Source organism: Asterias amurensis, chromosome 10 (assembly GCF_032118995.1).
Source record: "Asterias amurensis chromosome 10, ASM3211899v1".
NCBI lineage: Eukaryota > Metazoa > Echinodermata > Asteroidea > Forcipulatida > Asteriidae > Asterias > Asterias amurensis.
Genome location: NC_092657.1, coordinates 15584345 through 15651011, shown reverse-complemented (window position 1 = coordinate 15651011; position 66667 = coordinate 15584345). Strand labels below are relative to the sequence as shown.

The 66667-nt window shown below is 40.0% G+C and overlaps 4 protein-coding genes across 4 annotated transcripts; 2 read left to right on the top strand and 2 right to left on the bottom strand.

Moving 5' to 3' along the window:
- Positions 1 to 6032: 6032 nt before the first annotated feature.
- Positions 6033 to 58703, bottom strand: LOC139942912 (uncharacterized). Its single transcript, XM_071939732.1, has 19 exons — positions 58331 to 58703; positions 45613 to 45684; positions 44321 to 44380; positions 43519 to 43587; positions 42796 to 42867; positions 42014 to 42082; positions 41042 to 41110; positions 40330 to 40395; positions 35009 to 35092; positions 33535 to 33606; positions 32115 to 32192; positions 29599 to 29742; positions 29088 to 29156; positions 28436 to 28510; positions 28149 to 28220; positions 25619 to 25675; positions 25282 to 25454; positions 10027 to 12228; positions 6033 to 9304 (listed from the first exon to the last, which is right to left on the bottom strand). Exons 1-19 carry the CDS (start codon positions 58534 to 58536, stop codon positions 9096 to 9098), a joined length of 3918 nt encoding a protein of 1305 aa, XP_071795833.1. The 5' UTR covers positions 58537 to 58703; the 3' UTR covers positions 6033 to 9095.
- Positions 14149 to 17054, top strand: LOC139943394 (uncharacterized). The gene is made up of 5 exons (XM_071940205.1): positions 14149 to 14513; positions 15169 to 15250; positions 15802 to 15872; positions 16537 to 17007; positions 17046 to 17054. Exons 1-5 carry the CDS (start codon positions 14436 to 14438, stop codon positions 17052 to 17054), a joined length of 711 nt encoding a protein of 236 aa, XP_071796306.1. The 5' UTR covers positions 14149 to 14435.
- Positions 17092 to 19564, top strand: LOC139943393 (uncharacterized). The gene is made up of 3 exons (XM_071940204.1): positions 17092 to 18577; positions 18939 to 19016; positions 19440 to 19564. Exons 1-3 carry the CDS (start codon positions 17347 to 17349, stop codon positions 19562 to 19564), a joined length of 1434 nt encoding a protein of 477 aa, XP_071796305.1. The 5' UTR covers positions 17092 to 17346.
- Positions 22301 to 24849, bottom strand: LOC139942914 (uncharacterized). Its single transcript, XM_071939735.1, has 3 exons — positions 23994 to 24849; positions 23133 to 23273; positions 22301 to 22710 (listed from the first exon to the last, which is right to left on the bottom strand). The coding sequence occupies exons 1-3, from the start codon at positions 24198 to 24200 to the stop codon at positions 22651 to 22653; spliced, it is 408 nt and encodes a 135-aa protein (XP_071795836.1). The 5' UTR covers positions 24201 to 24849; the 3' UTR covers positions 22301 to 22650.
- Positions 58704 to 66667: the final 7964 nt, after the last annotated feature.

The following is a 66667-nucleotide window of genomic DNA, read 5'->3' as shown; positions in this document are numbered from 1 at the left end:
CAATAAATGCTGCTCTCACACGGCGAATATGCTATCGAAAATGCTATCGGAAGGACATAATTGACAATTGCTCAAACTTCGCAACATCCGCAGTGTCTTCGTAAGCGTTGGTAACAAATTCGGAAAGTTCACTAATTATTCCCCACCTTCTTACAAAGATCGCTCAATTTACAAACCGGTTTGTAAATTTCAGCGAATGTTGCGAAGACGGTCATTCGGCGTGATTTTCGTAAGCATTGCCCACGTTGGTAATGCATGCGTAAGCGTTGGCAACATTGGTAAAGGCATTGGCAAACATTGGTAAGCATTGGTAATATATTCGTAAGATATTGGTAAAGAGAGGGCCGACCGAGGACGATCGAGGGTTGAGACCGAGATGAAATTATTTACTATCCAACCGCCATTTTGGACGAATTCAACACAAAATTCAAATGTTCATGTTCGCAAGAACATTCGCCACTCTGTGAGAGGGGCAATGCGAAGCGCTTCCGTACATTCAGCGAATGTTGGGAAGACGGTAATTCGCCATCGAATTGCGTAAGCATTTGGTACTGTTGGAAAAGCGTGCGAAACATTCATATTCGCAAGATATTCGCCCAAGTGTGAGAGTAGCATAAGGCACTGGACAAGGAAAGATTAGTTCTGGCAATGTTAACAGAAACATTGACAAAAATATCATGGCGAAAACAAACTGCTAAAATAAATGATAAATGAACAGATAAGTGGTACCTGTGCTTTGACATAGGTGGGAATACTTTTATCAAAAAATCTCCAATCTCCAGTATCACATTCGAGCTTGATTAAATAACTTCTGACACATATCAATGTTTGTGTGTTAAGGTAGTTTTATATTGGTGTTAATTGTTATGATAAATTATTGGTAAAATTGTATTATCAGGAACCATTTTTATGACAAGGTTTTAAAAAAAAAGTAAAAAAAAAAAAAAAATACATGTGAGCTGCGATTGAGTAGAAGAATAAACAGTTTCATATTTTTCAAGAGATAAAACGTGACAAAAAGCCTTTAAAGAACAATTACTTGTTACCAAACTGCTGGAAAAAATGTTATAAGAATGGTTTATGATTAAAAGTGTTGTAATTTAATTTTGTTTTATAAAGCTCCTAAATATAAAATAAAAAATATTAGTATTACTTGGCGTAAATTAGTTAACAAAGTTAGTAGCTAAGGCAATGTGGTGTTGGTTCAAATTCTAAACGCTTGGTATGTATGGTCACAAATGAGAGAAAACCGTTGTGAGTGTTTGACTTTAGTTAGTGAATTATAAGTGACAGAATAATGATGTATGTCTACAGGGAGCTGAACTAGTTTAGGGGATAAAACAAGTGATCCGTAAAACATATGGAAATTGTAAACAGAACAACCAGTGTTCGGTGTTGTGTTATGCAAGACGAGACAAAAACATGAACACAATTTTATTGTTTAATCTTTTAATATAGGTTACAGCAACCTGTTAAAAATCATTCAACTAAATTTTAAATAAGAAGTAGATCATAATTATTGTGCTATCCTACTGCCAGTTAAAAAAAAAAAATACAGAGGCTCTTGGTTTTAGTGAAACAAAACATGATAAACTAGACTAACAAGCTAAAATGGTACCAGACAGATATTTTTTGAACAACGAAAATATCATAATTGACATTTATTTCTGAACACTGACTGTCAAAAGGTAAAGGCAAACGATGGTATGGAGCAGCAACTGGTACTTGTTTTATAGTTCGCTATGGTAAGCAACGGAGTTCATATACATATGGTGACCAAGCAGCTCTTTTACACTATCAAAGACGGTTTGTTAAAGTTTTGAATTCTGAACAATTCACAATCAAATAAGAAATCAATAATCTTTATCTAGGTAACCTTATATAATCAGTCATAATAACTTTTAAACCTTTCAACATTTGTTGAGTTATTATGTAATGTTTAACGATGTATGTATTAATGGTAATAAATTGAAATCATTTTGAAATGCTAGAATTATCTTGCGGTTAAAAAAAAAAAAAAAAAAAAAACGCTTACGACCAGGAGAACGAATTGGACGACTTATAATTTTGCTGTTTTTTTGTTATGAATAAACAAATAATGAAATTGAAAAAAAAAAAAAAAATATAGAAAACACAAATTTCAAAAAGCATATAACTTTTATTGAGAATGATAGTTAAGATTTCGAGCTTTGCGAATGGTTTCTGATTTAAGAATGTCTGACTTATATTTTACTTCAATTGCATGTTTTAATTGAATGTTTTTATTGCACTGGAATCAAAGTAAAGTGGCAAAGATAATCGGTTTGTGGGTTCGAATCTTTGTCGATACAAAAAGGTTTCAGGCCATCACATAATGCCTCGATAAATAGGGCTTTAAAATGATTAAGAATAACGGTAACACTTACCAATCAAAAAGGGGTCAAACTGCTACGTTGTTGAGTTATCAAAAACAAACACTTATCCTTGCCACTTTTAAAATCTTACATTTTGTTCCTCGATTGTGGTTTGCATCGTCAAGTAAACTTGTTTGTAGTAACTAATAATATACCGTGTAAGTCCAACGATGACAGATTTATCATTACCTTTGTTTTTATTAAAAGGTTTGCGGTAACAACATGTAACGATAATCTTTAAATGAGTTGTGATGGTTCTGAAAAGAACCGTTGCACCGCGTTGGTTTTCACTGTGTTTAAAGACCCTAACACATGTTGTGGACTTAATACTTTAAAACTTAGAACCAAACATTTATTTATTTATTTTTATTTTTATTTTTTCTTATTACTATTACTATAATTATTATTATTATTATTTTTTTTTTTCTTTTTTACGCGATTCATTGATTGAAATTTAATATTACATCACCATACAAGTGCACAAAACGTTAATAACACACGCTGTAAAGCTGCTTTTAAACGTTTCAGGAAGTCCAGATTGTATCGAGGTCGACTTACACAGTCTATTGATTTGTTGTGGAAATGTACGTACAGTATGTCTTGGCGCGCCTAGTATAGTGTTGTAATTTAAATTCAGCTATTGTCCACGCGCATTTGCTGGGGTTCATCACACATTTGTATACATGTTTTATAATTTCCCCCTAAGTCACCAAAACTCGTTACTAAACTGTGCATTTTATCATTTATGAAGGATAAAGTTCACCTTAAAAGGAAGAACAAAAGATGACTGACTGAACAAAAATGTTTCAGACAAACCTCAACCGTTATAGTTTTGTTTTCTTTCACTGGCATATTCATGACCTACACAAGCTCACCAGTTAAAGGGGGAGGCACAAAGGGACCAGTCTAGATGACCTTAATCCCCGCTTATCTTGGACAATCTAACAAAATGCAATCAGAGGTTCACGGTTGTAATCCGATAATCCCTTAATCCTATAACAATAGCTCAGTAAATTTTAATGAGTCTCAGTTTCTCCTTCTTTACCTATTGCCTATTGAGTATTCATGAATTACAGGATTTCCATTCCAAAAACCTAGATCGGCAATACATTATTGTAACTTTGTTGTACCTCGCTACACAACAAGGCATTACAGCGTGTTTGATAATGATGCCCTCCCTTACCTCTCGATTGCTTAACTTCGGTATCAGGTACCGATTGTTAAGCAGGCCAAACAATCGTGTTTCACTGACTTTGTGTAAATTTGTTGTTTTCCGCTGAGATTTAGCTCTAAGACTAAGTTTGACAGAACTGCCCGCGAATTATAAATTGTTCAGAAACCTTAAAGAATAATTTGGTGCCCAATAAAGGTTTTCCATTACATGGGTTACTTAAGACACAGAGCATGTCAGTGAAATGTAATAACATTATGTCATGAAAGGTTATAACATTATAGTACTTGAACTATTGTTATGTTTTGTTGTAGAAAGAGGACGCTAATAAAAAATATGGTGTCATACCTAAACGTTGCAGGTTGTACCCCTTTCTTGCCTAAAATTGCTCAACGGTGAAGGATTTTACTCTGCTTATCGTTTATAAACCAATAACAATTTAATCCATTTTAAGTACTTTTGGACAATGGAATGCTTTTGAACAATAATGTGGCAGCACACTCACAATGGAAATGTCCAATGTTTACGTCATTTTGATCGAACAGGCGTCATCGCCGCGATGCTTGATGTGAAGAGCCACCATTGGCTGAGAGTCACGCGCAGCGCACACACTCGCGCACTTTTCAATTGTTTAAGAAAGGCGGTCAATGACGCGTATTGCAACCCATCTGTTCACATTTCCTTAAACAATGGGATACTTTTAGACCATGGGATGATCGCTAGAATTGTTCAAAACCGTAACCCTCACTTTTGGACCACGCAATTTTGTTTATGTAGGTATGAAATAAAATACAGAAAATTCATTACTTGCTGTTGCTTGGCGAAAATCATGCACCGAATCCCGAAAGGAAACAATTACGGCGACAAAGAGTGATCTTAAATTATCGGAAGCCTGCGATGTGGGTGACGTCATTCGAAGCATTATCGCGTTTCGTTCCCACACTGTACCATTATAACATACAGTGTATTTCTTCAAACCCCTGAATAAAAAAGGATGTCGATTTACAGGCTCGTTCGACGAAATTATTCTCACACAAGCGCGAGTGGAATATGAACAAAATAGTGCGTCTGCGTCCCACATCTAACTCGGCCGCGCGTGTGATAATAACAATGTAACACACGCACATCGTAGCAACGAAAAACAAATAGCATTGTACTTGATGTTCAATCAATAAAAATCAACAAAAATCATGGGTTTTTGTTGTAGGCCTTTGCATGTTAATCGGACAGAAAATGGTAAAATTTACATCGTTCACATTAAACACTCGGAAAAGGTTCTTGCACTGCCGTGAACGAGTGGTAAATAGTCCCAGTGTTTGAGGCGCAAGGTAGCAGCAGACTTTTCATTGTTGACGTAGTTCTAAGCATGCGCAAACAACCAAGAACAATGGATTTTGCCTGGTAAGTCTGCTGCCACCAAGCGTCCAAAAAGTCCCCCATTGCCTGCTGGTAGTTAGACTGGGCCACAATGATAAAAACAGGTCCCTGCCGCTAGATCCAGTGATTCCATTGGAAACAATGATATCATAAATGTGCAGTGACATAAAAACAAAATGCCCAAACAGTCACTGCTGTCCACCAAGCGTCCAAAAAGTCCCCCATTGCCTGCTGGTAGTTAGACTGGGCCACAATGATAAAAACAGGTCCCTGCCGCTAGATCCAGTGATTCCATTGGAAACAATGATATCATAAATGTGCAGTGACATAAAAACAAAATGCCCAAACAGTCACTGCTGTCAAGTCCGCAATTTAATTTGACTGCGTATCTGTATGTGAAATAACTGATGTCTCTGGCGTTATTCACGAGCCTCGAAGTGTGACGTCAGATGTTCAGGCTAGCTGGTAGTCTGCTACCACCTAGTGTCCCAGATAAGTGCCAAATATATAACGGGGGTTGTCTAACTTAAACTTGAAAACAAGAAGCATAGCTTGAATAAATGAATGTCTCATGATTAAGAAACTGCATACAGAAACTTGTTATCCTGCCAACATAATGTTGGATTAATTGACAAATCACTATCCGCCCGTTTTGGACAGCATGAACTTCACTGTCTAAAATCCCGGAGAGTGGAGTGTTTGACTTTTACGGGTAACATCTCAATCACTTGCAAGATCAGTGTGATGAACATATAGATAGGGGCGTAGTTTAATAAAAAAGAGTTGATGTTTCTACCGATGACCATTACATAAACGATAAATTGGTTATATTGTGTATTAAATAAAGATTTCGGTTTTGTGGGTCGTCATACTTTGTATAAATCAAAACCTACGGAAATAAGAACGAAACAATTTTGTAAAACAACGTTGTGCTTGCTTTTGTAGCTTTAAATAAAACGCAAAGGCAGTGATAACATTTAACCGACACAGGTAGTTATTGTATGACATTTAAACGAGTCAATTTTGTTTTATGAAACCGAAAAGAAGACCCCACAGAAATAAAAACAATAAATTACTAAACAATGTTTAGGTTTATAAAAAATGAAATGAATTGTACTGTTTTTATTTCAGTTATTCTGCATTACATAATAACCTTTACAAAACTTAGTTAAACAAAATAACTAATACAAAACAACACTTCAAATTAAAACCACCACAATTATTACAACGCTGCCTCCGATACCTTAAGACTATGAGTGGATGGTGCGTTTCTGAAGTTGTATCCGGTATGTGTTTTGCTTTCATCAGCCCTTTTCACACTATAGTTATTCCCCGGGAAATAAGCGGGCAATTTTGGTCGATCTTTTCACATTACAAATGAAATATCAGATATTACTTTTTTCCCGGAAAATAATTAACCCTGCACAGGGGTAGGGTAAAGGGGGTTAACCCCGGTGTAACTTTTTATTTCGGGGAAAACAGCTGGTGAGAACAAAAGCGGGTTTAACTTACCCTAACCTTCGCATGGGCTAACATGTTTACCACATTTCCTGGGGTTTGATTATAAGTGTAAAAAGTCCATGAAATAGTTCTCCCTTCAGTTACCAAGTTTGGATAATGAGAATGGTTGCTGGGGTGGTGGTTAGGGAAAACACTCCAGGGATTTTCCCAGAACGTTATTTACCGGGAACTGGCTCTGTAGTTTGGAAAGGTCTATGGTTGAGGTGCGAGTATTCTGAACTTGTCTAGAATCGCTTTCAATCAAGCTGTTGTTTTTTCCCCCTTTTTCAGATAAGCATTTAACCACAAATAATGCTACCGAAACCATTTTCGGCGGTCGGTCAAAGTCTCAATGAATAAATCCACTAAATTTATACCTTTTACAAAATTATCAAACAGGAATAGCTGTTCGTGTCCATACAAGAACAGCTCTTCGTTTCCATACCGATTCATAACAACCATATACACAATATAAGTAGACTTTTGACAATGCATGCAAATTATCGTAAAGAATGAAACAGTCAACACAATATAACATGTAAAGAAAGCAAAGTGTATCTATCAGCCTCTCCCTATTATCGTTACCAATAAGGGTTTTATGCTAAATTTATTTTAAGTAATAACCAATAGCGTCCACTGCCTTTAATAGTAAAAAAAAAACATGAGAAACGGCTCCCTCTGAAGTAACAAAGTTTTCGACAAAGAAGTAATTTTCAAAGAATTTGATTTCGAGACCTCAGAATTAGATTTTGAGGTCCCGAAATCAAACATCTAGAATCACACAATTTCGTGTGACAAGCTTATTTTTTCTTTCCATTATTATCTCGCAACTTCGACAACCAATTGAGTTCAAATTATCACAGGTTTGTTGTTTTGTCCATGTTGAGATACATAAAGTGAGACGACTGGTCATTGACAATACTAAAAGTGTTCAGAGTCATTTAACAAGATTATACCATCTAAAGAAAGTACATTTTTTACAAACAAAAATATACTGCAAAGATACGTTTTCAACGATTTTACAAAACTTAGTATCTTTAAAATCATACTAATACAATTCTTAACAGTAATACACAGCTCTTTTAAAACGCATATACAATACACCCTCAACAGTTTATATCAAGTAAATCATTGTTCTTATTCGTGCGCGTTCCAAACATGCATAGTTCGGTACGGGTTACCCAAACGTCTTTTTTCCCCGTTTCAACAGTTAGATCGAATCCTATAGCAACCGTTTCACACCTATGTTAGACAAAATATTCACAACAGTAATACACAGCTCTTTTAAAGCACATAATGCAATACACCTTCAACAGTTATATCAAGTAAATCATTATTATAATTCGTGCGCGTTCCAAAAATAGACAGTTCCGTACATCTCCCCAAAACGGTTCTTTTGTCAGTTAAAGCGAATCTGAAAGCAACCGTTTCATAAGTTGTCTTGAAAAGCACAATGGGAAAAAAAAATTATACTTAACTGTGATTTTAGCTAACAGGGGAGCGACACATAAATATGAAAGCCAGATGGATTTAAGGTATGCGGATGCAGCAGGGTGCAACATGATTTCCATTTGATCTTAATTTACAAAAGAGATGTTGGCTTAAAGGAACGTTACAGAATTTGTACGAAACAAAATCGTGAAGTTCACAGATTTACATCAAACTCACACGGTCTAATTGTGACCCAATAGGCTGATCGATATCAAACTTCTACAGGTTTGTCAGTTTATGTATAATATGGTGATTACATAGATTGCTTACACTGCCAGCAAATGTTTTGTTAGCAAAACCAATTATGTAATGTTCCTTTAATTGCAGTTACTCTATTCGAGAATCAACATCTGACAAGGTCTATGGTTCATGAAACAGGAAGGCGTGCATTGATGGAGCTTCGTTACCTTTTCAAAACTAAGGTTTCGGCAAGATTTCAAACGACTTTGATTTTGAGACCTCATAATTAGATTTTGAGGTCCCGAAATCAAGTATTCGAAAGCACACAACTTCGTGTGACAATAATGTTTTTCTTCCATTATAATATCTCGCAACTTCGACGACCAATTGAGTTCAAATTTTCACTAGTTTGTTATTTTGTGCAGTTGAGTTATTTTGTACACTAAGTGGGAAGACTGGTCTTGACAGTTACCATTAGTGTCCAGTGTTTTTAAATGGAATTGGGTATACATTTTAAATATTGTGAATAACATGAATTACGTGTCAAGAGTTAAGGGAGTTTGAAATAGTTTTCATTTCGTTATAGCGATGATAGAAGGTTTTGCCTTCTGAGTTTGAAAGAAAGCATGTCCGTTTTACCTTTAGATTGCCGAAAAAGGGCAACTACAAAGTATAAACAGATATTAAAACGCCCCTCAGTACCATACATAGTGTCTGAAAAAAAATGTAATCCATAACTTGTTTTTTAATATAAAATACGGCTTGCCCTATTAAATCATCAGCCTCGAACAAAACATCAATTTTAAGTTGCTATGATTTTTGTTTAAGATCTTGCATCAGCCTTCTTATGAAACAACTAACTAAATATAGCAATATACTACAGTGTTATTCACTACCCAATAAACTGGTCCGGCAGCCCAGCGTCTACAATTATATTCATTTTAGCTTGTAACTACACTGTCAGGCCAATAGTAGTTACTTATTCATGGAACCACTGATGAAGCGTCTTGGTATTCATTGGTCTGCTCATCCTGTTCGTCAACAAGTGGAAAGTGTTCGTCGTCCAGATCGCCATCTTGCTCTCTCGTGCAGCGTCTTCGGCACCTTCTATACATCTGCACCGATGCATTTCTTATACAAGCAAAGCATCCATGTCTCGAAAGAGTCTTGATGCCAGTCCAGACGGAGCTTACTAAAATACAAGAACATACGAATGGTGCAATAGTAGAACAATTTAAAAGCAACCTTTTCATATTTTGTTTGAGTTTGTTTATGTACACAGCGCCACCCCCCCCCCCCCACAAACCATTCCCCCTTTTTGGCAATATACTCTCTGTAGAATCAATGTTTCGGGGTGTGCGTGTGCGACTTTAGGAAGTTTAATTGGTCAAAATGGGGCTCTTTAACAGACGTATTGTCGTTTTTTCTTTACAACCGTGTGTGAAATCGGAGTGACAAGAGATCATGTTTATCAATTGGCGACTCGTGTAGCCAATTATAAGTGATCTTGTAATCTATATCATAGCGCCTTTTGGTCACTTATTTTTCAAGTCATCGTCAATCTTACTTATGGGTACACAAACACTCCTTACATCGTAAAATGTTGATGAAACCGTTTCAAAATGTGTGTGAGTTATTTATGGATTTGTTTTAGATTGGCATTGTAACATACGAGTGAAGTGTGGGATGGAGTAACATGCTAGTATTAAATGTAACCGATATATCTGGTTGTAACCGTATGAGGGCGTGTGCGAACCAAAATAACATCTTGCAAAATATGTTTAATGGCAAGATTTCTGTTATGTCACCGGTTTGTTTGTGTGTTTTGTATTTGATATTCATGCAAGAAAACAACACACATGCATTAGAAATAAATTAAAAGTGCAGTTGTGATAAACCCAATTGTTTACTTACTTGCAACGAAAACAATAATGATGAGATTAAGAAGAACTAACGCAGTTGAAAGAATTCCCTTTCTATCATCTGCAAGTGGCCCATCGTCATTTGGAATGAGGAGCAAGGACGCCGCCAGCATGTTTATGAAGATGATCCCAAGTGAGCACAACTGAAGCCGCTGTTCAATTGCATCCTTCATTGGTTTCAGGTAGGCGTGGATGAGCAAGAAGAAGACAGACAAGAAGACAGACACAAAGAGTGTGAAGTGGTCCTCGGGTCCGAACAGCAGTATGAAGAGCGTCTGCAGGATCTTACGGGTAAGTTCAATGATCTCCCAGTACCAGAACTCGGCTTTGTAGTTTTCACACAAAAAACTCTGCCAGCTAATTTTCGCATCTGGCTCTGAGGTGTCATGAAATACAGTCGCATCTGACTCTGTGACAAGGTTATTAAAGTCATCTGTCCTATCATGGGTGACAACAAACGGTACTTGACCCGAATTCTGACTCGACACGGGTGCTTCTGTATCCTCTATCCCATCATTGGAGGTACCGGGCTCTGAGGTGTCATGAAATACAGTCGCATCTGACTCTGTGACAAGGTTATTAAAGTCATCTGTCCTATCATGGGTGACAACAAACGGTACTTGACCCGAATTCTGACTCGACACGGGTGCTTCTGTATCCTCTATCCCATCATTGGAGGTACCGGGCTCTGAGGTGTCATGAAATACAGTCGCATCTGACTCTGTGACAAGGTTATTAAAGTCATCTGTCCTATCATGGGTGACAACAAACGGTACTTGACCCGAATTCTGACTCGACACGGGTGCTTCTGTATCCTCTATCCCATCATTGGAGGTACCGGGCAACACTTGATCTGAATCCTGACTCGAAACGGATGCTTGATCTTCTCCACTGGTGGTTTTTATTTTGCTATACCACAGAAGAATGAACAATGCGAGCGGGAAACCCACAACGTACACCATAGCTGTTTGGGCGGCATAGTTGTAAACATTGTGTTCTGTGCTCTCACAGTCTATTGCGTAATCATACCTCAGCAAGGTGATGTTGAGTTCTTTATCCTCATCCATGTAAAACAGCTTACACCCAGTCGGCAACAGAGTGATAACAACGCTGCATACGCTTGGGTACGACAGAAAGAGCAAAATGACGACAATAAGGAAACATCTTTGTTTACTTTTACTGAGATCATTTCTGCAGTGCGCAGGCAACCCTTGCGCGTCTCTTATGTAACATTTTCTGAATACATAGTAACAAAAAGCAACCAGAACAACAAATATGATGAAGCTGAAACCGACCAAGAATTCAATGTAAATATTGTGGTAGGTGAAATCCGGAATAAAGCATCGAGGACTAATCAACCAACCAACTATGCTAACCTCCATTGTCTTAAAGACTGATCCTAATGTCTGCAAATTCTTTGGCCAAGGAATGTCATCTAGAGCGGAAAATATTTCCCCCATGACCTGGCAAAAACCAACTACGATTTTCCCGCGTGCTAAGAAGACGCTCACGATATTTCGTTCATTCCGACGATGCCTTCTATACGCATCCCACACAAAGAAACAGACTACGAGGCAGACAACAAGCAAGATGCAGAAGACTTCTACAGCAAATAACGGCCACTCTGGACATTCCAAACAATGACCAAGCCAAGAATAATACTTGTTTGCACATTCGGAACACAGCCAGCCCTTGTAACCTTCACTGCAAGTTGAGTCGATACCGAATCCACCATTTGGACACACGTCGTCGCGTGGACATTTGTGTACCTTTGGTAACTTCCCGCTAAATTTCTGCGTGCTTCTGTCATACGAGTCTTTCATAATGCCTATATTGCTGACAAAATTCATATAGGAATCGTGGTTTTCCTGCGAGATATGGTCTTCTTGTGAGGTCCAGTTCCACGTCCACCAGTAGCCCGGACGAAGATGTTGATATTCCCCGGAGCAGTTGATCCCTTCGTGGGGACACTGATGACATTCGCCAAACCGGTCAGTGCGGTAATAGTTGTCCACACATGGACAAGCCCGGAACCCTGCAGCGGTACTTTTATCTGTTCCTGTTGGACACACCTTGCAATCAGTAGCTCTCGTGCCAGGTGAAGCTTCAGGCGAGACGTACGTTCCTTTATTGCATATTTCACAGTTGAAATCGCCATTCGAATACTGACCAGTTTTGCTTTGGTAAAACCCACCTGTGGAGTAAACATATGTGCCATTAGAACAGCATTGATGCTGCTCTCACACTGTGGCGAATACTCTTGCGAATGTGAACATTTGAAGATCGCGATGAGTTTACCCAAAAGTTGCGATTGTTAAAGGGAAGGAACACGTTTGGTAGTTGTCAAAGACCAGTCTTATCACTTGGTGTATCCCATCATAACCATTCAATAACAAGCCTGTGAAAATTTGGGCTCAATTGGTCATCGAAGTTGCGAGGAAATGATGAAAGTCAAAACACCCTTGTTGGACGAATTTGTGTGCTTTTAGATAAGAATAAAAGACTTCTAGCTGGAAGTCTTTCATTATTTTAGTGAGAAATAACCTCTTTCTCAAAAACTAAGTTACTTCAGAGAGTCATTTCCCATAATGTTTTATACTATCAACAGCTCTCCAATGCTCGTTACCAAGTCAGTTTTTAAGTTAATATTTGTTTTGAGTAACTACCAAACGTGTACCTTCCCTTTAAGTGAATATTTTCATACTTCACAGTTCAAACCGTCATTCGAATACTGACCAGTTTTGCTCTGGTAAAACCCACCTGTGGAGTAAATAGATGTGGTAGTTACCATAACCTGTCTTAACGAATCCACTTTTAGAAAATGTTGGTTTACATATGGCCGGGATTGTAGTCCTTAAAATGTTGCTTGCCGAGGTGCTTGGAATCATTTACGGGTGAAGTCACCTTGTTCGCGCAATTTGCCTTAACTAATTCTAGTATTTCGCTTTACTTTCGGAAATTAGACCAAGACAAACAAAAACTTATTTGACAGGAATAAAACAGCAGATATTTTATTATGCTGACGTTTCTCTGGTTGTTGAGTGGCTCAATGTTATAGAGTTGCTGATATTAGGCAAAACATTTTGCTTTTTAAAAATGCAGAAATTGAGCAGAATACCTGGATTTACAACTTGTACAAAATGAGGAATGGTATTTACTGTGTTTAGCTGTTTTTTTTTTTTGTGTTGAAAAAGCTATATTTGGTCTGGTCCTGGGCCAATGGCTTTTTACAGAAAAGAATTGCAGCGCTTACGTTATCAGGGAATTGTGCTAATACGCTAAGCGTATTTAACAGCTTAGCAGGGAATGTGTTATTGAGCGTCACGATTCGCACATTTTTTGTTTTACTACATGTGACTAATTGTGCTCAACTCCTGTGGAACTTTCACTGCAAAAACATTGAGTTAAAATTGTTATTAGTATTCGCAGGATAACCGTGCTTTATAGTTACTTGTGCAAAAGTAGGCCGGGGCGACTAGTGTGTTTTAGTGTTAAAGTCGCGACTAAGAGGTTTCGCAAGCGTGCGGATACAGATACAGATACGGATATGATAACCGTATCCTTCTACGTCAGCTTGTGTTTAATTTTGTTTCGCAAACTAAAGATACGGATATGCGAACCGTATCCGTTCACATCAGCCACGTGTTGAATTTTGTTTCGCAAACTATAGGTATGTTTCACTTGAGTGCGCTCGCATTCATCATGAGTGTTTTTCTGACATATACATGACCGATTAGAGACCCCGTGTTTTATACACTGCATTTTCTAGTCGTTTTGTTTGCAAATGACTTAACAAATTATATCTATATCAAGCACGATGTGAAAGCTATTCCGTTGAAAATGTTTTTGTTCTGGGGAAAAAAAAAACAAGTAAAAGTTTGCAAAACAGTATCCGTTTATCTACGACGTGTATGAACTCCCGTATCCGTTACGAACGTGTATGCAAAATACGATACTCATGGATACGCGTCACAGGAACACACATAGTGTCGACGTATCGGTACTTGTCATCGCTGCAAACCGAGCTCTTCGGTGTGAATACACACTCACGAATCGAGGACTTTTAGCACAGCGAGGACGTCCTCGCTTTGAAAAATTGTGATAAATGCAGCATTATAGCCAGTTTGGACGCCACTGAGATATCTAAGCTTTTGGGACTAATCCTCGGTTTACGTCATTTACGAGAGGAGTATGTGTGAGTTAACACAATTCTGTTGCCGGAGCGGTGGGTTAGCACTCTTGGATGGTTACATCGCCCTCTGTTGATATGAAGTATCCTTCTTGTAGGTAGTAGAGGCGGCCATTTCTAAATCTGAACTCATTTATGCATGACGGTTAGCTTATTCGATTTGAGTCGGGTAGCGTGGCCGGTTGCAGCTGTCATGGGGACGCATCATAAACATGGAGTGCATTGCATCCACCAGGACCCTAGAGTCAACCATTCGACCCATGGCAGCTCTCGAGAGAAGACAAGAAATGGTGAGTGACCTGAGTGTAAATAAATTTCCATGTGATGTAGGCCTAAATAAATCCTTACTGTACTGACTACATCACTATACTATCCTATATACAGTCGTTTGACCAGTTAACAATTCCTTACACTTGTCAACAAACACATAGTTAAATGATTTAGGACATGACCAATTTATGTTTATGGTTGTTTCTTTCTTGTTAGTAACTAAGCCGCCACTCTGGAATTCGGAGTTAAAAGGGGAAACTAAAACCTAATATAGTTTTAAACTCCATGAAAGACATTTTTCACAAGAGTAAATACTCATGTTGCATATTGTATCACCCCTGCGGTATCATAGAATCGTCCAAGTGCGTTGAAAGACAACATGGCGGATATTGCCGTTCGTTACTAAATTCTGGGTCACAAACACCTTTTCTACAGTTACAAATACAATTGTTTCCACAGTTTTAAAGTGATTTGGGTGCATATGACTCTTGTGCATATATTGAATGTTTGACTTATGTTAAAATGTTCTGTGAAAGTGCACTGAAATATTGTTGTCGTGAGGGGTCGTGAGTTGTCGGTATTTAGTGCGACCCTTATGACATGTTCCACTAAACCGATCGACTTTTGTTCGATGAATAACGTATATGTGACATCATTTTTATGTCTTCTTTCTAGTATGAAGAAGGGGACAGCGTCATGGCACTGTGGCCTCCAAACTCGTCATGGTATCCAGCTGTAATCACCTCCATAACCAAAGGTATTTAAAGCCATTGCACCCTTTCGGTACATAAAAAAAAGGAACAGTTCACAGATTTACAAATAATTTACAGGGTTTACAGAAGGTAATGGTGAAAGACTTCTCTTGAAATATGAGTCCATGAAATGCTTAACTTTTTGAGACAACGGTAAAACTATATAAATTCTCGTTAACGAGAATTACGGATTTGTTATAAACACATGTCATGACACGGCGAAACGCACGAAAACAGGAGTGGGTTTTCTTGTTATTTTCTCCCGACTCCGATGTTCGATTGAGCCTAAATTTCCACAGGATTGTTATTTTAGATATACGTTGTGATACACGAAGTGTGGGACTTGGACAATACTGTTTACCGAAAGTGTATAATGGCTTTAAACAAGTATCATTACTTTTGTACTGTGGACACACGAAATGACAGTTCCACACCCTTATTGTGATCCACATTACGTGAAGAGCACGTTTTAAAGATGGCACAAAGTTGTATGTTTCCCCCAACCCCCAACCAAATGAAATGAAAATTAATCAACCGTTTGCCTCTCATTTTCCAGGGAAGTCACTAATCAAGTACTGTGTGCGTTACACTGATGATGGCATCACACGCCCCTTATTTGAGTACCAGGTGAGTATATGATGATGTCATGTATTAATTCCATCGACATTAATTGAATAACATGCTATGTGTCTTCATAATATTATATGTTCTGTACAATTGAGACGTTTTTCCAAGGTTGACGTGTTGAGGCAAACAAATGTCCTCTCTAAATGTAACAGAGTGCAAAAACACTTGCTGTTTACGGCAAGCGGCTCGCTTTATAGTAAAAGCTGGATAATAACCAATCCGTGCCACATTGAGTACAATGATCAACACAAATATGGCTCACAAAAGCGTGGTATTCGTTTTACCTCGTCGACAAACACGGTCGGCCATTTATGGGAGTCAAAACTTGGACTCCCATAAATGGCCGACCGTGTTCGTTCGCGACGTAACATGAAAACCGTGCAATTTGGAGTGATACTTGTGTGGATCATTATATTCTACTTGTAAAACATCTTTCTAACCATATGCATTTCATAAGAAACGGTTTCAAACGCTGTTCATAGACCAACTCGACCGATCCAAGGCAACGTGTTCCTTTAAGTTCTGACTAGCTTAGTGCTTATGTATTATTTGACTATCAATTTAAGGGCACGCTGATCCACTCAACCGTATATATTTAATTCGTGTCATAATCCTAATCATATCTCAGTGGTGTTAATTATGTCATTTATCTTTTCCTTGCTAGCTGGCCCATCAAACATCAGGTTTTCAGTCTGATACTTCAAGGTGTGTCAACCCCAACACCAATTGCAGGGATGACGATGACCCACAAGCTATTTTTCAGTCTGATCCTTCAAGGTCTGTCAACCCCAACACCAGTTCCTGGGATGACGATGACCCACAAGCTATGTTTCAGTCTGATCCTTCAAGTTGTGTCAACCCCAACACCAGTGCCTGCGATGACGATGACCCACAAGCTATGTTAGAAACTGCCGAGCTTCACCAAAGCAATGAAGCTGTAGGATGTGAAACAAATGATTCGAGTGAGAAGTGTGCCGTAACAGTCATGCAGACCGATAATGTCGGTAGACAAAGGAAATGGGACAAAAAACACTATTGCTTTTACTGTGATGAGCCTCAGGCCAAGTTACCTCGTCATCTTCAGTCGCGTCACAAAGAGGAGAGGGAAGTTGTAGAGATAGCATCGGAGACCGACGTTAGTGCCCGCAAGAAACTTCTGTTATACATCCGCAGTATTGGTAATCACAGACACAATTGCCAAGTCCTTAGAGAGGGAAAGGGTGTCCTTATTATAGTAAACAGACCAAATCATGAGGCATCTCCACACGCATATGGACCATGCATACATTGTTATGGCTATTACGTGCGTCTTGATCTTTGGCGTCATCAGTGCCCACTTAAGCCTGCGCTCCCTGCACAGACTGATGGTAGCAGTAGGAGAGGTCGTGTTAGGGGGCGAGTAGCTAACAAGAGTGATTTGTTAAAACCACCCCCTGCTGGTGTATCTTTCCAGTTGAACAAGGTTCTTAGTTCTATGAGGAGAGACAATGTTGGTCTGATTGTCAAGAATGATTCTTTGATTCTGGAAGTTGCCAAACGTGAATACCTTAGACTTGGCCACGATGTTACCCAACATGGCTACATTCGGAACAAACTACGAGAACTTGGTCGTCTTGTTATACAACTGAGACAAAACACCCACCAACCAAATGCATCACTGGAAGTATTCGTGCATCCCCGCCATCTGAATGATATCGTCAAGGCTGTTCATGATGTCGCCGGCTTCAGTGAAGGAAAACAGATGTATCACGTTCCATCTCTAGCACTCAAGATTGGACATTCCATCAAGAGATGTGCACTCATACTGCAAGCAAGTGCTTTAGAGTTTAATCTTAGGCAAAAAGCGGAACAGGCCGAACAGTTTAGGCAGTTATGTGAAATAAAGTGGCCAGAACTTGTGTCAACGCACGCCCACAGAACACTGTACCAAGGAAAGCGCAACAAACCTGCTGATCTCCCCACAAATGCAGATGTGGTGAAAATCCCATCGTTCCTTCATGAAACTGGCAACCGGGAAGTGCAGCTCCTACACTCTGCTAAGGGCCATGAAATTACACCAGCTTGGAAGAAATTGAATGAAGTCACACTGTGCCATCTCATTATCTTCAACCGCAGACGACAGGGGGAAGTATCCAAAATGAAACTTGAAGATTTTCAGAAGCGAAGTAGTGCAGCCATTGTGAATGGTGATTGCGTGATGACTGATCTTGAACGGCACCTCTGTAAAATGTTCAAAGTCATTGAAATAGTTGGTAAGAGGGGCAGAACTGTTCCTGTGCTTCTTGGTACTGATGTGATGGCGTGGTTGAAGGCTCTGGTCGCAAATAGAAATGCAGCTGGAGTGGCACAAGACAATATATTCTTATTCGCACGAAGTTGTTACGGAGGCTCAGGTCATATACGAGGAAGCGACTGTCTACGAGCATATGCAAATCAGGCGGGCCTTGAGAATACTGATAGCATGCGGTCTACAAAGCTTCGTAAACATGTAGCGACTGTTTCGCAAATTCTGGCCTGGAATGAACATCAGCTTGAAACACTTGCAGACTTCATGGGTCATGATTTGCGGGTCCATCGTGAGTACTACCGGTTGCCAGACACTGTCCAGAGGGTTACCAAACTGTCTAGACTCTTCCTCAGCTTGGAGAGAGGCAACTTGGTTTCGCAACATGGCAAATCTTTGGAGGAGTTGCATGTTACTGGAGGTAAACAAACCCGTTTTTAACTTGTCTTTCCAAATTAATTCAAACTGTGGTAACTCCCCCCCCATAACATTCATTCACTGTACAACCTCCCCCCCCCCCATCCCCCCCAATGGATTGGCCAACATGTTTAGGTGTGTGCGCCAAAAAGCAAGCATACCTAAATGTTACAATTGCTCTTTGTTTTTGGGGCATGATAACTCGGCCTGTGGCCGTCATCACCTAACCCCCCCCCATTTTGAACATCATTCACTGTACACCCCAAACCCCACACACCCAACCCAACGGATTGGCCCACATTTTTGTTTGTGTGCCAGAAAGCAATCAAAGCTAACTGTAGAAGTTTTATTTCTTTTTATTGCAGAAGGCTTCAGCAGCGATGAGGACAGCAGTGATTCAGGTGACTCGTGTGACCCAGCTTTGGAGGACAGTGTTGATGACAGTAAGTTTGTAATATTTGTGACTGCCTATATCTCTTGTAGGTCTCTTGCATATGCTTGTCCTATTCCCTGTTGACCGACCCCCCAGACCCAAATGCGATAAGATGCCAGACTCCGTTTGCTGTCAACAAATTTAAGGTGTCATGCACCACCAAAGTACAGTCATAACCTAAAGTCACTCTGTAAGCACAGCCGAGTGATTAGCCCTTTTCGGCAACTCATTTTGTACGGTAGCATGAAACAAGATGGCTGCTTCTTGTCAGGCATTTTCTGCAGGTACCTTTATCGCATTCTTTTGTGCTCAGTTGCGTATTGATTTACTCGAGGAGTAAATGTCACATCGGTAACATGAACATATTTAGGTTATGTATACGCCCCATTTGATTATGTTGACTAATTTACCTCTTCTTTCCTGTGTGTTGTAGGAAGGCCACCAACCCAAACGGATCCAGCTCCAAAAGATCGACAAGTCAAGCGTCGACAATTCAAGCGACGCCCCTGGACTGCCCAGGAAAAGAAAGACGTCACCGAGGGCTTGCAGAAACATTAAGGACTTTTGTAGAAACACGATGACACTTCAACAAATTTAAGGTCTCATGCACCACCAAAGTACAGTCATAACCTAGAGTGACTCTGTAGGCACAGCCAAATTATTAGTCTAGACCTTTGGCCTGCCCCCCCCCCCCCCCAGGAACAAGAAAATACATGTACCACCCCCAACAACATTTCCTAGAAGGCCAGTATACACATTGACATTAGTGAACCGCAAGAACAAGGATTCATGTGTTATGTCCTCACATCGATAGGTACCATTCGACTTTTGGCAATGTCCTCCATTGGATAGTATGAAAAGTATGTCCTCAATCTGCAGTGTACACATGTATTGGTGTATCTGTATGTGTATCCGTACACTTGCGAAACCTCTGTTTTATTAGAGTTGCGACTACTGTTTTTCTCAACTCCGTTATAATTGTGCCCACACGTTGACTACAAAAATAGTCCCGACTACCTGTTTGGTGAAGCACATTGCGGCACAAATCTTGAGAATCCGTAACTTATCTCGACAAGTGTCGTAGTTGGGTTTGAAGTGTGACTGGTCGAGTAGTAAATTTCACTGGTCACCAGGCCTATTATGATGGGAACTTGCATAATGAAAAATCTTGCGCGAAGGGGCCCAATGTCATGCTCTGCTCTGGAAGCAAAGATTCAGTGCTAAGCAGAAATAGATAATTCTGTGCTTACGTCAAGCGAAATACACTGCTTAGCAAGGATTTCTTATTTTTTTGTGTGCTTCCAAGCTCGCACATTATATTCCGCGCTTACAAGTTTTTACATTTATTCAACTTTAGGGACCACTCATCTTATATATAACTTTTAAACCGTCTGTAGTTAAAGACTCCTTTTTAAAAAAATGTGACCTTAAGTTGACCTCTACTTCCGGGTCAACCGCAAGTGGGACCATATCTCAATAAGTACACGGCCGATTTTTAGACTGTTTGTGGTTATAGACTCCTTGGGGATTTGAGATAAATTGCAAAAAAAACGTGACTCCAAATTGCACTCTTGAGATATGGTCCCACTTCCGGGTCAACCGGAAGTAGGACAATATCTCAATAAGTACATGGCCGAATTTAAGACTGTTTGCAGTTATAGACTCCTTAGGGATTAGAGATTAATTTTGAAAAACCATGACCTAAAGTTTAACTGTAGTTCCGGGTCAACCGGAAGTGGGACCATATTTTAAGAACTACACAATCTTTTTTTGATCATTTTTTTCAGTTATAGACTCCTTAGGCATTAAACAATAAACTTTGACCCGAACTTGACCTCTACTTCCGGGTCAACCGGAACTGGGACGTATTTAAAGAACTACACAACCGATTTTCATTTTTTTTTCATAATAGTGACTTTGATAAACCGTGACCTCGTGTTGACCCCTACTTCCGGGTCAAGCGGAAGTGGGACCATATCTCAAGAACTACTAAACATTTTTCAAACCTTTTTTTCAGAGTATAACTCCTTGGTCATTGAAGCACATAATCAAAGCAAAACAACACGGAACAGCTTTGTGTTTGTTCACAAACACCTAATGTCTAGTTTCATTTTGTGTCTTTCAGAGGGGTGGGTGGCTCAAATTGATTAATTTAATTTAATTTGAACCACCCACCCCTTTGAAAGACACAAAATGTAAATTATTATGGCTCATAAAATTAGGTGTGTGGTTCAAATTGATTAATTTAGCACTTTAAATGTGCAATAAACTTGTCCCATGTTGTCAACAATACACTATGATTAACATGCTAACAACATTCAACTTGGTGAGCAGAAATATGAAGAAAAAAAAAACCAAAAAAAACAAACAGAAGCCTACATGTACACTTCCATAATAATGACAACACACAAAATGTATGTATTTGCAAACAAAAATAGTTTATTTTTTGAGTTTAAAATATCAAAATTGAAAAAAGGTTGCCTAGTTATAGCGAAATCATCTGAACATTCAGTCTTCAAATAAAGTTAACTGTACAACCTTGTCAACGCCCCCTATAAAAACAAATGAGCCATGTTATGTACCAAGTTAGCTGTGGTTCTCTTTGTAAATTAAATTATACATTAAACGAATATAATAAAATCATTGTGTACAGACCATGTCATTCTGTTTTCAAACAAAGTTGATTGTACTACCCTGGTTACCCTGTTTACACAGCTAGCGCAGAAATTTAGCGTTTGGACAAAAGCAGAGAACGGTGATCATAGCGCAGAATTTGGTGGTGAACAGATCCATGAACCTGAGCACAGGTCATTCTGTCTTTAAACAAAGTTGATTCTACTACCGTGGAACCCCCCCCCCCCCCCACCAAAAAAAAATAATACAAAATATCAATGTGTACAGGCTAGGGCCCAATTTCATGGATCTGCTTACTGTTAACAAAGAATCGGCACTTGCGGAAGCAGGGAATTGTGTGCTTACATCAAGCGTGTTTCACAGGTTACCAGCGAATTTTGGCTTTTGCGGGTCATGGATGCATACTCTGTTTATACCAGGCATTCTACGTTTACACAGCTAGCGCAGAAATTTAGCGTTTGGATAAAAGCAGAGAACGGTGATTATAGCACAGAATTTGGTGGTGAACAGATCCATGAAACTGGGCACAGGTCATTCTGTCTTCAAACAAAGTTGATTCTACTACCTTGGAACCCCCCCCCCCCCCAACCAAAAAAATATAATACAACATATCAATGTGTACAGGCTAGGGCCCAATTTCATGGATATGCTTACTGTTAAGAAAGAATCGGCACTTGCGGAAGCAGGGAATTTTGAGCTTACATCAAGCGTGTTTCACAGGTTACCAGCGAATTTTGGCTTTTGCGGGTCATGGGTGCATACTGAGTTTATACCAGGCATTCTACGCTTACACAGCTAGCGCAAAAATTTACCGTTTGGACTTAAGAAGAGAACGGTGATTATAAGCGCAGAATTTGGTGGTGAACAGAGCCATGAAACTGGGCACAGGTCATTCTGTCTTCAAACAAAGTTGAATCCACTACCTTTGAACCCCCCCCCATCTTTTTCCGGCTGGTGAAGGTTGATGTCAATGACACGGGGTTACACATCAGCTGCGGAAGGAGTTGTTTTCATGTCTTGTCACCCTGCTGACAAAGAACAAGTGCATTGCGCATGCATTCTTTGCGTATCTGTTTTATGAAAAGAAATGTGGGATTTCTTAAAAATTTACATGGCAGAAATACAATCTCTTTAAGGTTTGACGTAACACCATGTAATGACAATCTCTCTGTGAGTTGGCGTAGTTTAGAAAAGAACCTTACATGAGTTAACGCAAAACCAGAACATAAGGAGTCCACATGCAACAACAGCAAGGGGGCAAATTTTCTTTATGTCTGATAGAAAGCCTGACCTCCACCCCACCCCCCTCCCCCAGATCTACATCTAGTACAAACCTGTTCAGGTGCAGATCGGGGGGAAGGGGGCGGTGGCTTGCCGATTCAACACCCCATCCCCTCCCCCTCTACCGTGAACAGTCTTCAAAGGGGCAGCTGAAAAACTAAAAATGAAGAAATCATCTGTTCCACTGAAAATGTGCATGCTTACTACTTACCGAAAGTGCTATTGACAAGTGGTTCTGTATTGTTTTGATGGAGGGTGAACGACTGAGAATCTTACGTCTCCATTTATAGTTCTGGCTAGCATGTCTCCGTCCTGCATTGTCTTCGTCCTGCATTCGCATTGTAGTGTAGAGCTGCGAGTTATTTTTGTACAAAAACATATAAAAACTAGTGCTGAAAAAGAACTGGGCCTTATTTTACAAATTTAAATATAGTAAACACTCCATGTAATTAACCGTGTCAAGCCAATTAACAACAATTATAGGAAAACTTTACACTAAACTTCTATGGAATTGGTAATTTCTGAATTAGGAAAAAAAAACCTGAATGACCATGGATGGGCAATTAAATGGATGGGAGTTTGAACATATTTTTGAGCTGTGCCTAAACAAAAAAAGAGTGAACAATTCTTAGGCAGCTTTGGCAAAAACAATGTCCAGCAATCCAGCATAGACCAAAACAAATAAATGTCAGCAAGGCCAATAAACTGTTAATTGTAACAGTCAACTTTTTAAATGGATTAATATAGTATTCACACATGGTTGAGCATGAACATGCCAGAAAGTGTAAACCAGGGCATAAACATGCCAAAAGCACTAGGGTGGCTACATGGATGTACATTACATCACTAAACAGAGTCAATACACTATGTAGCCATTTTAGGGTAGTCAGGTCAGATTCAGAGCATGCACATCGTGTCATTTGACAACAAGTTGATTGTTCCTTGCATGAAAAGAGTAGAGATTGTTTACTATTTGTCTTATTGCATGTCTTGGGCCTGAATTAATAATGGAGATAGACTTCTCAGTACAGTAGTAGATGCTTTTTTTATTTTTGTATTAACAAGTACTTACAAGGCTTCTCTCCCTCTCTTTTCTGTAATGCCACTTGATTATTTTGCTGTTCCACGGCCACTTGCGACCAGGGCCAAGCCGACGACCCCGCCGACGTCGTAGCATGCACAAGCAGCACTGGCTGGGGCCTGGTGGTAGTAAATCCCCCTGAATTCTCTCGATGTTTAGCTTTAAATTTCGGGATCGATCCAGTCTTCTTACACACATTTTGAAACTTCTAGTGCATCCACAAACAACCAAATAGTCGGCAGTAGTATAGCTGATACACTAAAAACAAAAAGCTTCGTAACACGCACGCCTATAGTATGTATGAAAACGCATACACAACACACGGAGTAACATGGCGTAATCTTTGTTTACTCTCGTTGCTTCATGGGTATGACATCATCACTTTTTGACCACGTTTATTGCGTTCGCTGGTTTACAAATCCGCTTGGATTTCAGTGTTGGTTTAATAGCCGGGAACCAGTACGGGGCGGGAAATTTCAAAATCGAAGAATCGAGGTCAATTTTTTTCGGGATAATTGTAGCCAAATTATTTGGAGAAAAACATGACCAGTACAATGAATTGATAGCTGAACACAACATTAACAAGTTCTGATAGTGATTTTAATGAAGGAGTACCGTTAACACCGATCTTTAAACACATGTCATGACACGGCGAAACGTGCGAAAACAAGGGTAGGTTTTACCGTTATTTTCTCCCGACTCCGATGACTGATTGAGCCTAAATTTTCACAGGTTTGTTATTTTATATAACTTATAAGTTGTGATACACGAAGTGTGGACCTTTAGACAATATTGTTTACCGAAAATGTCCAATGGCTTTAAGGCTCAATACGAATTCCGTTATGAATCCGTCTCTTTTCACTAAGTTCCCCCTAATTTTGTGTATTTTTTTATATTTTTATTTGTTGCTACATAAATAAATAACGAAAACAATTTATAAAACTATAAAACCAAAAATAAATGAAAAAATATATACAAACAACACACAAATTAAAGGATGTTCCAATTGTGCGGCGATCTGGTAATGATTTTTGTATATGTTTGAGGGAACAAACAAATATTTCTAGGGAAGAAGCAAATATCTTTAGGGAATGAAATGATTTTGAGGAAACGTAGCATCGTTTCAAGTAAACGAAAACAAGAAACGAATTAATTTTTCGACGGAATGCAATAGTATTTCGAAGGAAAAAAATAAGTGTTTATTTACCTTTTTAAATAAATAGTATATCCCTTTCTGTTTGGGAGCACCTTACAATAAGTACATTTCCTGCAAACTCACCTGGCGGACATGGACTACAGCCTGACTGCGACCCGAAAGTTCCCTGATGACAGGGCCTGCATTTACGCTCGAATAGTTTAGTTCGTTGGCACACAAAACCCGATGATGAAAAGTGACTGCTTCCGAGATACAGCATGTCGAATGGAGGTATAAAGTCGTCTCCGACTAATTCACTGAGAAAGTAACATGTGATTGTACATGTTATTGAACAATATTACAAATTTTAAAGAGGGAAAGAATAGTTACTTCGATAGAAGAAATTAATGATGACATTTGCCTTTAAATTATTTTTTGTTTCTGTTTATAGGTTTCCCATATGTTCCATTCGGGTACTCACACAGTAATGTCTGTCCGATTCGTTTGTGGTGCTTCTCGAAGACTTTTATCAACAGATCTAAAAAGAAAATCAGTTTAACTGTAAATAAATCAAAGGAACGAAATGATATTCTTAGGTTACGGACTGAAATCATATTTCGAGTGTACAAAGTAATTTAATAACATGAATTTGGTTAACCTATGCAATCTAAATTATTCACATATGCAATGTTAAAATAAAAAAAATAATGTTCATAAAGTTTTGGTGTACAGTTCAGTCTTTTTTTTTAAATAATCACAAGCTCGCTCTTCGGTAATTATGATTGAAATCAATTTGAACAAACAAACACAGTGCAGTTATCGGTGAGGGCATGATGGTGGGCTACCAGTATTACTTAATACTATTACGTGTTTAAAAGCATGGTCATATATTTATAATGTTAAAACATTAATAAAATACAAATTTGCTGTTTATTGTGGAAACTAATTTGAAAGGGTTACGTGACGAACTGAAACTGTACGCCCCGCCGGTGCGTATGGAGTGGCCCCGCCGGATCTTGAAGGACAACGTTCCCGAGGGCGTATTTGTTTTTCCTAGGACGAACGTGGGCAATTAACATAAAATGGGCGTGTTTTTTGCCCACGTAAAATACTCTCGCGCATGCATGAACTTTAGTGATAACCGCAGGGGACTTTTGGCCACTGGTGGTATGTGGAATGAAAATAGTTGTGGCATGGAGGAGAAATAAATGGGACCACACAACCTGCTTTTCTTCTACTATCGCTTCACACAATGGTGTACAGGTTGTGATGAACCAGTCTACCTCCTATTTTTTCTTCCATGGTTTAACCATGGAGATATACCATCCATAGTGTACAAAAAAGCTGGACACACTTGGTAATTATTGTCGAAGACCAGTATTTTTACTTGATGTATCCCAACATGCATAAAATAACAAACCTGTGAAAAAAAAACATTATTTTTGTTGCATATTAATTTTGTGTGCTTGGCCAGATGCTTAAGTGCTGTTTGTAATGCAGTGTACCAATTTCATCAAAAAAAAACATTTAGGACCACAACCGTTCATTATGACCGTTATTCTATTTTCTAATTGCCCTCCCTCCCCCTCCTAACCCTATCCAAACATATTTCCTCGGGCAATCAAGACTTGGCAAGCGCGACGCACTTTATGGACAAAAGGTAGAGTACAAGTTGTACTAAAAGTACCCAGTTGTACATGGTACTAAATATACATGTACATTGTACGTGTAACATGTGTACGTGAATGCGTGTATGTACATGTTATGCGTGAGTGTATTTGCACAACTGTTATTACGTCGGAGTACGCATGTGCATGGGAAAATGTAAAGTTAACTACGCCCATTTATGTAAATTGCCCACGTTCGTCCTAGGAAAAAAATAATACGCTGACGCAGCTGGCTTGAACTCTTGGTGAACTGTTCTGTGATTGGACGAACTATCGCACGCAATTGATGATGTAAAACATTGTATAACATAATGATAAGATTTTATTAATGTGCGCTGACCGGGTGCGTTGTTTTGGCGCCCTTTCTAGCAATGTATTGTTCATGATTAAGTTGTGTAGAAATACAAAATGCTGAGTTCAGTGAGTGAGCATCGAATAAATTGTCGGTCTCGAAGAATAAAAAATAAGTGTGTTTTATATTGAACAGCATTGGTTCGTTTGTTTTCGGTCTGCGTTTGGCTACAGAGCAAACAAGGACCCGTTGGCAGTACGTTACAGTGTGAACAAAGTTAAGACTTGAAAAAAATATATATAAAACCAAAACTCAAAAATATAAATGAAACCAAAATATATGTAGAAATGTACTAATAACGGGGTAAACTTAAGAATGTTGCGGCCAATTATACGGTTGACACCTCGCTAAACGTTGGTGAGTTGTAATAATACAATTATACATTTTTACTGTCACGCAACTTTTTTTTCGGAATGTTAAATCCATTTCTAAAATAATCTAATCACATGTAAAATGACGCGATATATAATAATTGAATGTAAAGTAAGATATTTTATTTTATTTTACCCTGCTCTCATCATGATACTATTAAATCGGTTTGTTTCAACGATTGTCCTTTTATTTGTTTAAATCCGGACAGTTAGACTGTCTTTTGCTTACCGTTTGTTAAAGCCAGTGGACACTATTGATAATTGTCAAAGACCACTTGGTGTATCTCAACATATGGATAAAATAACAAACCTGTGAAAATTTGAGCTCAATTGGTCATTGAAATTGCGAGATAATAATGAGAGAACAAACACACTGTTCACACGAAGTTGTGTGCTTTCAGATGCTTGATTTAATGACCTAAAATTCTGAATCTGAGGTCTCGAAATCAAATTCGTGGAAAATTACTTCTTTCTCGAAAACTTTGTCACTTCAGAGGGAGCTGTTTCTCACAATGTTTTATACTATCAAACTCTCCCCATTACTCGTTACCAAGTAAGGTTTTATGCCATTAATTATTTTTAGTAATTACCAATAGTGTCCACTGCCTTTAATGTACTTACACGTAACTGTCATGTCTCAAGTCACGCCATACGGTGTTGGAAATATGTTCAATTGGATTTCCGTGCATCAATCTAATCAGTCAATTAACACAAATACAAATAATAAGCCGTTACGAAGATCAATATCTTTCGAAATAGGATGGCATAGGAAAATGGATCAAGACAAAATGAACACAGAAACAAGCAACAATCATAGTGAAAAGCGATTACTCAATTGAAATATGTATGAGTCAACACAAATAATGTTCAACGGAATTATAACAAATATTTACAAATATTTGACTCACATTTGCTTTATGGTGTCTCCTTTCGTAGCAAAAGGTCTCATTCCAACTTCTGATAAATCACACTGAAACATAATACTGTACAAAGGGGAGAGAAAAGCAACAAATACATTACTGTGTGCAGAATATTCACATAATTATGTAATTACCTTCTAACTGTGCCCTTCTAAGTATCGTCCTACCGCTCTGACATCTATCTTTTGGGGTATGGATTTTTGCATGGCTTTTGTTTTCTCTGTGATCGTGAACAAAATGGTTGTATATCACGGTTGTCACTCTACCTGGACGGGTCCATGCATTTTAATGTGTATTGTTTTAAACTTACATCTTAATCCTGAGATTACCCGGCCCTCGTTTCCTCGAGTGGATACATGTAAAGAGAAAAACAGGTCCCATAATAGAACCTTGTTGCACTCCAAATTGGAGAGTCTGCCGCCTGGACATTAAAGACCCAATTGACACCCTTTGTGGTCTTCCACGCATAAAATAATTCAGCCAGTCATAGACTCTGCTCCTAATTTCGAAGCAGCCATGTACTTTTTTTGCAAGAATGTCATGGTCAATGGTGTCAATCCAACATTACTAAAATATTGCAAAACATTACTATAAATTATTGCAAAATTAAAATTATTGAACTTTTAGTTTATTTACTTACAGAACTTCTAGGTTTGTCTCAAAAAACTGAAAGTCTGCCAACTGCATTATCGGATTTTGATAGATGTATCTGCAAGAAAATCCAGAGTTGTATATGACTAATCTGGTTAATAAAATGTATATGCCAAACCGTAAGAACTAAGCATATAATGATAAAGGTTTTTCGTCATGATGACTAGAACAACCATATTATAGGAAGAGAGACACCCCTTAATGTGTAAAACATTGCAAAATGTAATAGCTGTATAAACTAATGTGTTGGTTACTATTTATTGTCACAATGTAAGTGTTTGCACAGTATAACACAACATCAAACACATTTTTTGTCAGTTACATTAAAGCTTTTAAGAAAGTCAAACCAGGTCCAATGTTTGTAATAAAGGTTATAAAATAAGTGAAAATTACGTTTTTAAAAACGGAACGGAACGACGACCCTCCCTGTAAATGTGATAACCGTAACATTAACCACCCTAATATGGACACACAACAAATAAATTGAAAACAAAACTTACAGTGAAGCAAGAGAGGGAAGTCCTTTGAACATGGTTTCGTCTAGAGCAGTGATGTGGTTGCGTGGGAGGTAAAGGTGAGAGAGCTGGTTTTGTGTACGTAGAAGTTCTCTTGGAAATTTTGTCAGCTCATTCATTGATAGATCACTGTATGAAACATAACAAAACAGCACATTGTGGGGAAACACTTCAGAAATAATAATAATAATAATATTATAGGAAACTTATAATGCGCTATGTCTGTCACAGGTTTGACATATTAATTGATCATTCAATAATCAATCATGTAATCAATTATTCATTCGATCAATCAATAAGTGGCTTTTAATTCCATTGTCCACAATGGTGTGGCCAACCATACAAATTACAGTGTTGGGATAGGGCGTGCAAACAACTTTGATACGCTTAAGATGTGCACCTTTTGATAAAATCACACTGTTAGATTTAATTATACACATGTGTGTAAAAAAACAAAATACTAACTCTTAATGTCATTTATAGGCTTAGCATGTCATTGTGATAATTTATGGATATATCTAAAACTTGGGGTAACATTTGGTGAAAAATCTAAAATGTCAAAACTTTCAGTTTATTTGATAGTTTGACCTCAAAATTACCAAACATTAAGGTGTTATATGAATTATTATTTTAATGAAAACATTCCTGGGTATATTTACCTATGAAAACAAAGTTGTTGAAACAATAATGCCAATTGGTATAGACGGTGCAACAATTTCGGTATAGTCAAGTGTGCACTTTTCAAGAAAACCGTGCTTTTACGGGTTTCTTTTTCAAATTTAAGTACAAGGTAATTAACTGTTAATTACGAAGGTTTGGCATATCAACATGAGTTAACAGTATAGTTTATTTTTCAGTTTATATCAATTTTAAAATTCTTGATATTGGACTTTTTTGACCTGTGTTTTAACTCAAGCGCGGCATCCACAGTCTTCCCGATGCCATGATCATATGTCTAGTTTTGATGCCAGTCATTAACAAACTATGCCGTCAAAAGTGACTTCAAACTTATGCTGTCCTATCTTTCGGATCACTGTTGCTTTGCCAAAAGTCTATCAATAACTTTGTGACTTGTTTAAATCAGTTGTTCAGTGCCCGGCAGCTGGATTTCACGTCGGTTTAAAATTATACATTGACCAAAACATGTAATAAATAATAAATAAATTACTAGATCTAATGTGATTGTCAACAATCACAAAGCTGTTCCGGAATGTTTGTAAATAAAAGTTTTCTATGCTACAATAAAACATACGCATTATGACTTTACGACATGGGATAACCTGGTCTTGTAAGTGATACTAAATCGAAAGAAGCTTTAAAACCAGAATTAAAGGTCAACACGGCGTAATGGTAATTATTTTGATTGAATTTAACCCAAGTTCAAAAATCGGTTGTGTAGTTCTTGAGATATGGTCCTAGTTACGGTTGACCCGGAAGTGAAGGTGTATACTGGGTCACGGTAACGCAAGCTCGATTTTGCATGCCCAATGAGTCTATAACTTAAAACAGTTTGAACATTGTTTGTGCAGTTCCGGTTGACCCGGAAGTTCAGGTCAAATCGGGGTCACGAGTCTATTACTGGAAACAAATTTGAAATCCGCTGTATACTTCTTGAGATAAATTGCAAAGAAAAACTCATTAAGGCTTCTAATTAGCGTAATTTGACACCTGATGACGTCACAGTCTCAAAATTGTGTTTGTCGTACTAATAAATGTCATAAGGTACAAGATGGTATGTAACTTATAGTCCAGTCAATCTATCAGAAATACTGGCTTGACCTGCAAAAAAATTGCAGCAGAATTGATTTCAACGGTTATGGGTTCCATAAACACTCAAGTCCTCCAAAATCCAAATGGCGGAAAGCCGTCAAATTTGCATAATTATGTTAATTAGTTTCCGCCATTAGCTGAAAATGAAAAAACACGGCTGTCACGTGAATAATTAATTAAGAATTTTAATCGAAATAAATCTCAAATTTAAGTTAGGCCATAATCTTTAATATGGTATATGATTTGTCTCATTCTGATAATTGTAATTTTGACATTTTAATAATTTGAAAAGTCAAGTGTTAAGTCAACACGGTTTTGAGGAAATAAATAATAATAATAAAAAAAAATATATATATATATATATACAAATAAATAAACAAGTATCGACGATTACAGTAGCTGTTCCGACTAAAGTTCGGAACAGCTAATAATAACAATGTTAAATCTCGACGATTACAATAGCTGTTCCAACTATGTTCGGAACAGCTAATAACACAAAAAATAAAGCTCCACGATTACAATAGCTGTTCCGACTGAAATGTCGGAACAACTAAAAATAAAAATCTCGACGATTACAATAGCTGTTCCTACTGAAATGTCGGAACAGGTAATAAAAATCTGGACGATTTCAATAGCTGTTCAGACTGAAATGTCGGAACAGCTAATAATACAAGCATCTTAAACAAAAAGGGTACCGCCACGCTTAACATGAATAATTACTGACTACTTACATCAAACCTGTAAGCGTAAAGTTGACCAATAAATCATTCGGTAGTGACTCATCATTCAGCTTGTTTGAAGCTAAAGATCTGAAAAGCAAAAAATGAAACATGAGGCAAGTTTGTAAATAACGTCAGTCGTTCAGCGACGTTCATTGGTTACTTTATCGGGACTTTGAAATGAAATAATATTTGCCTATTTTCGGAAATGTATCTTCCCAGTCGCTATTAGCTTAATGTAAGTTGCCACTTGGGTACCTGCCCCTATTACTATTCATGTAGTCTGAGCTCTTGCCAATTTTTTTAATTTTACTTTTAAAAGGAACATTACCATAGTTAAGATGTTACAAAATGTGGAGCCTGAACATAGTCTAGAACAAATAACCAGCAAGATACGATCAATAATGTAGGTCAATGTTTTAATATAATGTGATTTCAAAGCCTTGGTAGTTATCTAAGCAACCAAAGCAGGGAACAGTGGATGCACTAGGGTCGAGTTGATGCGCCTGGAATGCATGACCATATATGTGATGTATAGTACACAAACAGACAATAAATTATTTAAATATATATTTAGTTTGCGGTAACACCATGTGTGTATATACTTGCCAGGTAGAGTTTGTTCTTACATAACCGTCTTTCTTTATTATACTACCGCAGAGTAGATTTATCGGATATTCGGGAGACTTCTCAGTTCTAAAAAGAACTTTCCTGCTTTTTAACTTCTACCAGGGCGGAAGGTATAGTAAATTGGCTATCACTACTACTTTCGCGTATAGGATCGTAATTAACGGTACTACCGCAGAGTCAGTTCTTGAGTCGGTCTCAACGTTTCGACTATAGCTTGCTCTAGTAATCGCCAGGAGACTGTTGTTATTTAACACAGCCTAGTTTAGGTCTATCACAGTGGTGTGCTGTGATGAAAGACCCTAGATAAGTTCGATTTCTTTTTTGATGAGAATTATACACATTAGTCAGAATTGTGAAATTACGTTTTGCTGTACTAGAATTGTCAGTTTAATGCAGACGACGTGTTTGTTGTTACACTCATCATGCTAGATTATCAGACAAATAAGACATGTCAAAACATGAGCTCTAAAAAAAGGGCTCGTTCAGGAAATAGGACCTCAACAAAAGTTTGCACCCACAAAACCACTCTGAACTTTTACCCAAGTTTCGACACTGCTCCCCAAATTGATGTTAAAAGTTAATATTATGGAAAATGAATTAACTGTCAAATTGTCACCGAATGGTCTGGAAAAACCTCGTGGCACACCAGAGAACAAACGCACAACTCAACTCACATAATGGTCTTGGCCGTGTATCGAACCGGAGACACCTTGGTGAGAGGCGAGCGCTTTACGCACAAGCAAACCATGCCCCCACATATAGAATCATGTACATTAACAAAACATAGTATTTGTTTACTTACAAAACAAAGCTTTCTTTTAAACCTTTGAAAGTTGATGGAGACACCTTTCGAATTTGATTGTTACCAAGATCACTGTAAACACATAATAACATGGCAACTTGTTATGATTTATATTGCTAGAACAAAATGGCAAAAAGGCGAAACAGAGGGTTAAAGAACATAATCGAAGCTATAAAGTGTAAAAAATATATAACTTACTTTAAGAACGTACTCTACTAAGTATGTGTTTGATAAGAACTTAGTAGTATCCACTTGTGATTAAGCCCATAACCCCGCAGTAAAACTTTACGACGCAGGAATAAAACTGTTTCTGGAATTGTAAAATTGTGTTTAAATCACGCCGCACACAAGCAACATGAAAACCGACGTAACAAATTATCGATTTCCGCATAATAAACGAGCCACGGTCTGTTGTATTTGTTTTACGTTGTATACGCAACAAGTAAAAACGTTATACCTTCCAGTTAATTGCTATTGTTTTGTTGAATTACAAAGCCAAAAATAAACAAGTTCAGTAATGGGGGTTCATCACCATCGTACCTTCGATCAAGAAGCTGCAAAGGCTCATTATCAGAGGAAATTAGGGTCATCTTGTAAACTTCTTAAAACTCATCTGTCACTCTCTTCAGTCTCATCAACTCATCAACTCTCTTCAACTTATCAGTCACGCAATTCATATACACACAACCCATGCGCATCAAACAAATCTTCACAAAGTTTTTGAAAAACAATTATTTCAAACTTCGAATTTTCAATTGTCAAAATGTCTATAATTGTATTTGTTTAACGTTTTTTAACAAAAGGGCATTTATGAACGGGAATAAAAGAGTAGTTACTCGTTCTTAAACGGCCGTTTAAAACATTGCAGTTGCCGTGCGAAAAACGCCCTCGCCTTCGGCTCGGGCCTTTATCACACGGCAACGACCCTGCCGGTTTTAAACGGCCCTTTAAGAACTCGTCGCTACACTTTTCTTCCCTCAGTATAGGGCTCTTGCGTTATAATCAGTCATTACTTAAGTCATGGTTATTCAGCAACAACCAATCAAAGAAGATACGAATGGGCTACAGAGCAAGTCACTTTTTAGGGAATCAACCTTAGCCTTGATAAAGATGTTAAGATAAACACCATACGAAATAGTACGATTTCGAAGACTGATTAATTTAAACTATCGTAGAGGTGTCGTCATAAGATCAGTTAAGACACAACTTGCTTGTTAGAATGGTTAATAAATTTTAATGTGGCTTTTCGTTTACCCTTTTAGTACTTATTCTAAAAGCATGTTCCATTTTAGGCTCATCGAAAATATGCCTTTTTGAAAAAGGAAGAACGAAACGTATACAAAGTTTTAGTAACTATGATTAGAAGAACTAGCAGTAGACAAAGCAAACAAATAAAATGAAACAAAATACGGTTTAAACAACAACATAACACTTTTTTTAAACTACTTTCGGAGGAGCAAAACATAATACTCACATACTTTTTACAGTTCGTTCTGAGTCTGTCTTATCTGAAAACAATCCGTCTGGAAGTTCCTGTAAATTGTTGTTGCGGAGCATTCTACAATTGATCGATACATACGTACAAAATAAAGTAGATTATTGCCATATTTCATTGTTATGGTTTACTCGCTAACATCTAACGTACGTCGCGGGTTATCGGGAAATTACAGCCTATGCACACGCAAACAATTGATAAGCTCGTAATGTCTATTCCACCTGGCAGTTTCTTCCAGACCCGTTTCCTGTCCGGTCTCGAGCTGTTGGTATAAAGTTATGGAAGCGAAATGGCCTGAGCCATCTCCCTGGTCATACTTCCTGGTGAGTATAATGGGCAATTAAAAGGATTAATTACTATTGAGAATCCGAGGGAAGGTGTGTCTATTGTTTGGTTCCAGGAAGGGAGCCCTGGTTGTGGACTGAACAACAATGGACCTAAAGGGAACGTCTTGAAGCCGGGCCAGTACACCTGGTTGCTTACCATGTGCCCAATTTCATAGAGCTGCGCAACGGTCGATTTTGTGCTAAACGGGCGCACCTAGCAATTGTTTTCATTTCGCACCCTTGCTTAAGCAATGTTGTTTGCTTAAAGCGGTAAGCAAGCAAAAAGGGTCATTAAAGCCCCCTCCCTTTGTTTTATTTTTTTGTTTAGCTTAACACCCTGTTTAAGCACAGCGCATTGTGCAACATCATTGCAATACGTTGTTAGTGTGGCGGCGCAGCTGTGCGTATTTTGCGTGTGTGTGCGGTAGGTGAATCGAAGTAAACGAGTGTCTAATATTTTTCAGAATTTTTTTACAATGTATCTCCTTCTTGTTTACTCTTAAGTTAGTGTGTAAACCTTTCAAGGGGCACTTTTAACAATTACAAACAATACATATCACACACAGAATGTGATGATTTTGTTATCGCCACTGCATTTATTTCACCCGCCATTATGTCAGCACCTTCTTCTTTTTTTGCTTAAGCAAACGATCTTAAATGTTGCGCGCGCAGTTTGTTTACGTGCATAAGCTAGCAACCGCTCGTGAAACAGGTTTAAGCTTAAGCATTTTGTTTCGCTATGTTAAACAAACAAATCTGCTTACCGTTAAGCAGCTCTATGAAATTGGGCCCTGGTTGTAAGACACCAGGGGATTTTTGTTTTACCGTGGAAGAAAATATCTCACGCCTTTCACATCTAGCGAAGAAAACCAGCGCTTGCACAGTAAAACGGAAATGGTGATCGTCAGCGCAAATTTTGAGGTAAGTATAGACGATGTGACCTGTGTTTACATTCAACCGCCCTCTGTTGACAAAACACTGTATACGTCACGTTTCGCCATGCAAAAAGACGCGTGGTGACGGTAAGATTGCATACACTTTCTAGCTGGCTGCCAAAACACAAATGTTTTGCCCGGCGGTATGCGAGTGAATCATGTTATGTTTTTCGAGTGACGTCAGAGGTCACATCGTCTATAGCCAAAACAGAGCGTATGGACTGTTCTGAATAGTCTCTTTGTAAACTAGCAATTGCACTGCGAAAAATGAGTCTTACGGCGATAGGTGATTACTAAAACCGCCCCAAATTACAGGGCAATTTTAAAAAGGTCAGTGTGGCTGCTTATTATGATGATGTACAGTTAACCGAAAATCAGTTATTCCGAACATTGTTTGAATTCAGTTCTCGATAGTTAATTTCATAGAGTTTCAGTCTGTCCTTAGGGTAACTTAATGTTTGTTTCGTTGCATTGTTAGTTACAATGAACTACTAACTTAAAAAAAAATAAAATGTAGAAAGTGTTAATACAAGGCCTTTTGTGGCTTAAAATTAAAGCACGCTATAGAGGACTAGATTAAGAATTGTTTTCATGTTGGGTCAAACAAATTGCAAACGCTTGTTTGATTGTTGATTCTTGTTTATTGGGTGGTTATTGATGACATATCCAAAATGGGACAAGAGTTTAAACCCGGAAGTGACCTAATTTGCATATTTAAATTAGGCGGTAACTTTATGGTCAATTATCTCTAAAACTATTCATTTTCAGGACAAACATTGTGTTAGAGGTGAATAGAAACCTGACCCCGAGAATCTAAAAAAACGTATTTGTATACTCGAATGACCCTTTCCAAACCACTAGGTCAAATGTCAAGAGGGTCAAACATACATTAAATCGGTTTTCTCCACTCAAATGCATTATTACATTTCATAACATCACATTGAAAATAATAATGAATGTATTTGTTGGTTTAAAATAATCCACCCTGTCCCAAACAATCTTAAAAAATGACACCCAATGAAATAAAATACATTCAAATGACCTCTCTACAGGTAGGTCAGGGGTCAATGTTTCAACAATACGTAAAAAGACAAAACAAATGGTGTGCTGGGCTTTAACAGCAAAGCTTGCTTTGTCTCATCGCAGTTTATTAGTATCCGCATTTGTACTCAGGAAAGCGGAGACTGACAGGAGTGTACCAGAAGTTTGCCAATGTTATTGCATTTTATGTTTGGTTTCATGGAGCTCACCAACAGGTTGTATGGGAAAGGGCTTTGTCTGTTCTATAATGAAGCTCCGCTATTCAAAGGGTCTGTAGCAAAACGCCAGAGCGATGGCTTCTCTGGTAGCTTCTGAGAGCGATAGCTTCTCTGGTAGCTTCTGGGAGCGATAGCTGTTCTGATAGCTTCTATGAGCGATAACTGTTCTGGTAGCTTCTGTGACCGATAACTTCTCTGGCAGCTTCTGGGAGCGATAGCTTCTCTGGTAGTTTCTGGGAGTGATAGCATATCTGGTAGCTTCTTGTAGTGATAGCTTCTATGGTAGCGACTGGGAGTGGTAGCTTCTCTGATAGCTTTCTGGGAGTGATAACTTCTCTGGCATCTTCTGAGAGCGATAGCTTCTCTAGTAGCTTCTGGGAGCGATAGCTTCTCCGGTAGCTTCTGGGAGCGAGAGCTTCTCTGGTAGCTTCTGGGAGCGATAGCTGTTCTGGTAGCTTCTGTGAGCGATAGCTTCTCTGGTAGCTTCTGGGAGCGATAGCTGTTCTGGTAGCTTCTGTGACCGATAGCTTATTTGGCAGCTTCTGGGAGCGATAGCTTCTCTGGTAGCTTCTGGGGGTGGTAGCTTAACTGGTAGCTTCTTGTAGTGATAACTTCTCTGGTAGCTTCTGGGAGTGATCGCTTCTCTGGTAGCTTTCTGGGAGTGATAACTTCTCTGGCATCTTCTGAGAGCGATAGCTTGTCTGGTAGCTTTTGGGAGCGATAGCTTCTCTGGTAGCTTCTGGGAGCTAGAGCTTCTCTGGTAGCTTCTAGGAGCGAGAGCTTTTCTGGTAGCTTCGGCGAGCGAGAGCTTCTCTGGTAGCTTCTGGGGTGATAACTTTTCTGGTAGCTTCTTGGAGCGAGAGCTTCTCTGGTAGCTTCTGGGAGCGAAAGCTTCTCTGGTAGCTACTGGGAGCGATAGCTTCTCAGGTAGCTTCTGGGAGCGATAGCTTCTCTGGTAGCTTGTTCGAGCGATAGCTTATCTGGGAGCGATGGTTTCTCTGGTAGCTTCTGTGATCGATAGCTTCCCTTGTAGCTTCTGGGAGCGATAGCTTCTCTCGTAGCTTCTGCTGGGAGCAATGACTTCTCTGGTAACTCCTGGGAGCGATAGCTTCTCTTGATCTCCTTTGGAATATTTTCTTTCTCCTTTTCTCTCAGTGTAAGACAATGGCGGTCCATACAAGAGGAATACCAACAGGTAATTAACAATGCTTGAAAGAAGTTTAATGAGGCAACAACCGGATTAGAGTCAGGAATGTGGCACCAGCGGGGAGGCAACAACAGGGGAGGCAACAACTGAGGAGGCAGAAACAGGGGAGGCAACAACTGGGGAGGCAACAACTGCCCAGGCAACAACTGGGGAGGCAACAATGGGTTTGGGGAGGCAGCAACTGGGTAGGCAACAACATGGGAGCTAACAACAAGGAAGACAACATCTGGGGAAGATAACAACTGGTGAGGCAACAACTGGGGAGACTACAACAGGGGAGGCAACACATGGGGAGTCAATAACGAGGGGAGGCATCAACTGGGGAGGCAACAACAAGGGAGACAACAACTAGGGAGGCAACAACATGCGAGGCAACAACTGGGAGGCAACAACTGGGGACGCAAAAGCTGGGGAGGCAACGACAGGGGAGGCAACAACACGGGAAGCAACAACTGGGGAGGCAACAACAGGGGAGGCAACAACTGGGGAGGCAACAACGATGGACGCTTTGGCGGGTAGTCAACAGTATTGATGCAACCGGGGGTGGATACAACTGTGGGGCAACAACTTGAGAGTGACACCAACGGGGGAGGCACCAATAGGGGAGGCAACTGATCTAAATGTCGAAAGCATCGTGGTAAATCACATGGATGGGGGTGGACGAGGCACAGCGGACAAGGTTGCTGCTGACGATGCCTGATTATGCACAGAAAAGCTGAGTAACTACAATAAAGTGATAAGCTAAATGATTGTATGGCCAAGACAGCAATCATTATTGAGTACCTAGAAAACGACAATTCATTTGAAAAGAATCACTATTTTTAAGACATATCATCATCAGGCATCGCATCCATATAGTGTGTCAAACGTCTGTTCTTCAACTTTTGCCATGTACACATGGACAGATGATGGTTCAAAGTATCACTCATACACAGGGTATATTTGCAGAAAATGCACATCAATCCAACCCCAGAGGATTAATGAAAACTAGGCATAATGATATCATGATGTTTGTGCAATAAAAAAATTGTTTGTTTAAATTTGCACCTACTCGCATGGAAAATGACTAGAAGGCATTGGCACCAAGATTCCATCGGATGAATTTGATTATTAATTTATTTGATTTTATTGAATGTCATCAATAGAGGTCAATTGGGACAAATAATTATTTCATTATTAATTTCTCTGTAATGGTACGCCATGTAATGATGCGTTTAAATGGACAAAACCAATTTAACGTATGTTTCACCCCTTGACCTTTGACCTAGTTGTTCGGAAAGAGTCATTCCAGTAGACAAATATGTTTTTTTAGATTCCCGAGGTCAGGTTTATATTCACCTCTATTACAATGCTTGACCTGATAATGAATAGTTTTAGTGAAAATTTACTTTAAAGTTTGATTATTACCACCTAATTTAAATATGCAAATTAGGTAAATTCTGGGTTGAAACTCTTGTCCCATTTTGGATATGTCATAAACAACCACCCAATACACAAGAATCAACAATAAAACTTGGGACTACCTCACCATTCGTTTACTCTCTTAACTTCAACATTGTACTAAACCACTCACACAGAATCAAAAAAGCCTCCAAGTGTGTAGCTCTCTATACTTGTCAAATGATTGTTGTTGAATTGTCTGGAAGAAATGTTAAGATTTACATCAATACATTGCTAATACAAATGAAACCAAGACAGTGACTTTTCAATCAATGGGTGTCAAGTTTACTCAGTTGTATCTGTCATGCATTTCTCCTCTGTTGACCCTGATTACAATCCAAGTCCGGAGCTTGGCATGGGGATTGGTTCCTTAAGTGAGTGCGTGTGTTTTATTAACTTGAAATTCCTTGCACTGCCAGTGTAAAACTAAAGCCATTCAACAATCCCTCTGCCCATTTGTTATCTTCGGCCCATTGGTGGTACATTGCGGCAGATCGTTTACCTTACAGATCAACATTTTTATTGAATGTTAAAAATCTTTTTGAATTTGTGCAGTTTTATTTAACTATAAATGTGGAGCAGAAACCAAATTAGAACAATGGGAGTTTTTTGTTTTCATTAAAATAAATGTATTGCCGGTGTTATATAATGCAAAATCACACACGAACGAGTTTAGAAACATAACATGTTTTGTTACTAACCAAAATTATAAGTAAAATCTGAATTTCTTATCTCGGAAGCTTTTAAAAACATTTATTTTCTTCTAAACAGGCTTCATTCTTGACGGGACAAACTTTTCGTAGTAGTTTTATTTATTTATAAATCAAGGTGTTGTATTGCATTACATCGATTGAAAACGTCTACCACCAAACGTGGCGGGACTTAGCTCTAAACCTGGGTTGTCGTTCAGCAATCTGCCAAAGGAAGAACAAATAAAACGTGTCAAACTTGAATCATACAAAACATTCGTTATTTGGACTAATAGGACCATTGACTAAGTTAAAGGTACACACAAATTGAAAAACTTACGGTATATAGCCCACACCTTGAAGAGGCCTTCAGGCCTTGTGTGTCTAGCGACTTGCATAAAACAAAAAAATAAGAATAATAACGTTAACCCTCTTAAGTTAAACAATATTTAAAATTTGACAACAAATTACAAACAACAAAGGTTAGATTTCCACTACTCTGCCTAGTCTTACAGTCCTTTTTATTCTGAGTTGGTGTACTGTTACTTGTTTAATAAACACAATTATTTTACTGTATTAGCATTTCATTATGAAACAATTAAAATTTGTGTTTGTTTGTATTTTTTTTATCAACCACTGATACAGATCAGTGTTAATGATTTTGTTTAAAGACTTTAATATTTTCAATTTGTGTGTACCTTTAACTTGGTCAATGACCATATACGTCCAAATAACGACTAATTAAAGCCAATCATCCAATGTGGTATTATCGAAGAGCAAATTCATTGAATATACTAATACTATTCCATATTATTTTATCTAAAACGAGATATGGCTGGCTTCGTCTAGCGGAAGATATAAAGGTAATTTATACACATCGGCCATGTGATAGTTGGTGATAGTTGCCTTACTGACAGTGCGTTAGTGGGCATTGTGTGTTGACATTCATGGTTTATATAAGCCAGTAAGACATACACATTATGCACAATTGTTTTTAACTTAATAAATATCGAATGGTGTGGACACTGGACAGAAAATATTCTAACCTTCGACAGTAATTTTTGGCGGGGCTGCCACGCCCACAAATATTTTAAGTATGCATCTTTAATATTTACATTTTGGACTTACATTGTGGTAAAATTAGACACAGTAAGACCACCGGGCTCGATTTGAGATATCTTGTTTGAAGAAAGCACCCTTAGAATAAAAACAACATAGTTAAAACTGTTAAGGGGTGTCAAATGTCTATGACGCTGAATTATTTTTTTATTTTTTGTTTACGCACTTCTGTCATTAGTATAAGGTGAAACGATTCACTGGTGTTTTCAGTTACTCATAAATGGCACCAAGACTAAACATTGTACAGAGCAAAGATCATGTATTATTTACTCAAAATAATGATAGCATAAAACCTCACTTGGTAACAAGAAATGGGGAGAGGTTGATAGTATAACACATTGTGAGAAACGGCTCCCTCTGAAGTGACGTAGTTTTCGAAAAATAAGTAATTTTCCACGAAATTGATTTCGAGACCTCAGATTTATAATTTGAGGTCACGAAATCAAGCATCTGAAAGCACACAACTTCATGTGACCAGGGTGTTTTTCTTTCATTATTATCTCGCAACTTCACAGGTTTGTTATTTCAATATTTTTTTTTTTAGGTACACCAAGTGAGAAGACTGGTCTTTGACACTTACCAATATTGTCCACTGTCTTTAACAACTAAGACACTGAATCTTAAAAAACTTGTACCGCAAACATTACGTTACTATAAAAGTGACACGGAAACTACACTGGCTGGTCGAAGCAGCGTTGATATGAACTTAAAGATTAACTTCACAAACAGACAGTTTAATACAAGGGAGAAATGAGTTGTATATTCAAAACATTAAAACTAATAGTTCTTACACTTTAAGTAGGTCGTTGCAGTTTATAAATGTATCCGTTCGAATTACTTCCAACTTGTTTCTTTCGAAAAATCTGGGGGAAAAGTGGAACAAAATGGTTACTGCGTCAGACATATCACAGGTCAACGTGTCTGCTGATGGAGGCCCATTTGTTCGCTTACCAGGTTTAAAAACTGCCAATTATCCCTACATATGACGTCACACTCTCTATCTAAAACGGCGCCCTCATTGAATCATTCAGGCAAACAGGCAGATCATTTCGCTCGGCCCCAGCGGCCAGTCTGTCCAGCACCGCTGGGATGGGCTAATCGCTTGCACAAATTCTTGTTCAGGAAGTACGTCATGCGTACATTAAAGTGCATGGAAATATGGCGCAGTGTGAGTGTGATGCATAATGGGACTGCGCATTATTAAACCAATGACAGTGCATGATACGTTTGCCCATCCCAGCGCCTTTGGTTTAAGCAAGGCGCTGGGGACGAGCGAAGCAGATCATCAGAAGATAGCTTCCATTGGTGGTTGAACACGTGCATGTGACCTGGACATGTAAGCGTGGTGCATGAGCTCTTTACGTACGCACTGTATGGGTAATGTTAGGGGGGCACATGAAATGGGCGTGGCTTAATGATGAACACAACCATTCACCATTATAATGCACCCGGGTGAACTGGGTCCATCATTTAAACGTCATGATTAGTTTGGCAAACAAAAAGTAGGTACTTACACTTTCCATAGTTTTCGTCCGGTTTCCATCATCATTCCTATATCTTGCAACTGGTTATCAGATGCAAACCTTTGAAGACAAAAAAATAAAAACGATGTTGCAACCCGAAAATTAAATCGCTGAAATATTTGGATAATTTAAATTGTCTTTATTTAATTTAGCTTGTCTGTATTTCAAATCTTATAGAATGTTATCACTCGAAATGGACATCTGACAGGACCATTGTGGTTATAAATGTATTATAATTGTTTTCGCCGTGTCATGACATGGTTTAAAATAAATCCATTATTCTCATGATCGAGAATTGATAATTGTTTTAATGTTTTCTCAAAAAGTCAAGCATTTCATGGAATAATATTTCGAGGGAAGTCTTTCACCATTACCTTCTGTAAACCCTGTAAGTTATTTGTAAATCTGTGAAATTTTAGCGATTGTGCAACCAACCTCTTTCTGCCGGCTAATCGCCATTTATTTAGAACTGTGGCACTGCTCTCCCAATAACATTCTTATTGAAATAACATTTCTATTGAAAATATCATAACAATGGATTTGGTTCACCAACTTTAACACTGTGTACCTTTTCCAACCGTACAGTACTTCTAAAAATATATCACAAAAAGATGACAGTTTATTGAACCGCACGGTATAGGATAGTGGATGATATACTCCACGCGTTCGATGAAACAAAACAGGATGATATACTTCACGCGTTCAACAAAACAGGCATCGAGTCAACGAGCAACTGGTCTAGTGAAATAATGAGCTTTAATCCCAAAATGAGACAAACACGTATTAAACTTACAGAGACCTGAGGAACGGTGGTACTTTAAATGAATTCGAAATAAGATTCTTGGATACATTCCTGAAATTAAAAGAACAAAGTCAAAACAATCTTAGATCGTCTTTATGCAAATCATGTCCCCCCTCTTCCCTTATCTCGATGTCCCTAACAAATAAACACTCTTCTCAGTTTACATTTACTACACATATTGGGAAAGCCCCAACAGTTTGGGGCAAACATTATACCCAAAGAACGCCAGCTAAATAACTGTTTACATGGAAAATATAACGTTTTCTAATTGCATGGGTACCATTTTACTGAACTGATTTATTCACAACATTCTTGTGTAGCTTGATTGTCTATGTCTGCTCCTGTTCGGTACATATGGAAACTGAGGACACAAACAAATTATACACTTTATAACACCCCTTACAACAATTCTACATTTGCATTGGTTTAAAGCGCGACACATGAAATGTCCTAGTTTTACTAGAAACCTAGCCTTTAGTCAAGGCGCACGCGGCACACCGGATGGCACGCACAACCCCAAAAATGTAACGCACGAAAGAAACAAATATATATCAGCGCGAGCGGCGTAAGCCGCGAAGCACCTTTAGCAACTCGTTTTGGGGCCTTTTGTTTTTCTTTACATTTGCCAACGATTTTGGAGGGAGAAAATGTAATGCATAATACATTAGCGTGGTGATTTGCTGGCAAATAAGAAGCCACAATTACTTGCATGACGTCACAAGAACGTTCGATGCAAATTCGATACATTTTCTCCCACCAAAAACGTGGCAAATGTAAAGAAAAACAAAAGGCTCTAAAACGAGTTGCTAAAGGCGCTTCGCGGCTTATACCGCTCGCGCTGGTAGTATCTATTCGTGCGTTACATTTTTGGGGTTGTGCGTGCCATCCGGTGTGCCGCGTGCGCCTCGACTAAAGGCTACTAGAAACCCGGCGGCGTTCCTTCGTGACGTACACTTTATACAACGTTATTCAGCACTGTGTGTAAACATTCAGAACAATAGAGATCCACACAATGCAGGGATTTAAAAACCAATCGAAAATTCACAGTTCAACACAAACTAAGCTAATTATTTTTTGCATTCTCTAATGAGAGACTATGGCCCTTTTCGAAACAATGGCTTCGGCTTTTGGATTCTGCTTCAGGCTCCGTCCTCTCGTGTGAAGATGAGCGCGCACGCAAGCTAGCCTTGGAATCGAAAAGAGCCTTTGCTAGGGTTAATAGGTGATGGTCGTTGAGCTATGTAGATCATTATTATTAATCAATCACACATTATTATACGTACAGGTAAACGAGACGATCAAACTGCAACAACCAATCTTCTGGTATCTCTCGCAAGAAGTTCGTACTGAGGTCTCTGTAGCACAAGCAAGAACAAAGAAAACAAAAGAAAGAAAAAATACCATCTAAAAACTTTCGGGGTAGAATTTATTCGTATTCTTTGTCACGTTTGGCCTGTCCCATTTGCTAACGAACCTTAATCTGCTTCTAATTGACACATCAGTTCATTATGATAAAACAACCACAGTTCCAAGGTCACACTCTCCAATAGGCCATGGGTCAGGCCGCTTTGAACTCGGTATCAGGGTCAAGTCTGCTCATGCAGTTTCAAGAATGGCATAAACAATACGTTATATCAGTCTACTACACCTGTTATATCCTTATACTCCCGGATCCAAACATTGCACCTTAAGCTGGTAATTGGACCAAGGATAAACCAGTTGCTGCTGACTGCTCGGGCAGATTACATGCCTATTAAATTTAAACTCATGTAATGATAAAATTAAAAACCCCACATGACAATGACTTTTAGTTTAGGTTGAGCTTTGCATATTATGTTTTGAACAAGCCAAGTGTCAGCTTATAATCAAGCAGTCCCCGTGAGTCCAACACGTGCTCAAAAACGAAATGGTGCTACCGCAAAGTGTGCTTACTACAAATCTTTAAGCCTTTGTAGTATACAAATAAGTAACATGATATTGTAGCGATTCCCGTCTGGTGGTCACCAGCACAGGACGAGCGGTAGTCCTGCTGGCACTTGGGGTGAGGTCGTTAGGCAACCGTATATCGCCGCATGTAATAAAAACGTGGGGGAAGGGGTCTAGAAACTGTAAGAAACTGTTGACTTCCAAGGAGTGAGGGCTGAGACAAGTTACTGATTGACTATTGATCCGTTTTATTTATTATCCCTACGAAAGCACAGTAATTCCTGATTCCAACTACGCAATCTTCCTTTACTTAAGGCCAGAAATGGTCCCTTAAGGCAACTGACTAAACTTAAGGTCACCGAAATCCCTTAAGTAACTGGTAATCCCTTAAGCAACTGGAAAATCCCTTAAGGTAACTGGAACTAACTTAAAGTAACTGAACCGCATTAACAGTAAAACCAAAGCTGCCTTTAGGGCCTGATAAAATCCCGAACTCCGTGCAACCAATACAATACACAATAGAATATGCCTTAAGGGCCTGATAGAATCCCGGACTCCAGAGCAAACAATACAATGCAATGTGACCTCCTTACGGGAGTGGATTATCGCACGTCTCTACGTCCAACTTGCCATAAATAACACAGAAAATAATCCAATAAAACTTACCCCTCGGTTACACAACTGTCAGCAGCACGCACCGCAACTCCCAATACTCCCCACGCTAGCCCTGCTACTACTCCCGACACGTGAACACACTAATCACGTCGCCTCCTTAATCCTCCCCGCCAATTGTTAAACACCACTATTGAAAACACGTCTGTACCATCCGCTGTCCAGTCTGCAACTGCCCGCTACGCACTCTCCACGCACGAGGCAGCAGCGTGCTCCCCAAAATGCCCCGCGGCAGCCAGCGCCGCGCCAAACCGCCTTTTTGCGCGCTAAGGGCGCCTACTCTCGCGCTAAGCCTGGAGCGCCACCGCGCGGTACCATTTCGTTACACAGCCCCCCACTTAAGTTAGGACCACCCGGTCCGTAAAACTAATACCCTAAAAACGAAATGTACCTCAAGGTGCTTACAAATTTATACAGAGAAATAGTTAGTTTATACATCACAGTTTATGCACCTGCCGGACACCTTTAAGTAACACAGGGGCCCCTTAAGGGAGCTTAAACAATAAGTTCTCACAATGCCTCCTTAAGGGAGGTTAACACACTTTAAGGCAAGAGTCTGCTAATGCTCCTAAAGGGAACTTTAAGTAAAACACATTTCAAAAATCACAATGTCTCCTTAAGGGAGTTTATACAAATCAAATCCAATCATAACACAATCACGTTATACAATCCAAATTCGTAACCTAATCCTTAAGGGAATTACACAAGATTACAAAGGCAAGATCTGTTATCAAAATATACTCTCTTAGACAACTTTTATATTGAAAGAAAACAAGGTTATAAACAAGTAACGCTTTAGTAAAAACGAGCCTAAAGTGGACTACAACTACTTGAGGATAAACCCTGCCGTGAACTGCACGTCGTATGTCCGCTCGACGACCTCTTCGGAGATCTTGAGGCCATTCTGAAACTGGCTTCTTGTGTTGACTTCTCTCACCTTACGGACGTTTCCAGCCATCATCACCTCCAGGTCAGCAGTATCAAGTGGCACTGCTTTTCGCCACCCCGGGTTGCCTCGATTGATCCGCACACTCTCGCCTGTGGTGGTTCCTCTACCGGTGCGGCTTGTCCCAGCCCGTGTCGAACACCCTGAGCTGGTGGAAAGACGTGTTGTTGCAGGTCTCCTTCGTTGTATCGTAGGGTGCTTCCCTTTAGTGCTCGCCCCAGATTAATGGACAAAGGAGCGTCGTTGTTGTCCTCCACTCCTTCCTCGTCGGTACCCTCTTCCTGGGCATCCTTCATCATCGAAATCATACCCCGAGGTTTCCCTCCATGGACTACCCGGCGCCGATGACCCGCCTCTTCCAGTAAGGAAACTGACGCTGGCGACAAGGACAGTTCCGCCGTTTCCTGTATCACCAGGTTCCTCCCAGGAGTTAAGGGGAGCTGCGTCTCCTCAGCCGATTCCTCTTCCTTCTGTGGCTCCCTGGTTTTCTCTGTGCACTCTCTCCTCTTCCTGGACTCATTTCTGGGTCCGGGATTGGTCACCTCCGTTTCCTTCCTCTTGCGTCCCGAGGGGGCAGGGGAATCACCCGGAACATCCACATCGTCTCCTGGGGAACTAGCAGCTCTCCGTTCTTCCTCCGTTTCTGGGTACAGCGTATCCAGGTCCTGCATCCCTGCAGGGTGGTGGTTGGTATAGTGAACCTCCAGGTTGTCTTTCCTTGTATATCTCCTGTCACACCTCTTGCAGAAGTACAGGATCTTCTTCTTGGTGGTGTGAGTCCCCAGATGGGTCTCAAGACTCTTCTTGCTCACGAAGGTGTCGTCACACTCCGAACATGCGTATAGCTTCATCTTATCCCAGTCCTTCGGTCTGTTCCATCCTGGCTCTTGGTCCTCCATCCTCCTTTAAACTGTAAAGAAATAGAACAAACAAAGCAACAGTTACTTCACTGCAGTTACCCCCATACTGGTTTGCTACTCCTACGTTACGCCTTTGTTATCCTAGTACCATACAATCGATCCCCCCAATACTCCAGAGCTAATTAATTACAGATACCGCTGTGGCGGCCTCCGCTGGCGCAACGGATTCCGTCTCGCCTGTACAGGCAACGGTGTCATGTCTAAGGGTCTAGATACCTGAGCAGGACCCGCATGGCCCATATCTTCAGAGGATCCCCGGTCACCTTCAGGTGTCTCTGGTTCTACCTGGCCCGCTGGCATCGGGCTATTAATCACTTCCACCTGGGATGCATCATCCACCGGGATATCTCCTGCGGGTTGCCCCTGCAGGGCCTGCGTCCCTTCGTCTGCATCTGACATCCAAGGCTGTAAGGGTGCACCTTGATACGGCTTAAGGCGGTCACAGTGAACAACCTTCGTTTTCCCTCCAGGCTTCCTTTGTATCCTTAAGGTTACGTCCGACAGCCTGTTTACTACAAGGTAGGGTCCTTCCCACCTACACATCAACTTGGGTGACACCCCTTCTTCTTCGCTGGGTTGAACAACCAGGCGAACGTGCCTTCAGCAAAGTTGCCCTCGCTGGTCCCCTTGTCATAGTTTTGTTTCTGACGTCTTGCACTTTTCTTCGAGCGTTCTCTAGCCCTTTCATGTGCGCCCTGCATTCTCTCACGCACCACTTGGGCATAGTCCCGCTCCTCCTTCCCATCTGCGTCGCCTGCAGGGGGCTCCTCCACTGTCAAATCAAGGGGCAGAGAGACTTCCCTACCGAGCTTCAGCATGTTTGGGGTTTCCCCAGTGGACTCTTGTGGTGTGCTGCGGTAAGCGCCGTCGCATTAGGCAACTCCTCGTCCCAGTCCTTATTGTTTGCTTGTTCTTTCATCAGCATGGCTACGATATTAACCAGGGTGCGGTTAAACCTCTCAACCATTCCGTCAGACTTGGGGTTGTAGGGGGTGGTCCTGGTCTTTTCAATCCCAAGCGTTCTGCACACCTCGGCCATGAGCCTCGACTCGAAATTTCTCCCTTGATCGGTATGCAGTGTTTTAGGCACGCCGAACCTGCACACGAACTCCTTGACGAACTTGTCCGCAACATTCTCCGCCTTCTCATCTGGAATGAGGTAGGCTTCGAACCACTTACTGAAGTAGTCCCCAATCACAAGTATGTAACGATTGTCATTCTTCGTCACTGGGAAGGGTCCTGTAATGTCCATCGCTACTCGCTCCATCGGAATTCCCACTAGGTGTTGCTGTAAAGGGGCCCTTCTCTTTTTGTTGGGGGACTTCCTCCTAGCACACACATCACACTCTCGGATGAAGGACCTTACGTCTGCAGCCATCCCTTGCCAATAGAACTTGCCGTGCACCTTCGCCATTGTTCGCTTGGTTCCTAAGTGTCCACTCAGCCTTCCTGCGTGGAGCTCATGCAATATCTCTCCTCGGAGCTCCTGAGGTACCAAGGTTTGCCACTGCGTTTGCTTTCCATTGTGAGACTCCCACCAACGCTGTAGTACGCCGTTGCGAACAAGCAGCTGCTCCCATCGTAGCCAATAGTTCTTGCTTGCACTGGATGTTACTGACACTGTCATCCAGTCTGGCCTGGGTACCTCGGCCTCCTTAGCCTTGATGACCCACTCCATAGAGCTTTCCCTAAGCTGTGCCTCCCTCCAGTCGGCCTTGGTTATTTGGGGTAGTACACCCACGGCGCGCAAATCAGCTCTGGCTTCCTCAGCCTTTCCTGCAGGGCCACTATCTCCTTCATCGCTATCCGGTACAGGCACTATCCCTTCACTTCCTCCTGACTAGCGCAACTGGCCACCCAGGTCCGGTCCTTCCATTCCACACTGTGCACAAACGTTCGCACCCTGACCGTTCTGGCACCTTATTCGTTCTCCATTCAGGGTCAACACCATGTCCTTGAAGTCCAGTCGTCCATTTGTAGGCAGGAGAAAGTCCATTCCTAATATCCCCTCCAAATCCAATTTTGCAAATATCACATGTACCGGGAGGGTTGTCTTGCCAACCTGGATCTCCATCAATGCTCCGCCAATAGTCTCTATGGAGCTACCATCCGCCCCGTACAACTTCGCTCCCCTCGTATTCAGTGAAGGTCTCCCCTCCGGAGCCATTTGATAGTAAACTGCTGCTGACAGCACCGTGTTTGACGCACCTGTGTCGATTAACATCTGTGTTTTTACTCCTCGTACCTGAGCGGTCACATATAGCCCTGCCATATTCGAACTCTTCCCTGAGAGCGTTATCCCTTGGTTATACATTCCTAGCACTGGCCCTCCTTGGAAGTTTCCAGGTGTCCTTCCTCCAGTTCCAGCCTTCCATTGGGCCCCACGGTTGGCTGGGTAGCGTTTCCCGACTGCCAGCTCCTTTCCCTTCTCGGCTCAGAACATTCCCTCGCGAAGTGACCCTTTTTGCCACAGTTGTAACAGGCATAGTCTGCACTTGACCTTCCCCGTGGAACTGCCGACTGGTAATCCCCCTTAGAACGTGACAGGTCCTCCAACATGGCATGTATTCCACCCAAAGCCTTGCGATCCTGAGTGGCCCTTAACTCTCCTTGTAGACCCTGCAGAGAGACCTCGTCCTCTCCTCCTGCAACAACCCTTGCAAACTTTCTCCCCCTCCCATTGGTCCTATGTTCCTCTGTCCGAAGGAAACTTTCTGTCTGCAGAGCGGCCCTAATGGCGTCATCTAAAGAGGTTGGGCTTACCCGGAATATCCCTTCCCTAATCTCCCGGTCCTTGACCGCATCCATGAAATGTCCCTTAGCCAACCGTTCCCGGCTATCGTCGGAGAATTCCGGGTAGGCCAATGCAGATAGCTCCCTTATGCTCGTCCCTAGCTCCTGCAGTGTTTCCACTTCGCCCTGCCGACGGTGCCTCACCTCCATCATATGGAAATCTGCTTGTTGGCCCGGGCCAAATCTCTGGTCCCGACGGAGCATCAAGTCCTTAAGCGACGACTTCTTCCCCTCCGGCTGGCATCCCAGCACCTTTAACGCTTGCCCTTGGAGGCTGGCAGCGAGAAACACGACCGCCTGCTCGTCACTCCAGGCATTCGCCACGCAGCAAGCTCGGAAATGAGCCTTGTAGTCATTCCAAGGAACCTTCCCATTGAAACGATCCGGGCAAATGTTCGGTTTTCGAGGTCTGTCCACATTGGGGCTGGTAATAGTCGCATCCTCCTTACGTCCCACCTCCTGTTCTCTTGCTCCTGAGGTGTCCCTAAGTGTACCGGAAACCACAGGACTCGGAGTGCTGAAAAACATGTCTGGCGTAGGGGCTCCAAGGACCCTGCCCGACTTATGTCTCTCTTCCATCTCTGCGTGTTGCATACGCATCCTGCGCAACTCCTCCTCCATTACCCGTCTGGCCTCGACAGCATCCTCGACTATATTTTCGGCTGTATGAACCTCCATCCGAAGCACCTCCAACTCCTCCTCCATTGCCCTTGAATCCATCCGGTCCATCATGCGGTCCGTTGTACAGCTCTAGAATAACCCTGTCTCCCACAAAAATTACAGCAAATCCCACTTCTGACACCAATGTAGCGATTCCCGTCTGGTGGTCACCAGCACAGGACGAGCGGTAGTCCTGCTGGCACTTGGGGTGAGGTCGTTAGGCAACCGTATATCGCCGCATGTAATAAAAACGTGGGGGAAGGGGTCTAGAAACTGTAAGAAACTGTTGACTTCCAAGGAGTGAGGGCTGAGACAAGTTACTGATTGACTATTGATCCGTTTTATTTATTATCCCTACGAAAGCACAGTAATTCCTGATTCCAACTACGCAATCTTCCTTTACTTAAGGCCAGAAATGGTCCCTTAAGGCAATTGACTAAACTTAAGGTCACCGAAATCCCTTAAGTAACTGGTAATCCCTTAAGCAACTGGAAAATCCCTTAAGGTAACTGGAACTAACTTAAAGTAACTGAACCGCATTTACAGTAAAACCAAAGCTGCCTTTAGGGCCTGATAAAATCCCGAACTCCGAGCAACCAATACAATACACAATAGAATATGCCTTAAGGGCCTGATAGAATCCCGGACTCCAGAGCAAACAATACAAAGCAATGTGACCTCCTTACGGGAGTGGATTATCGCACGTCTCTACGTCCAACTTGCCATAAATAACACAGAAAATAATCCAATAAAACCTACCCCTCGGTTACACAACTGTCAGCAGCACGCACCGCAACTCCCAAAACTCCCCACGCTAGCCCTGCTACTACTCCCGACACGTGAACACACTAATCACGTCGCCTCCTTAATCCTCCCCGCCAATTGTTAAACACCACTATTGAAAACACGTCTGTACCATCCGCTGTCCAGTCTGCAACTGCCCGCTACGCACTCTCCACGCACGAGGCAGCAGCGTGCTCCCCAAAATGCCCCGCGGCAGCCAGCGCCGCGCCAAACCGCCTTTTCGCGCGCTAAGGACGCCTACTCTCGCGCTAAGCCTGGAGCGCCACCGCGCGGTGCCATTTCGTTACAATATCTTCATTTGACGTGTAAAATTTCGGGAAAACCAACCATGTTACCTCCTTTAATCAATGAGTTCCTCATATGACCGTGTGAAGTTGAACTCGCGCTCCCCTACACTTTGTTTTTACATAACAAAAGAACATTTTTTTACGAGGAAGGCTCGTTCTCTTTATAAAGAATCAGATTTCCCCAGATTTGTAATCTTTGGCAAAATGGTAGAATATAAGCTGACACGAAGGGAGTAATGATGCTTGACTTCGCCTGGGGGTTTCCAATAAAAATACAATGCTCTGCTTGAAAGGGTGCCGTTCAAACTGTATGCAGTTCAGTTTAAACTTATCGCGGATCATTCATATCAGCATGTTACTTCAGCGTCACGATGTCAAATACCAACATGTAGAAACCTCCTTCAAAATTAATACACGACTGTTTACAAACAAGACTTATAGAAAGCATTCTAACAAAAATTACTCTTGACTATGTTCATAATGTGTTAATTTATTTGTTAGATAATAGACTTGAAGAGTTATATCCAGCAATCTTTCTGAAAAAGTAGCCGTCCCATTTTCGAACTGTTTGTGTTGGATAATCATGCATACAATGAAATAAATGCGCTGTCCGACTTGTATCATAAGATTAACCGATGATTTGTTTTATATTAAAGTCACCTGGACATATTTTGTTAGTATTTGTTTGTAACGATTTATATGTTTAAAAATATATAAAGTTGTTTGGGGGTGACTCCGCCTACCCCTTTTGTGACGTCAATCAAGGCAGACTTTGCCTCGATCGAACAAAGACCCCCTCGAATTTGCCTGCAACGCGTAGAGTAAACACACGTGCAAAGATGGGGTCTGTTTGCATAGTCAGACTCACAAGAGCAATAGCGGTCCGGTCCGACGTCTTGTTCAGCGCTGCGTGCAGCGAACACTTCGAGCCGCCGTGCTTAGAATGCGGAACACACCAAACATTTCACATGAAGAGAAAAGTTATTAAAACAAATTACGCCATCACAACAATTGTTCCAGCTAGTGGGAAGTCGAAAAGGGTACCTGGAAGACGTTACGAACATAAAGGAGAACGTGAACAAAATTTCAGGTAAGTTTGAACTTTGAGGGCATGTTTTTTAGCGTGCGCCTAGCGTCACGATTTTTGTTTTGGTTGGCACTGCATGTAGGCCATGGGCCCAAGCCATTTATTCTGTCAAAATGCTGCAGGGTCAGGGGTGAAGAAGGTTTGAGGTCATAATATCATAGAGAAGGTATTCATAATAAATAATTTACAATGTTCAAGTTCAAAGTTGGAGTTACAACCTTGTTCCCAAATATCACGAAAATGGTGATATGGGTCTTAAGTACACATAAATTCACTACCCATGGGAACGAGTGTGAGATTGTTTGTTTGTTTGTGTAACAACACAGATGTCAGACAGTGCATGCAATGGAGGGGTTGCAGTGGGTGTTTGTCGCGTAACAAAAGACGAATTTGAACCTGTTATTGCATTTAAAGAGTATTCTTGGGATAAAGTTATTGAATGTGTAAGTACATGGAAAGAGTTAGATGGTTTAGAGAAGAAAGCTGCCATGGAATTTGACCTAGAAAAGAAACATTTGTACGGGTATGACATACAACATCATGTATGTATTACTTACATATTACTACTACTACATGTACCAACGTTTTCTGGAGGCGTATTGGATATGGGTTTCAGTTGAAGGAAGATGTTATATCTATCCTCTCCAGAAACGGTTATATCCAAAACCAATAAGAGAATGGAGAGGTTAGATCTTCTTGGATATTCTTAAGCAAAAAGCAAAACAAATCAGCAATTTGTAAAAAAGTCTGTCAGACACGCATTTTACAGATATTGAGCTAATCGTATTTTTGCGTGGTTTGAACTTCATCCCCAAACGGTCTACCATCGTTTTAATGGCGGGGAAACAAAGGTGGAGCCTATATACACCCTTTCCGAATGCCCTCAATACGGAATCTTTAAGTCGCCCGACACATACCTAGATTCGTACATTGAAGGTACACTGGAGGAGTTGTTCAAAACAAAAATAAAAAATGTGCGACAAACTGACTAAAGCAGACGTCAAAGTCAAACAAAACAAAAAAATTCCATAAAACCATCTGACAAAGCCAGGGGTGTTTGCGTTCTCAATAAATCAGACTATATACACGAGGGGACTAGGCAACTATCTGGGCCGCACTATAAGTTGGTTGACGAGGATTTAGCAAGTGAAATCACAGCTGCGGTCTACCAGGCCGTAACTAATCTGTTCAAAGAATGGATAATATCCAAGGAAATATTCAAGTTTCTCGACCCCGGCCCCACAACCACCAGATGATTAAAACACCCAGCCTATACCTACTGCTGAAGATCCATCAGTGGTTGCGGGGCCCCAACTCAACAAATTTCAAAATACATGGATTTTTCCTTGCTTCCAATTGTCAAGCAACAAAGCACATACACACGAGACTTTTCACAGGTTCTCCAAAAACTTGACACTTTGACATTGGACAAAGACTATCTCCTAATCAACTTGGATATTGTTTCAATGTTAACAAACTGTCTACAAAAAGAGGCTACTCAGTTTGTGATGCTTTAGACGAGGACATCCAGGGCTATACGCTGTACAATAAAAAAAAAAGAAAAACAAGCACGTTGTATTTTGGAACTAATCAATGGCGCAAATGTCTTTGAGTTTAATAACAGATTCTATAAACAAACAATAGGCGTGGTCATGAGATATAGAGATGATGTTCTTATCATTTACAATGGCAACCGAAGCAGGGCGGAGGATTTCATTAGGACACTAAACAACTTGCATCCAACATCTATTCATCTCGGAGATATCTGAACAACAAGTTACCTTTTTAGACCTTGTCCTTAACAAAGGAGAACGTTTTCAAAAAGAAGGGAAACTGGATACTCGAGTATAGCTACACAAAAAGCAGACACATTCCAATATCTTGCTCAAGATTCAGCACACCCAATCAGTATTTGGCAGCGTTATTAAGGGTGAAACGACAAGATACAAACGTTATATGTACACACTCAAAAGACTTTAAGGAGAAGATAACTTCTTAAAGACTAAACTGTCAGAACGGGCTACAACACGGAGAATTAACCCGCTCGCTTCACACTTAAAGTAAACGAAGACCACCGGAACTCAATGTTGGCTGCCTCACCTTATTTAAAACAACAGACTATATCTAATCCCCCACTCGTGTTCATCCTGCCATACTTTGCACAGATCCATCATTCCACCCTTAAATGGGCTTTCCTTAAACACTGGCACCTCTTGGAAGGGAATGCTTATACATCTCAAAAAACTCTTCCCAGCCCCACCACTGCTGGCCTACAATTTACATAAAACAAAAATACGATCTAGATTGCCAGACCCTACAGAAAAAGACTGGCTCAAGAAGTTACCAATACACAGAAAAGTGTTCTTCAATTTACAATGATTGCGCCTTAACTATTACAGATATCTGAAAGTATGCGAGTATGTACCGGTTTTACTTTTTATGTTTTTTTTACCTCTATCTGACCTTCCCTTTAATAGCTAAATCATTAAAGTGAGAAACGTCACTTTATTCCAATATTCCATATTGATGACAGCGGTTCCTTCTAAAAAGTATATGTCAGGTAGGGGGGGACAGAGACACTGGAGCCACTTCCATGATCTACATTTACCTGTACATACTGTAAAAATTATGCAATTCACAAAATATGTTTCCCCCTCATAATATTGGAGGAAACTTGTGCATTTGTAATTGTGAAATTTTTGAGATTTTTTGTGGGCGTGGCTTACCAGGGCTAAATGGGGGCACATTATCCCCCCCCCCCCAGTTTCTGGTTTTCTGGATTTTCAAAGCATATAAAACTAGTTCATGTATGCCACTTAGGGAAAACTAACGACTTTATACTCGGCTCAACAAAATTTCCTCACTGCATGCAAAAGTTGTGCATGTAAAGACTGTATTTATATTAAATTATTGACTTTTTGCTAAAAATGAGCTATTTAACTAAAAAATGGCAGCCATTTTGTAAACGGGCACTTTCCATGTTTTGTGAAATCCTTCCAGATCATAATTTTTATGCAACAGGACATCATTTTTGTATAATAGCTGTTCATTTTAGGGTGTTTCTTAGACATTTCTACAAAAAAAATAGCCGCCATCTTGAATTTTAGCCGCCATCTTGGATTTCTCGCTCGCGAACCAATAGTTTTATGAGAACATTGTTTTTTCTTGGAGAGGGCACCATTCCCTACATTTTGATGTATAGATCTCCCCTTCACCCCTGGGGCTGCAGCATTCTTCTATTTCTAGAGGACTTTTTGCCCTTCGGCCCATGGCCTAATGCGATTCACCGGGCAGGGTAATCCGAGTGGACCATCCGCACAGCAGCCGTAGTGCATGCAGTCTGCTCCGTGGACCTTTGTTCTCTACGTAGGCATCATACCGATCAGGTACCAGACGTAGTGTACGGGGCCAGACTACACATTTTCTCTTCAAATAGCGCGCCTCGATTGACGTCAAGAACAGCGCCCTCTCGGGTCGGGGCAAACTCTTAAATTTGCAAATAAAATAAGAACTAACTTTGTTGAACCTTAGTTAACTGTTTATTCACATTCCACTCATCAAACCACATATCTGAGTGACAAAAGCTTTATTTTGAAAAAAAAATAAAAAATAATAACACTTCCAGGTGACTTTAAATTGTTTGGCCATCCGTCTGTGTATCGATACGTCTGTACCATAGGACTGCGGCAGCCGAGTAACCAAACTGGGTGAGGGGTTCATTCCGAGTACAGTTCTCACTCCGAGTACAGTTCTCGAAATATTTGGTTCTTCTTCTGAAACGTTCACCTCAATAAAAAAATAAAAATAAAAATAAAAATAAATAAACCAACCCAAATACTTAATAATATCAACTCTAACTAAACACATCTTGAAATAATTATCAACATTAATTTAAAAATCACTTACAGTTTTGTGGTGTCATTTGGTATGCCGATTGGTAACTCTGTCAGATTCCTAATGCTGCAGTCAACAGTCAATGACTGTCTATCGCAATGGCAAACCTCACACGCGTCCCCCGTAGCCCTGGCTACAACTAGTCCAATGATCAGTACACAAGCAATCACACCTAAACAAAGAGGTCGCAAGACGCCTTTAAATCCACGGTCGGCCATATTTTCCCAAAGCAACCTTCTTGCAAATATAACAAGTCACCTGTAGCCTGTTTGTGGAAATTTCTGGCGTTAATATGTGAGATGAACTTTAACATAAGATATGAGGTTTAAATGTAACCATTATCAGGAGATGTTGTTCTGAAAATTTGTTCCAATCTTCTGTGACCGCTGTCCTGATAGTTCTGATCGAAACTATATAAATTCAAGTTTATAAAGGAAATAACACTACATCATCATACGAGACGTGTTATTTTTTACACAACTCAGAGGTACTTTCTAAAGCTAGGTATGCATTGTACGTAAAAATCCCAGTTCTATTCATGTTTTTGCATGAATGGAACCTAACAAAAGATTTCATGTTTGGCTGTGAGTGGGGTTTCCCCAATAAATTTTACCAAATTACGAAATACTGTGACAAATGAACCATGACGATTGTTGTTCCGGGTTGAAAAAAAAGTGCAAGGTTAAAGCCATTGGACCCTTTCGGTACGGAAACAAAAATAAAAGTTCATAGATTTACAACTAATTTACAGGGTTTACAGAAGGTAATGGTGAAAGACTTCTCTTGAAGTCCATGAAATGCTTTACTTTTTGAGAAAACAGTAAAACAATATAAATGCTCGTTAACAAGAATTACGAATTTATAGAAAACACATGACCGATTAAGCCTAAATTTTCACAGGTTTGTTGTTTTATATATAAGTTGTGATACACGAAGTGTGGGACTTGGACAATACTGTTAACGAAAAGTGTATAATGGCTTTAAATACTTGAGCGGAATTTTTTTTTTACGGAAATGCTGTTTTAACTTGTTTATGATGCGTTTGTTCACCATTTAAATGTAGTTTTCATATGTGTACATATCTGAATTGTTCGTAATTATCGATTAAAACATCATGCACCAACCTAAAATGACAATGTTTTGATGTAATGTCTGGGAGTTTGCTTTGTTATACCTACTTGCTGCAACAAACAAATTGGAGGCTATACAAATTGGAGCTCCCAACTATGACGTAACATGTCTGTGTGTAAAAACGTAACGGAGCTGTTCGCGAATCTTTCATGAAAAGCACGGGAGGAGGGTACTAATTATTCGAAATGATTTTGTTTACACAACTAAAATGTATTTACATGTTTAGTCATATGACTGGATTTCCTTATTGATTGAAAACATTTGAAGTGAAATTCAGCAAAGTTCACGACTTGACATTTTCGTGCAAGCAGGTCTTTAATATAACCCAGTGGCTTCATACCGCTTAGGAAGTCCCTTTACTTTTATTTGGTATAACATTAAAATGCTAAACAGTTGTTTTTATTTACGTGAAAGGGCCCTGTAACTATCGGTTACAGCTCGATAGTCCGAAGGTTCGATGGTCCGAAGGTTCGTTAGTCCGAAGGTTCGTTAGTCCGAAGGTTCGTTAGTCCGAAGGTTCGTTTGTCCGAAGGTTCGTTTGTCCGAAGGTTCGTTCGTCCGAATGTTCAATAGTCCGAAGGTTCGATAGTCCGAAGGTCCGATAGTCCGAATTGACAATAAGGTTCGATTGTCGATTCGAACTATCGTATTAAATGTTCGGATAAACAAACCCTTTTTCATTTTCGGACTAATGAACCCCCTGTTAAGGAAACATTTTGCGTTCGGACTGTCGAACCTTCCGGAGTATTGAACCTTCGGACCATAACGGAAGACCCTTTCGTTTATACATTTAGTTCAGCAGTGAACGATAAACTCATTAATGCGGTGAAAAAAAACTCGTAAAATATTACCCAGTTTATCATTATGTTAATAAAGTCCAATTCCAGTCTCAATGTTTAATAACATTAGACCCCCTAAAACAGGAAATCGTGAGTTTGTACGTTTCGAATTTTTAACGTTTCGATTTTTTTTTTTTTTTTTTTTTTTTTTTTCATTTTTCCGGCAATGCCGACTTAGTGTATTGCTGCTGGATGCAGCAAAACATCTAAAGATCGGGTCAGGTTTAATGTGTTTCCTGCAGATCCCAAGTATGGGCGGTTTTGGGCCGCGAAAGTCAGACTCACAAGAGCAATAGTGGTCCGGTCCGACGTCTTTTTCAGCGCTGCGCAGCGAACACTTCGAGCCGTTGTGCTTCGAATCCGGAGTACACCACACATTTGACATGAAGATAAAAGTTATTATCAAACATGACGCCATCCCAACAACTTTTCCAGAGTGGGAAGTCAAAGAAGGTACCTGAAAGACGTCACGAACCTAGAGGAGCGTATGCCAAACGTGAACAGTTCATGTAAGTTTGAACTTTGAGGGCATGTTTTTAGCTTGCGAGTCACCATGCAGGGTAATCCGAGTGGACCGTCCGCACAGCAGCCGTAGTGCGTGCAGTCTGCTCCGTGACCGTAGTTATGTACGTAGGCATCATACCGATCAGGTACACAGACGTAGTGTACGGTGCCAGACTACACATTTTCCCTTCAAATATCGCGCCTCGATTGACGTCACGAACAGCGCACTCTCGGGTCGGGGCCTACTCTTAAATTTGTAAATAAAATTAGAACAATTTTTTTAGAACCTTAGTTAGCTGTTTATTCACATTCCACTCATCAAAACACATTATCTTAGTGACAAAAGCTTCATTTAAAAAAAAATACCACTTCAAGGTGACTGTAACTAACGGGAAACAACACATCAAAGACTGATTGATTTGAGGTATGCTGATGCAGCAGGGTGCAGCATGAATCCCATGTATCTAAATTTACAAGAGAGATGTTGGCTAAATGGTAGTTACTCCATTTGATAATCAACATTTGACAAGGTCTAGGTTCATGGAACAGGAGGTTTCGGCACCAAGAATCGGGTAAGGTTTCAAACAACTTCGTGTGATGTTCCTGTCTGTAAACACTGTTTTCACGCAATTGTCTAAAACGTTTGCACAGGGCTGAGCGTATTCATACAAAATTATACTTCTGCGTTACGCGAACTATTCCAGGATAAACTATAGCCACACTGGACATAGTTTAAATACACTGGACACTATTGGTAATTACTCTGTATAATTTTAAGTTGCTATGCCTTTTGTTTAAGATCTCGCATAAGCATTATTATAAACAACTAACTAAATATATGATTATGTTAGCAATATACTACAGTGTTATTCAGCACCCAATAAACTGGTCCGGCAGCCCAGCGTCAAAAATTATGATCCTTTTAGCTTCTAACTAACCTGTCAGGCCAGTATCAGTTAATAATAGTCATTGGAACCACTGATGTAGCGTCTTGGTCTTCATTGGTCTGCTCATCCTGTTCGGCACCATCTATACATCTGCACCGATGAATTTCTTATACAAGCAAAGCATCCATGCCTCGAAAGAGTCTTGATGCCAGTCCAGACGGAGCTAACTAAAATACAAGAACATACAAATGGTGCAATAGTAGAACAATTTAAAAGCAAGGCTTCTTATTTGTTTTGAGTTCGTTTATGTACACAGCGCCCCCCCCCCCCCATAAAAAAGAAAAAAAAAAAAAAGAAAAAAAAAAAAAAAACATTCCCCCTTTTGGCAATGTACTCTCTGTAGAATCAGTGATTCGGGGTGTGCGTATGCGACTTAAGGTTTCGTTGGTCAAAATAGGGATGTACCAGAACCTAAACGAAAGGACGTACCGAAACCTAATTAGTGATCATTCGTTTTACACGTTCAAAGCACCGTAGCACGTCAAGATCTTGCCAATGCCCAATCACAAGTTGGATACTGAAGGCTCCACCCTACTCGGACCGTTGTCTTTGTTAAACGCTGTACATATTCATGTCATGTTCAATAGAGCAGGAGAGCTGGATGCATGGTAGGCCCCCAGGAAAATTCTCTTATTGTCTGCTCCTTGAAAAGCATGCAGGTAGCGGACAATCACTCACAAGACAGTGTAGTGCTAGCATTCACTATAGAGGAAAGATTTACAAAGAATTGCTGTTGTCCACTAGTGCCCGCTATAACCAAAGGAAAAGGCGAAAAGGGGCACATTTTTGATTTTTTTTTTTTTTAAGTACCCTCTTAAACTATTTTGCAAAGAAATGTATGTTAAGAAGGGGCTTGGTGAAGCATGTTGGGTGTCACTGGGCCGAATAACATAAGGATTTATTTATAACTGTTAAAGCTGATACTCCAGCGTCCTTTACTGTTATTATGTGCAAACACAAAAACACGATATTCATATCACTCAGGTGTTGGATTGAAACTCCAAAATCCAGTAGGGATCACACAAAGTAGGGTTTAAAAAGTAAAGAAAAAACATATAATATTGTAAGTGACCAACTAATCTTATTTGAATGTGAACAGCAGTCCTGAATATCATTACAGATGAACGTTATCTTATTTGAATGTGAACTGCAGTCCTGAATATCATCACAGATGAACGTTATCTTATTTGAATGTGAACAGCAGACCCGAATATCATTACAGATGAACGTTATCTTATTTGAATGTGAATTGCAGTCCTGAATATCATTACAGACGAACGTAATCTTATTTGAATGTGAACAGCAGACCTGAATATCATTACAGATGAACGTTATCTTATTTGAATGTGAACAGCAGTCCTGAATATCATTACAGACGAACGTAATCTTATTTGAATGTGAACAGCAGACTTTTTCTTTACAAGTTGAGCACACCTACATTGTTAGACTCCAACTGCACAACCAAAGGGGCTTGCACATGTTGTATTGGGCTTACAAATAGTGGTATTATACTGTATATGTTTCTGTTGCATGTTTTTTTACACACCCTGCTTGCTTAGTAAATCTTTCCTCTATAGTGAATGCTAACACTACACTGTCTTGTGAGTAATTGTCCGCTACATGCATGCTTTTCAAGGAGCAGACAATAAGAGAATTTTCCTGGGGCCTACCACGCCTCCAGCTCTCCTGCTCTATTGAATAACATGAATATGTATAGCGTTTAACAAAGACAACGGTCCGAGTAGGGTGGAGCCTTCAGTATCCAACGTGTGATTGGGCATTGGCAAGATCTTGACGTGCTACGGTGCTTTGAACGTGTAAAACGAATGATCACTAATAGGACGTATGGTAAATGCTCGGGCGTGTAACCAGAATTTTGATTGGTCACTCGATACTCTTGCACCAGCAGCACTGCCTGTCCCCTCATTACTGCAACCATCTGGAACGTATGCAAATCTTTATTGTCCGAGAGGCGGTCTGCAGGGCGCACCACGACCATGCCCAGATTAACCTGTAGCCTTATTGTCCAATTGTGGCACACAAAGGATGGGCATACCTCCTGACAGAAGAGATAGTCGTGTGCAGTGGGACAACTTAGAGCCCCGGCACGTGTAACCACATGACGTTGGTTCAACCCGCCAAATTGAATTGAGTGAAGTGTAGAATCTCATGTTACTTTTTCGCACTATAGTTATTCCCGAGATATTCCCGGGAAAATTCCTGGGAACCTTTGGTCGATCTTTTTAAACTACTAACAAAAACCCTTTCACACCATAAGTATTTTCTTGGGTTTGATCGTAAGTGTGAAACGGCCGTGCATATTCCTTTTGAAATAGTACTCCCGGAAGTTACCTATATAAAATGGGATGGTGAGAACGATTGCTGTGGTGACGGTGGGGTTAACAACTCCAGGGATTTTCCCGGGAGTTTGTAAAAAATTAGTGCCGCCGATCGCCTGCAATACTAAGGGGGGGGGGGGGCAATTTTAAGCCATTTTGGTCCATTTCGCGCTATTTTATTTATTTATTTATTTGTTGTTGGTTAGCTTGTTAAAGAGACTGTACACGTTTAGTAAATAATAAAAATATAAATCAGCATACAAATTTACTTGGTAACGAGCAACGGAGAGCTATTGATAGTATAAAACATTGCGAGAAACGACTCCCTCTGAAGTAACACGGTTTTTGAGAAAGAGGTATATTCTTACTAAAATTTTCAAAGACTTCTGACCAGAAGCCTTTTATTACTGTTTTTTATTCCAGCTTTTTCTTGTCATCAATGACCAATTGAGTCCAAATATTCACACAGGCTTGTTATTTGTTTGCATATATTGGGATACACCAAGTGAGAATACTGGTCTTTGACAAATTAACCAAACGTGTTCAATACCTTCAACTATTTAGGGTAGAATTCTGTACTAGAATTATGCTTTGTGTGAATTTTTTAATTTATTGATTACATTAATTTTGTCATGTGTGTCCCTCGAGTAAATGTACACCCCACATAACCCAACCCCCACTCAAGTATCTAAGGAGCTGAATGCACATTCCAACTTCCTCAGGGGAGTCGAGGGCTGTTTTAGAAGCAACACTCGGATGTAAAATCTCCTAGAAATTGAATATTTGAATTTAAAATTTAAACATTGCTTCCCCGAGAAAACAAAACTATGGTCACTATTAAGAGGTCACATGCACGAAACGAAGACACATGGCTAAAGGGGGGAAACAATATTTCCCTTCGCCATTTGTAAACCACCGGGATTAGGCTATTATTTATAAAGAAAACCACAGTGACCGCTGTCCTGATAGTTCGGATCGAAACTATATAAATTCAAGTTTATAAAGGAAATAACACTACATCATCATACGAGACGTGTTTTTGTTTACACAACTCAGGGGTACTTTCTAAAGCTACGTGTGCATTTTACGTAAAAATCCCAGTTCTATTCATGTTTTTGTATGAATGATACCTAACAAAAGATTTCATGTTTGGCTGGGAGTGGGGTTTCCCAATAAATTTTACCAAATTACGAAATACTGTGACAAATGAACCATGACGATTGTTGTTCTGGGTTGAACAAAATAGTGCAAGGTTAAACAGCTACTTGAGCGGAATTTTTTTTTTTACGGAAATGCTATTTTAACTTGTTTATGATGCGTTTGTTCACCATTTAAATGTAATTTTGATATGTGTACACTTCTGATTTTTTCGTAATTATCGATTAAAACATCATGCCCCAACCTAAAATGACAATGCTTTGATGTAATGTCTGGGAATTTGCTTTGTTATACCTACTTGCTGCAACATACAATTGGAGCTCCCAACTATGACGTAACATGTTTGTGTGTAAAAACGTAACGGAGCTGTTCGCGAATCTTTCATGAAAAGCACGGGAGGAGGGTAATAATTATTCGAAATGATTTATATACACAATTAAAAGGTGACTGGACATATGACTGGATTTCTTTATTGATTGAAAACATTTGAAGTGAAATTCAGCAAAGTTCACGACTTGACATTTTCGTGCAAGCAGGTCTTTAATATGACCCAGTGGCTTCATACCGCTCATAGGAAGTCCCTTACTTGTATTTGTATAACATTAAAATGCTAAATAGTTGTTTTTATATACGTGAAAGGGCCCTGTAACTATCGCTTACAGCTCGATAGTCCGAAGGTTCGATGGTCCGAAGGTTCGTTAGTCCGAAGGTTCGTTAGTCCGAAGGTTCGTTTGTCCGAAGGTTCGTTTGTCCGAAGGTTAGTTCGTCCGAATGTCCAATAGTCCGAAGGTTCGATAGTCCGAAGGTCCAATAGTCCGAATTGACAATAAGGTTCGATTGTCGATTCGGACTATCGGACCTTATAGTCAATTCGGACTACCGAACTTTCGGACCAGTTAACCTTCGGATCAACGAACCTTCGGACTAATGAACCTTCGGACTATCGTATTAAATGTTCGAATTAACGAACCTTATTTCATTTTCGGACTAATGAGCCCCCTGTTGTAGACAAATTTTGCGTTCGGACTATCGAACCTTCCGGAGTATTGAACCTTCGGACCATAACGGAAGACCCTTTCGTTTATACATTTAGTTCAGCAGTGAATGCTAAACTCATTAATGCGATGAAAAAACTCGTAAAATATTACCCAGTTTATCATTATGTTAATAAAGTCCAATTCCAGTCTCAATGTTTAGCAACATTGGACCCCAAAAACAGGAAATCGTGAGTTAGTACGTTTCGAATTTTTTACGTTTCGATTTTGTTTTTCTTTTTTTTCCCCCCTTTTTCCAGCAATGCCGACTAGGTGTATTGCTGCTGGATGCAGCAAAACATCTAAAGATAGGGTCAGGTTGCATGTGTTTCCTGCAGATTCCAAGTATGGGCGATTGTGGGCCGCGAAAGTCAGACTCACAAGAGCAATAGTGGTC

What these genes read in the sequence shown, in the direction of transcription:
- LOC139943394 (XM_071940205.1), top strand. Translation starts at nt 14,436, where the DNA reads ATGGAGTGCATTGCATCCACCAGGACCCTAGAGTCAACCATTCGACCC. An exon ending in TCGAGAGAAGACAAGAAATG is followed by an intron (nt 14,514 to 15,168) that starts GTGAGTGACCTG and finishes TCTTCTTTCTAG; the next exon opens with TATGAAGAAGGGGACAGCGT. An exon ending in AATCACCTCCATAACCAAAG is followed by an intron (nt 15,251 to 15,801) that starts GTATTTAAAGCC and finishes CTCATTTTCCAG; the next exon opens with GGAAGTCACTAATCAAGTAC.
- LOC139943393 (XM_071940204.1), top strand. Translation starts at nt 17,347, where the DNA reads ATGAGGAGAGACAATGTTGGTCTGATTGTCAAGAATGATTCTTTGATT. An exon ending in GGAGTTGCATGTTACTGGAG is followed by an intron (nt 18,578 to 18,938) that starts GTAAACAAACCC and finishes TTTTTATTGCAG; the next exon opens with AAGGCTTCAGCAGCGATGAG. An exon ending in GGAGGACAGTGTTGATGACA is followed by an intron (nt 19,017 to 19,439) that starts GTAAGTTTGTAA and finishes TGTGTGTTGTAG; the next exon opens with GAAGGCCACCAACCCAAACG.
- LOC139942914 (XM_071939735.1), bottom strand. Translation starts at nt 24,200, where the DNA reads ATGTGTGTAAGAAGACTGGATCGATCCCGAAATTTAAAGCTAAACATC. An exon ending in AAGAGAGGGAGAGAAGCCTT is followed by an intron (nt 23,274 to 23,993) that starts GTAAGTACTTGT and finishes AATAACTCGCAG; the next exon opens with CTCTACACTACAATGCGAAT. An exon ending in ACTTGTCAATAGCACTTTCG is followed by an intron (nt 22,711 to 23,132) that starts GTAAGTAGTAAG and finishes TTCATAAAACAG; the next exon opens with ATACGCAAAGAATGCATGCG.
- LOC139942912 (XM_071939732.1), bottom strand. Translation starts at nt 58,536, where the DNA reads ATGGCCGACCGTGGATTTAAAGGCGTCTTGCGACCTCTTTGTTTAGGT. An exon ending in TTAAAAGAAAGCTTTGTTTT is followed by an intron (nt 32,193 to 33,534) that starts GTAAGTAAACAA and finishes TTTGCTTTTCAG; the next exon opens with ATCTTTAGCTTCAAACAAGC. An exon ending in TTGAGACATGACAGTTACGT is followed by an intron (nt 25,676 to 28,148) that starts GTAAGTACATTA and finishes TTTTCTTTTTAG; the next exon opens with ATCTGTTGATAAAAGTCTTC.